Below are 72,089 nucleotides of genomic sequence, written 5' to 3' on the forward strand. Positions count from 1 at the left end.
ATACAGGGTATACTAGGGCAGAGGGAGAGAGTGGTAAGCAACAGGACTCAAACAAACAATCGAGTGATGAACACAAAACAGAGAGAGGTAGATATAGCCAGGGAACTAATGGTGATCAGGTGCCGCTCACTTTCAGCAAACTGGAATGATCAGTGCTACCATGGAAGCAATCAAGGCTTCCATGGCAACGCTGATTGTGCGAGCCAGTGACACCTGAACAAAACAGAGAGAACATGTAAAGACAAACTGGAACAAACCAGCAGACTCACCGAAACCATGACAGTACCCCCCCCTCCTCCCCAGGGACGCCTCTTGGCATACCCAGAAGAGTTACCATGATGGAGATGGAACCGATCGATGAGGGCGTGGTCCAGAATGTCCCGAGCCGGGACCCAGCATCTCTCATCAGGACCATAATCCTCCCAGTCTACCAGGTACTGAACCCCTTTGCCCCTGCTTCTGTCGACGAGTAACTGTTTGACAGAATAAGCCGGTGCACCCTCCACCAGATGAGGTGGGGGGGGGGATGGGCATGTAAGGGTGAAGACTAGACCGGATGATGGGTTTAACATGAGAAACAAGGAACACTGGGTTGACATGACTAAGGAAAGGTGGCAATTTGAGATGGACCAACACCGGGCTAATGACCTTAGTGATGGGAAAAGGCCTGATGAATCTGGGCCCCAGCTTACGAGAGGGGAGTCGGAGAGGAATGTCTTTAGTAGACAACCAGACCTTCTGCCCGCAGATGTAAGCTGGTGGTTTAGACCGGTGGCGATCTGCTGACTTCTTAATACAGGTCCCAGTCTGGAGGAGGGCTTCTCTGGCTATTCACCAGGTGCGACGGCACTGTTGGATAAAGGCGTGTGTGGACGGGACATGAGCGTCAGGTTTTTGGGCAGGGAACAGCTAGGCAACACTGGAAAGGTGATAGCCCTGTAGACGATGACGGAGAGGAATTGTGGGCATACTCGACCCAGGCCAAATGAGAGCTCCAAGAAGATGGATTACGGGAAGCGACGCAACGCATGTTCTTTTCAAGCTGTTGATTCTCCCGCTCTGCCTGCCCATTAGTCTGGGGATGGAACCCAGAGGACAGACTTACAGTAGCCCCCAGCTGTCGGAAGAATTCTGCCCAAAATGTGACACAAACTGGGGTCCCCTGCCAGAAACCACATCGACTCCCAGGTCTCCCTCGGTGAAGGTAATTTGGGGAGGGGAATAAAATGAGCCAACTTCGAAAAAGGGTCCACCATGGACATGACAACCATGTTGCCATGGAAAGGGGGGAGACCGGTAACAAAGTCCATGGCAATATGAGACCAGGGTCTCGAAGGGATTGACAGTGGTTGGAGGAGCCCGGCCGGAGGCTGACAGGAAGTCTTGTTAGCGGCACAGACAGAGCAAGCGGACACGTAACAGCAAACATCCTACGCTAGCAACGACCACCAGAATCGCTGTCTAATGAGTGCCTGAGTACGAGCAGCCCCTGGATGACAGGTGACATTGGACGAGCGGCCCCACCAGAGAATGTGCATCCGGGCTGACCGCGGAACAAAAAACAGACCCATTGTGCATCTGGCAGGCGAGGTGGTGTTACGCAGCGCAGAATGGACTTTAGACTCCACATCCCAGGACACCATGCCCACCACCCGGGAGGCGGGAAGGATGGTATCCGGAGGGATGGTGGAGATCCCGACCTCAAAACATCGGGATAGAGAATTGGGCTTGCCATTTTTGGAGCCCGGACGGTAGGATAGAATAAAATCAAAATGGGTAAAGAAAAGCACCCAATGAGCCTGTCTGGAGTTAAGATGTTTAGCTCCGTGGATATACTCCATGTTCTTGTGGTCAGTCCAGACCATGAAAGGTACCCCCAAACCCTCTAACCAGTGACGCCAATCCCCCAAGGCCAGTCTGACAGCAAACAACTCCCTATTACCGATGCCATAATTCCATTCGGCTGGGGACAGATGGTGCAAAAAAAAGGTGCACAGATGCATCTCCCCATCCGAGGAAGAGTGCTGATACAGGACAGCACCGACCCTGACCTCTGACGCATCCACCTCCACAACGAACTGACGTGAAGGGTCAGGAGTATTAAGAATGGGAGCGGTAGTAAACCTTTCTTTCAATTTAGAAAGCGTGGCTTCTGCCCACGAGGACCAACAGAACTTAGTACGGTTGGAGGTGAGATCCGTCAGGTGGGCGGCGAGCTGACTGAACTTTCTAACGAAACGTTGGTAAAAATTAGCGAACCCCAGAAACGTTTGCAAAGACTTGTGGGAGTCTGGGGTTGGCCAATCAGAAACTGCTTTAACTTTAACAGGGTCCATGCGCACTCCCTTGGACGAGATGATGAAACCCAGGAATGGAACTGAATGCGCATGAAAAGCACACTTGTCCACCTTAACGAACAGTTGGTTCTCTAGCAGTCGCTGAAGCACCTGCCTGACGTGCTGGACATGGTCCTCGATATTCTGGGAGAAGATCATAATATCGTCTAAATAAACAAAAACAAATTGATCTACCATGTCCCGAAGCACGTCATTCACGAACCCCTGCAAGACAGAGGGGGTGCTGACCAATCCTAACGGCATGACTGAATATTCAAAGTGCCCCCTATGTGTGTTAAAATCTGTCTTCCACTTATCCCCTTTCCTGATCCGAATCAGGTGATAAGCATTGCGTAGGTCCAACTTCGTGAAGACGGACGCCCCCTGTGAGAGTTCCAAAGCTGAAGACATCAACGGTAAAGGATAGCGATTCTTCACCGTGATATCATTTAGCCCCCGATAATCAATACAGGGTCTAATCGAGCCGTCCTTCTTCTCCACGAAGAAGAACTTCGCCCCTGCAGGGGAAGAGGAATGGCAGATGAGACCGGCTGCCAGAGAATCAGTAATATATTTATTCATGGCCTCCCTCTCGGGAGCAGAGATCGAATACAACTGACCTCGTGGAGGAGAAGTCCCAGGGTGTAGATCGATTGCGCAATCGTAAGGGTGATGAGGAGGAAGGGCTGCGGTGCGGGACTGACTGAACACCGCCCCCAGATTGTGGTATGCCACGGGTACACTGGATAAATTTGCCGGTTCATCCTGAAAAGACACACAAGACTGGACAGGAGAGACAGCAGAGTTAAGACAATGGGAGAGACAATAAGGCTCCAGGCTAGAACAGAATTGGTTGACCAGTCAAAATGTGGATTGTGTGTTACCAACCAGGGATGCCCTAGTACCACCAGTGCGGAGGGAGAGCGGGCCAGCAGAAAGGAGAGTTGCTCAGTGTGGTTACCCGTGACAGGGATGAGGGGCTCCGTAGAATGTGTGACCATAGTCAGGGGTGAGCCACTAAGGGAGTATGCCATATTGGGTTGGCCAACCTTACCACCGGAATCTGCCACCTGGAAGCAGTGGCCGCTCTGCTTCGGAGTCCACCAGAGCGGAAACAGAGTGAATGGTCGATCTGTGCTGCAGCTGGGCCGGGAGAACAGGTCCTTGTGCAGGGTTTTTGCTCAGAGGAGTTGCGCTTGCCAGTAACCTCTTGTCTACCGACAGGCGGGGGGCTTTTACCGGACAGTTGGCGATGACATGACATGACCAGGACCAGCTAAGCAGAGACAAAGCCACTTGGACATACGCCGCTGCCTCTCCCTCCATGATAAATGTGTCCTCCCGATCTGCATGGGTTCCGTTTAGGGAGTTGCTCTGAAACCCTGGCCGCAGGAATGGGAGGATGGTAATGGTCAGTCGACCTAGGGACTGAGGAGCGACATCGGCTGCATTTGAGTGCAAGGCATTGGTCAACCCTTATGGCCAGAGCAACCAGATCATCAAAATGGGAAGGCAAATCCAGAGTGTAAATCACATCTTGGATCATATCTGATAAGCCCTCCAGTTACCGACTCCAGTGGTTTGCCTCATTCCATTCACTGGATGCGGCCAAAGTGCGGAACTTGATAGCATGATCCGCAACAGAGCGGTTTTACAGCAATGCTGGTAAAGCTTCAATGGGGAAACCCTGGCACCGACTGCAGCGTGGAGAAGGATGGTGTGTTTGTAGGCTTGTGTGCGTAGTGGTCGAGTGCAGAACAGTTCCGGTGCAGTGAGGTATTGCTGAGTAGAAACTCAGGAGAAGCGTCAAAGAGGCGAGGCAACAGGCAGGATGGTAACCACAATCCCAGTGCACATAGCGCAGACTGGTAACCAATAAACAGAACACGATACAGGGTATACTAGGGCAGAGGGAGAGAGTAGTAAGCAACAGGACTCAAACAAACAATCGAGCCACGAACACAAAACAGAGTGAGGTAGTTATAGCCAGGGAACTAATGGCAATCAGGTGCCGCTTGCTCGCAGCAAGCCGGAATGATCAGTACTACCATAGAAACAATCAAGGCTTCCATGGCAACACTGATTGCGTGAGCCAGCGACACCTGAACCAAACGGAGAGAACATGTAATGACAAACTGGAACAAACCAGTCTGACCGAGACCGTGACATAACATGTACATAAAATTTAAGTTAAAGAAAAGATTGTCATACACGGCTGTTCTCATCAACTACTCTTACAATTACTAAATAGCATGGATTTTATGATGGTATAATATAATCCTATAAATAAACATATTTATGAATAAATGCTATGGAGTTACATTTGTGCCACAATTCTGCACGCGCAAGATGATATTTTGAGTGCACAAAAAAGGTATGGAGTTACATACATTTTAGAATTCTGTGCAAATTCACATTCAAATAAACTTTATTCAAGTGCAAAATTGATCTTTGCAAGAAGATACATTGCATCCCGACACCCCCCCCCCCCCACCCACACACACACACACACAGAATTGTGGCACAAATATAACTCCATAAAATACCATATTATATTGAATAAAAATAAAATGCCATTATTTAGTGTAGTGAGAGCCATACTGTACGTAATCGTGCATTTGGTGGAATTGGCACATGTAAAAGCCTTCGTTTGGAGGGTGTGTCCAACATATTTGCACGTGAACTATAGTTATTTGCACAATAATCTGAGGAAATCACCCGCAAAATGCACATCGCGCACTCGTAATTTGATAGATTGCACAAGCAATTTAGCACCCATTATTTGGGGTATTAGTAAATCAGGGCCTACGTGTCAAAAAAAAAAGAAAAAAAAAGATAATGTAAAGAGAAGAATTTTGGAAGCGTATTTTTCACAGCATGTAACTTAAATATACAATATATAGGCTAAGTTACTATAAGAAAATGTGCATGAATTTCCCCCCCCCAATATTTTAAACAAATTTCTTGCAGATCAGAAACACATAATTTTATGACTATTCTTCTAGGATTTAATTATGCTTGACACCAGTATTTGTGAATGGAAGTGAGGTGAATATGGAAATTACACAAAAACATGTGACAAATCCTAAATATAAAAGAACGGTTAATAACGTATTTTCGGGCAACATGAAGTGGTGTAGTTCTAAACATTTACTGTGATAAACCCTTTGGTCTTTAGTTTCATGAAAAAAAAAAAAAAATTATTGGAACTAAATTAACCAGTTTTAACCGGTTACCAGCATTTAAAAATAAAGTTTTCACTTCAGAACAATTGAAAATCACTTTGTTCCAGTTTTCAGTAATGTTCTACTAAAGTCAGAAGCATTTTTAGTCCCTGATTGTACATCTGTACAGTTAAAAAAGGCGCTAATCTAGAATTTTGCATACTTTGAGAAAAATCAGGCATTCAAATATAATGTACACTAGAAACGGTGTACAAAACATCAGTACATTTTAATATTTTTAAATGGAAATAAATCAGTCTTAATATTCAGATAGTTAATAACAAAAATTGAACAAATGGAGGTGAATAAGTGTGTCAAAGCAATATAATTGTTCCATCAATTTTTGCCCTATTTGAAAATGTCTTTAGATGAAAGCTTCTGCTGTATAAACACATAATTGCAAATATAAATATAATGATTTACTTCAGAAATGTTAATGCCATCAAAAAGTATGTTGCCAAAAACAGGCAATATGGATAGATTTATTAGTTTAAGGTGTAGCTAAGTGCTTTGGGCGAATACATGCTCTATTTTTCACAAAGCAATCATCTTGACGATATTTGCTGGTTTTTTTAGCATACAAAATTGCATAGTTAGCTGTAAACATATTTTTTTCTAAATTAAAAGCTACATTTGTCTGGTGATCTGCCGCCAAGCTAAAATTAAAGATAAGCTCTTTACCTGGTCCAAGGTAGAGTACCTTGACTTGAGTGTGATGACCTCATCCAGGTGAGCCCTGAACTCTCGCCGAGACGCCTGGAGGAAGCCACAGGATAGTCACTCACCCAAAACACACAAGCAATCTCACATATACATACCTCTCTATATTCAACAGGCACAGATACAGAATCAATCTGCTCTCTATCAAACACATTTATGCGAGTTTTTATCTGACACAAATACTAACACATTCACACACCAAAGAACAAGAATTCTCACCGACAAGTCACAACAAGCAGCAATAAAAACACACTGCTGCAATGTGCAACTTTATGATAGAAAACATGACCTGCTTGAACAAAAAATCCAACAGAAATTAAAGACATATGCAAACTTGCCCCTGTACAGACAAACTGTTTTAAAGCTGTAAAATGATGTGATGATGGGCTGAAACTGAGAGTAATTTGAAGTGAATTGAAATTTTAAGCGATTAAGATAAGACACCAGGGGAGAACAATCACTGTGGATGAGAAAGAGTCTGATTTTTAAACTGTAGTTTGCCAATCTACAAGTTACTCATAATTTTAAGTAGTTCAACTAGACTCCAAATACACTTTTAAAATTGTAGTCACAGTAAGGTTCGGCTACACTTTGGGTTGCCAACTGTCCCGTATTAGCTGGAACATCACGTAATTTAGCTGAAATCCCACTCTTTGTCCATTATTTCACCGGTGAAACGTTCAACAACTGTCAAACGGCCACCGTCCCATATTTAAGTGCTGAAAATACGAATTGAAGACATCGTGTCCTGTATCGAAGCCACAAAAGTTGGCAACCCTAGTTACGCTACTAGCAAAAAGTAGCAAAATAAATTATAATTAAAAGGTGCTTTATGTTTTTGAGACGAATCATGTAACATATTTACACTGGTGACCAAAAGTTTGGAATAATAAAGATTTTGCTGTTTCAGAAGGAAATTGGTACTTTAATTCAACAAAGTAGCATTCAACTGATCACAAAGTATAGTCAGGACATTACTGATGTAAAAAACAGCACCATCACTATTTGAAAAAAGTCATTTTTGATCAAATCTAGACAGCAGCCATCACTCCAACACCTTATCCTTGAGTAATCATGATAAACTGATCTTTTGCTACTAGAAAATCACTTGCCATTATATCAAACACAGCTGAAAGCTATTTGGTTCATTAAATGAAGCTTAACATTGTCTTTGTGTTTGTTTTTGAGTTGCCACAGTATGCAATAGACTGGCATGTCTTAAGGTCAATATTAGGTCAAAAATGGCAAAAAAGAAACAGCTTTCTGTAGAAACTCATCAGTAAATAATTGTTTTGAGGAATGAAGGCTATACAATGCTTGAAATTGCCAAAAAACTGAATATTTCAAACAAAGGTGTACACTACAGTCTTCAAAGACAAAGGACAACTGGCTCTAACAAGGACAGAAAGAGATGTGGAAGGTCAGATGTACAACTAAACAAGAGGATAAGTACATCAGAGTCTCTAGTTTGAGAAATAGACGCCTCACATGTCCTCAGCTGACAGCTTCATTGAATTCTACCCGTTTCATGTACAACAGTAAAGAGAAGACTCAGGGGTGCAGGCCTTATGGGAAGAATTGCAAAGAAAAAGCCACTTTTGAAACAGAAAAACAAAAAGAAAAGGTTCCCTATCTGTCACTCACTCGACATTGTGTCGATGTAGTGACACTAGGGGTCACTCTTGGGAGCCCGAGACACCTCTGGTCTTTGATAAAAGGCCAATGAAAATTGGCGAGTGGTATTTGCATGCCACTCCCCCGGACATACGGGTATAAAAGGAGCTGGTATGCAACCACTCATTCAGATTTTCTCTTCGGAGCCGAACGGACATGCTCACTGAGCTGAATTCCCACGACTGTTCATTCACCTCTGCTGGATCTGACGGCGCATTTCAGCGGCTTCTCCCTCCTCTGCACTGGTGCACTGCAGAGAATGCCCCTGGGCACTTCGGCAGAAATAAAAGAGTATATTTCTCTAAAAGAGTATATTTCTCTAAAAGAGCGGCACACACGGAACATCTTTTTAAAGACGCGTCTTTCTAAAGATGCTTTTCTGATTGTGTGTTATTCCAAGTTGCTCGTTATCTCTCGCCTTCTGACGGACATGATCCCTGTCTTTCTTGTCTGGGTACTGCTCACACGGAGACAGCATTCGTGGATGGTCATGTTCTCATTGTGAGGACATGTCCATGGCAATGTTGCGGTCGCGGCTCGCCTTCGTAAGAAAGCAAGCCACCCCAGAGGCTCCCCACCTCGGTCCTTTTACCCACGGGTATGAGGCCAGCGTGGCAAGCACTGGGGGCGATTTGGGGACCCCATCGCCAAGGGCGTCCCCCTGCGGTGACTGCACCGGCTCCGCCACAGCCCACCCCTTCGGCCCACAGGAAGCAGATGCCAGTCATCTCGTGGCCGCCCAGAACCCGTGAAAGGCTTCAAAGAGCCCTTGAGATGGGCGACCCAGGGACAATGAAACCCGCTGCTCTGGAGCTGGTAAGCAGATCTCTCCATCTTTTTGTTACCTTTTGCATTTATTTGTGCTTTATGCCCAAGTGGCTGCAGTACTCAAGAGCTCAGCAAAAGCGGTTTCCTTGTTCCCTGGGTCATGTACCCGGTGTGCACGGCCGCCATCATGACCACCGTCCACCACTCTATTTGGCAGGTTTGGCGCTCCAGTGGCGGTCTCCCGCCCCTGAGTGCCCAGCTGTGGCACAAATCCGCCCCCGATGTGACAGTCTCCACGGGTCACGAGAACAGGCTTCTTCCTCCCCCGTCCCAGGCTGTTCCGGGGGTGGTCACAAGGAGCCAGGTAAGTGCTTCGATGTCCTTAGACTCAGCACGGCCACGACGTGGTGTGGCACCTCGAGCTTCGCCCCGCTGCAAGGCCCCACCTGCCGGTACGTCTGATGATGTTGTCCCTTTGGTCCCCCTTGTGCGGAACTTGGACGCATGGCTTACACTTTCCAATCCGTCGCGAGGGCTAGTCCGGACCGTCCGAATTGGCTACGCGATTCACTTCGCCGGGCGTCCGCCCAAGTTCAGCGGTGTCCCCTTCACCTTGGTGAAGGACGAAAATGCTGCTACCTTGCGTGGAGATCGCTACCCTCCTACGGAAGGGCGCGATAGAACCTGTCCCTCCAGCTGAGATGAAGAAGGGGTTTTTCAGCCCCTACTTCATCGTACCGAAAAAAGGCGGTGGGTTGCGGCCAATCTTGGACCTGTGAGTACTGAACTAGGCTTTACGCAGACTCCCATTCAAGATGCTGACGAAAAAACGCATTCTGGCGAGCGTCCAGCATCAAGATTGGTTCGCGGCGGTAGACCTGAAGGATGCATACTCCTTCCTTGACACAGACCCTTCCTGCGGTTTGCGTCCAAGAGTCAGGCATATCAGTACAAAGTCCTCCCTTTCCTGCAAGCATTCTCTGTCAGCGAAACGTGCCTGGAGTTCGGTCCGGGTTACTCTCACGTGATCCTGAGACCCTGACCGGGCTATGTGCCCAAGGTTCCCACCACCCCTTTAGGGACCAGGTGGTGAACCTGCAAGCGCTGCCCCAGGAGGAGGCAGACCCAGCCCTGTCATCGCTGTGTCCGGTGCACGCTTTACGCATCTATTTGGATCGCACGCAGAGCTTTAGAATCTCTGAGCTGCTCTTTGTCTGCTTTGGTGTACAGCGGAAAGGAAGCGCTGTCTCCAAGCAAAGGATCGCCCACTGGCTCATTGACGCCATAACTATGGCATATGTCGCCCAGGACATGCCGCCCCCGGTAGGCTACAAGCCCATTCTACCAGGAGTGTAGCGGCTCCCTGGGCCCTGGCCAGGGGTGCCTCTCTAACAGACATTTGCAGAGCAGCAGGCTGGGCAACACCCAACACCTGTGCAAGGTTCTACAACCTCCGGGTGGAACCAGTTTCATCCCAGGTAGTGGCACGCAACACAAGTGGATAAGCCCGGGATAGCTGGCCGGGTGTATCGCTTGCACATAGCGCTTTTCACCTCCCTTGGACCATTAATTCCCAGTAGTGTTCACAAACTTTGTTCCCTGGTTGACTTCCTCCGAGCCCTGTGGCAGTCGAGTTTTCGGAGAGATTCGCTGCCAGCCCAGTACACGCACTAACTAAGAACCCTGTTCTGGGTTAGGTGCTCCGCATGTGGCGGTTCCCTGTAAGGTTAACCCCATGCGATTATATATCTTCCGCTAATTCGTTTCCCTGTTGGCAAACTGCGTCTTCCTTGGGCTGAGCCCCTCTGCCCCAGTCTCCATGTTTGTAGTAACTCCTCCCCCATTGGGCAGGATCTACCTTGAAGACCCTCCACATGGTTGGAAAGACCATGTGACGTATTTTTCCACTTAAATATCCCCCCCTCTCCTTGGGTGAGGTGTGGTCTCTGCTGTGTCTTCCCCTTGGGAGGGACACCCCCCGACTAGACCTGGCGGCCCAGTCGGATAATCCCCCTTCTTTTTTAGGGAGTGGAAAAAAAGAAGGGGAAAAGAGGCCACGACTGGGTTAAGCCTGTCTCTATCTTTTGGGTAGTTGACTTGTCCCCAAAAAGGGCTGTTCGACACACATAACTATGTTGAGGGAGGTTACGTGTCTACCTGGTGTGCTGGCTATGAGGCACACAGTAGTCTGCCCACCACACACTGCCAGGTCACGTAACACAGTTCAGCCAATTGTGGCATTTCGTATAGGGACCCCTAGTGTCACTACATCGACACAACGTCGAGTGAGTGACAGACAGGGAACGTCATGGTTGCTTGTGTAACCTCCGTTCCCTGATGGAGGGAACGAGACGTTGTGTCCCTCCTGCCACAACTCTGAACTACCCACTGAAATGGCCGGACCTTATATCAGCTCCTCAGCATAAAACCTGAATGAGTGGTTGCATACCAGCTCCTTTTATACCCGTATGTCTGGGTGAGTGGCATGCAAATACCACTCGCCAATTTTCATTGGCCTTTTATCAAAGACCAGAGGTGTCTCGGGCTCCCAAGAGTGACCCCTAGTGTCACTACATCAACACAACGTCTCGTTCCCTCCATCAGGCAACGGAGGTTACACAAGTAACCATGACGTTAGAGTGCGCAAAGAAACACAGACATTGGACAACAGATAATTGGAAAATAGTGTTATGGATCTTAACCCCATTGAGCTTTTGTGGGATCAGCTAGACTGTAAGGTGTGTGAGAAGTGCCCGACAAGACCGCCACATCTATGGCAAGTGCTACAGGAAGTGTGGGGTGAAATGTCACCTGAGTATCTGGACAAACTGACAGCTAGAATAACAAGGATCTGCAACGCTGTCATTGCTGCACATGGAGGATTTTTAGATGAGAACTCTTTGAAGTAGTTTAAGAATTTCTGAACATTATTTTTCAAATTGTAATAGTAATTTTTCACATTATTAATGTCCTGACTATACATAGTGATCAGTTGAATGCCACTTTGGTGAATAAAAGTTCCAATTTCTTTCCATAAGAGCAAAATCTGTACATTATTCCAAACTTTTGGCCGCCAGTAAATCAGCATTTATTTGGCACGAACATAATGAGCGTGTTTACATGCACAGCACCACACTGGCAACTATCCAAAATCAGCTTCTTAAAAAAATCAGACAATGTAGGATTTGAAATCATCGGGTTACAGTATTCTCTGCTTTTGATGTCAAATTATAAACAAGCGTGCACACAACACTTGCACACACTGAATAGAACACCGATAAAGGTGTATACATGCAACACGAAATCGGGGTAATAACCACAAATATACCTGTGTCGATAGTTTTTTGCTTAAGCCATATATGATCTTACCCCAAAAAAGGAAAACCGTTTAAGTCGTTTACATTATCACGTACACTGTCGGATTATTAAGTATAAATGGTGTAAGATTGTGTCTATAAACGCACTTAATGCCGATTTCATTTCAGCCGACAACATTAAACTTGAATAAATTAAATTTAAACAACAATAAAAAATAAAAAATAAAAAAATTAACATAGCGGTATTTTGTGATATAATGGCATACCAGCTTACATGACTACTGTCGTGACTAAAACTGAACTGAAACTGTATTTTGTCATGCTACACTGCTACTTTTAGGAAACATAGCATAGTACAAATGATTATTGTAGCACACAGAACTGCAATTTTAGAGTATCTCTAGATCTTGTGTACAGCGTTTTGCAGAGGCAACAGTTAGTGGTTGACCGATATCGGATTATAAATGGCCAATACCGTTACTGAAATAACCCAGGGTGGCCGATTTATATAATACAATCTATATGATAGTAAATAAGATGCATGCAAAATTGTGGAACTTAATTGCACACTTATTTTACAAAATATTTACTCAAAATTAATTAAAAAATATTTGAGAACAGAACATGTGCATTATCCATTGACAAGGCTGTTGGTAGATTAAAAACTATCAGCTAATAAATCCATCTTGCCGATATATCGGTCTATCACTAGAAACAAAATAACCCCTCACCCCATGCAAACATTGTTTTAGTGATGAGAAAAATGTACATACAAATTATATCAATTGTGCAATGGAAACATGAAAAAATAATGGGAAAAAAGTGCTAAACCCATGAAATCAAAAACACAAAACATCTATTTTATTTCTAATTTAGCTCATGATAAATCATTGTCATAAAATAGACAGCAACTCATTTCGGCTTTAGTGCACTTGAGACAAGCATGCTTAACAAGACAGGAGGTGTTTCATGCCTAGCAGGAAGCAACAGTCATTGCATGTGGGATGAAACATGTCGCATGGCAACATGTGGAGGAGCGCTGTTGCCATGACAATGCAGCCCCAGACGTATGCAGGAATACCTCAGCAATGCTTAGGGTGGATAAGGAGGAGGGAAGCTGCGCCTGCGTGCCACGAGAAGGGGAGAAAAGTAGACCATTAAAGAGCCAGCAAAGCCAAGCTGAGACACACACACTGTTGCCCCCTGCTGGCCTGGAGTGCAGCAAGCCAAAGCAAACGGGGAAAAAAGAAATTTCAAAGAAACAACATGTATGAGATAAAACAAGGCTTCTGAACTGAGATTTGTGCTTAACATTTGAAATGCAAGTTCACCTATTGTTGTTCTTACCAACCTGTATATCAAATTATTTTTCTAAGGCCGTGTCCACACTAATAAAGTTTTGTTTGAAAACGCATTGATTTTGCTTGGTTTACACAGCACCTCTCATCCACACTGAAACAGCGTTTTCCTCTACCAAAAACAGATTTTCGAAAAAGCTCTCAAAAACATACTTCGGAAACTATGACATTAGGAAACTGAAAATGGATTAGTGTGGAAGTGGCCTACAGTAAGTGTAGAGTAATTTTTTAGGTCAATCTGATGTTAGCTTGAGTAAAAATGGGATCACTTTAAATGTACAAGAAAAAATTTCAATTTATATAGGATTTACAGCACATACAGACAAGCACACACATACAAACACAGCAAAGATGGAAAGATGGAATAAGGAAATACTGCCATTCTACAATGTGAGCTTAAAATCATCAAAATACTTGCATAGCATTTGCATTTACTCCCGTAATGCAATGTATTTCCAACAGTGCAACAGGATTTTCAACAAGAATAAAAAGTTGGGGCGGGACATAAAACAATGCCTAAAGTGCTATTTTATCGAATAACATTAATCAGTAGCCCGCTTAGCCTAGGTGAAGTCAACTGTAAAGGAATTTAAATTCCATTTCAATGACCCGTCCATGTTCAGTCTCAAGCCGCTTTTCACTGCATCTGACAAACTATGGATGGTAGACTGGAAGTAATTTATTTCCAATGGAAAGTCGCAGGAAGGCTGAGTGGAGTTCTGACCATCTGCGGAATTTTCGGATACGATTTGAGCTTTGGGATGCATTAAAATATTTCAACTTGTATGTCAACACCCAACTGATTGTGATGTATTCCATTCAAAACTATGAGCGCAAAGAAGAAATATTAATGGTTTGAGTCCTACATTTTGGCAGATTGGACAGTTACAAATGAAGAATTCAGAAATGATCATTTAGGTTGAAAATATATCATTTGGCATTTGTAATTAAATGTGTGATTAAATGTATACATGTGTCATTCATTTCTGCACATGTAAAACCTACATACATAAAATGTGTACTCCCTATTTGCTGAATTATTGTTACTATTATCATAATAACTACTAGAATAACAGTAATAATAATAATTATAATAAATCTGTAAGCAACCATTACTGGGCGAAAACTGGGAAAAGAAAGTGAAAACAAGTGAAAGTACACGACAACGTTTTCAACTAAAAACGGAAACGTTTTTATACGTTTTGGCTGTTCGTTTACACGACAACGGCGTTTTGGGGCCTGAAAACGCAAACTTTTGAAAACGGGTTTCAAAGTGCAAGTTTTTGAAAACGATGCCGTTATCGTCTCCGTGTAAACATACAAAAACGATGACGTCATGTGCACGTGTATTACGTGTTCAGTCTATAGGCATGCGCGCGAGTACTTCAAAACATTTTGCCGCTTTTAATTGCCTTTTATACTTGTAGTAATAAAGCAACCTCATCATCCGTCCAGACAAAACTGCTCGATGCTTTCGCCATCTTCATTGTTTGTATTCACAGCTCTGTGGAAGAATGCTTATGTGCGCAGGCGCGTAGTGTTTCTTTACAAAGTGACATCGCCAACTACTGGCCTGGCATGCATAATACAGCGTTTTTAGTCGTTTTCGCGGATCCATGTGAACGGGGATTGTTCAAAAACGCAAAGGAAAAACTTTTCTGTTTTTAGTACATCGTTGTCCTGTAAATGTACCCTTAGAGTAAAAACGGACTTAAATTTTGATCTGTTTCTCACCCACACCTATTACAACGCTTCTGAAGATATGGATTTAAACACTGGAGTCTTGTGGATTACTTTTATGCTGCCTTTATGTGATTTTTGGAGCTTCAAATTTCTGGCTACCATTCACTTGCATTGTATGGACCTACAGAGCTGAAATATTCATTTAAAAAATCTTTATTTGTGTTCTGCAGAAGAAAGAAAGTCATACACATCTGGGATGGCATGAGGGTGAGTAAATGATGAGAGAATTTTCATTTTTGGGTGAACTATCCCTTTAATTAGTTAACAAGAACTAAAAAAAAACAATATTTTTACAACATTTATTAAACCTAATTAATGTTCATTTTTCACAATCATACATTTTTAAATGAAAAGTTGTGTACGTTAACATTAGTATATTCAATTTTAACCAGCATTAACTAACAATGAAAAATTGCATTTTCATAAATTAACATTAACCAAGATTAAAAAATGCGGTTCAATATATTGTTCATTGTATTGTTCATGGTGCCTAATGTTAACAAACACAACCTTATTTTAAAGTGTTATCAAATTATTGTCTTACTAAGTAAGAAAATGATTTGGTAATAATTTGTATTGTTTTCCAGAAAAACTAAACATATCTAAACATTATTAAAACAAGATAAATGTACAAAAATAATAAGATTGTTTTTTTATTTTTTTTATTTTTTTGCAGTGCACCAATGTGATGTTTGAACCAATGACAAAAAATCTATTCTTACTCAGTTTTTTGTGTTGCCTTCCAGTAAAAATATCAAAACATCCTTTAAACAAGATACATTAACTTGAGAAGCAAAATGACTGTGACGAGGAGGAGGGCCTGGCATGAGGGTGCACGGCCGGCACTGATTTAGATGATCACCGGGAGAGCGAGATAAAGGGGGGCCGGAGGCGCCGTGTTTGTGTTATGTTGAGTTTTACGTTAAACTTTACGTTGACTGTTCAGCCGGTCCCCGCCTCCTCCTTGCCCATCCTTTAACTGTTACAGTGGTGCTGAAACCTGGGAGGGAGGAGGGATGCGCTGTCGTGGAGTCCTCGCTGCTGCCATCTATCAGAAGGAGCAGCCGCGGTTGTCTGCCTTGGGACGGAGGGGTCCAGAAGAACCGCTGCCGTCCGCCGAGAAGGGGAGGAGCGGTTCCGTCTGCCAGGGGTCGGAGGGCTCGCTGCCATCTGCCAGAGGAGCGGTTGAGCACCGGGCGACAGTGTGTCCGGGGACCGGTGGGCAAGTTTTTCTCTCTCTCTCCTCTCTCTCTCTCCCTGTGTCTCCTGCTCGCCCTTTCCCTCTCCCTCTCCCTACGCCTCCCCTCCTCTCTCCCCCAGGTTCCCAGGAGGCAGGGTGGACCACCGGCTGACGGAACAGACGGAAGGGCAGCATCTCCCCTTCAGAGATGGGGGGGAGTAGGTCAGTCTGGTGGCGCCCTGGCCTGAATTGGGCGGGGGAGGAGTGTGACGAGGAGGAGGGCTTGGCCGGGCCATGAGGGTGCACGGCCAGCGCTGAATCAGATGATCAGCGGGAGAGCGAAATAAAGGGGGGCCGGAAGCACCAGTTTGAGAGAGAGAGAGACGCATGCGGCCACGCTGCATGTGTGTGTGTTTGTTTATGTTTGTTTTATGTTGAGTTTTACGTTAAACTTTACGTTGACTGTTCAGCCAGTTCCCGCCTCCTCCTTGCCCTTCCTTTAACTGTTACAATGACATAATACTGTATATTAGGTCTTGTTTTCAGAGACATCTAACAAACTTAGATTCAAAACAAAACTAGATCACTTGCATTATAACCAACAAAGTTGTCTACACTGCACAAGATGTGGTGTCGCAACACACATCCAGTTGACGGACACTCCATTCCTTTTCAGTTCATATGTAGCGGCTCTAGCCACTTTCTGCCCCGAACATCTAAAATAAAATGACTTTATTAACAAACATCACATATGTGAATTATTGCAATTCATTTTATTTGCAATTTTCAAATAACTTCTGACTTTAACATCTAAAGCAGTGTGTAATGGCATAAAGACACTGAATCAAATTACTTTGGATGTTAAAACATTATATGCGGAGATTCTCTTTTAGAAAGCACTGAACTGACACTCTATCATTAGACATTCTTTGAGTAAGCTCTGTGCTTTTGCCTGCTGGTCAGCAGTTTCAAGGCAGCACCTCATGAAAATTTCTGGCTCAGTTCTGTTGCTCAGATTTGATCCTCTGAAGGGAGCGAGTGAGGCGGGCTGACAGGACATGAACAATCTGATCAACCGCTAATGCACAGCCAAGCTGTTACGAAGATGCTGTACGAAATAATGCTGTTGTGATTCTTCCTTCTTGCTGCTTTCAAGATGTGCAACTCTATCTGAGATGAGTCTATAGCTATTTCATCTGATTACCAATGGACACTAAGTTGCACTAATATCACTTTACAGCACGTTAATGGCTGAAAAAAATAGCTGATTTTTTATGTGAGATTACAGTGAGGATTATGATCAGTTACCCTTATCATGGCTTCCAGCAGAATACATTAGCCACTATAGTTCTTGTCAATACAATTACTTCTGAATTGTAATCTGGTACTAATTACAAATTACATGACTCAAATTGCTGTCAGCAATGTAATCTCTTGGATGACGTTTTTAAAGTAATCTAATCTGATTGCTTCTGGATTACTTCTGACCTAATTCTTGTCTATTTGACGTCACATGCATTTGAGTACGATAAGAGTGTACCACTTTGTCATAATGTTGCTTAAAGAAAATTTGCTTAATGGATCAAAATATGAGATTTGTGCTTTGCCACCCATGCGTAGTAATTGATCAGACCCGTTATAATGTATTTGTGAATCAACGTCTCACACACACACACACACACACACACACACACACACACAAAAACAGTCTCAAAAGTTTTCACAAAAGAGAAGAGTGCATTCATGTAAACTTTTGAGGCCAAATACAAACGTAATTTGCAAAACTAAAACTAACTTTATCGCACTAATGCAATTGGTTCAACATTTATATGTGGATTACCACTTCATCTTCAGTGTAATTATGGCTGGCGGCTAGTATCAGGTCTGTGTGTGCAATTCCAGCTGTATATCAGCTTTAGGCTGATTTAAAATGAAAAATGTAAAATATTTAAAAAGAAGAATTAGAGGGATCAGTAAATGATTATCAGTTTACTGCCTTGCCTGATTAATATGTATTGATGTAATCCATTAAAAAGGTGCTGTAATCTGATTACAAGTATTTTAAAATGTAATTTAATATAATTGCAAGTACTTGATTTTTGTATTCCAGATCATTTGTAATCCGATTGTGACGAGGAGGGTGTAGCCGTGCCGTTGTGAACGCCTGGCGCTGAATTACCCCAATCAGCCAGGAGAGGGATAAAAAGGAGCCGGAGACAGCAGTTCGAGAGAGAGAAAGAGATGCATGCAGCTGACGAACGTGTGCATTCTGCGTTGGGCCGGGAAGGCCAACAGTGTGAGCGACACACGGAGCTGTGTGTGTGTGTGCCGGCGAGTGTGTGCTGAAAAGCAGTGTTATGTTCTGTCCAAGTGAAAATGTGTGTAATTAAAGTCTTCCGTGAACTGTTCACCCGGCTCCCGCTTCCTCCCTTCTAGGGAAGGCAGAGATCTGACTCACCGATAATATCCAGCACTGGAGATCACATATTAATTTACAATTATGATTTTACTGTAGTAACTGCAGTAAACATGACATTCTGATGGAAACTATGGTTACCGTAGTACTTTTTTGGCCTGTTCTGATGGCAATGCTGTTAATATGAAATGGTTTGTGTAGTGCGGAGGAGGGCGGGGCCGGGTCGGGCTGGAATGACGCACGCCCGGACCCCAATCAGCCTGATGAGGCGTGCGAGGGATAAAGGCGACCGGAGACGGCAGTTAGAGAGAGAGAGAACTATGGGCAGCTGCCCTGTATGTGTTTATGTTTGTGTGTTTTTGATTAAGTTTACCATTATACTTTATTCATATTGTCAAGCCGGTTCTCGCCTCCTCCTTTCCCTTTGAACCCCTTTACAGTTTGTTCTTTACATTCATGATTCAATGCCTAGTTTAAAGTGTCTCGTACAAATTAAACTGCAAAATGGAAAACCAAGTAACCCTAACCCTGAATGAAACAAAACAAATAGCAATTTTACAACGCATGAACACACATGTAAAATCCAAACAGTTTTAGAATAACAAGTGCTAGATAGACAGACAAACAGAGTATTTATGTGTAGTATATTTTTCACTCACACACTTTTCTCATATAGGAAGTTACTAATTAAACCCATCTCTAACAAAAAAAAAAAAACAAACAAAAACCAATACCACACACACACACACACACACACACACACACACACACACGCCATCACTTACACTCCAAATGACTAACAAATGGATTATGATCCTAAATTTAAATGTCTTCTGACAAGACACCGAAAAGACAAGAAAAAAACAAAGACTTACCATTATCTACATGGATTCATAGAACACAGAGATCTCACACACACTCACACTGACACACTCCATCTGAAAGAGAGAGGAAGTGAACACACACAGATGGAAAGAGGAGGAGGAGAGAGAAAGAGAGAGAGAGAGAGAGAGAGAGAGAGAGAGAGAGAGCCAAGAGATGGAGCAGAAAAAAAGCATTAGAGAGAGACGACGAGAAGAGAAAGAGAAACAATATAAAAAGACAGTTGGATTAGAAGAAAGGAAAGAGAAATAACAGAATAAAAAAGACTCACCAGGACTCACCACTAACACACACACACACACACACACACACACACACACACACACACACACACACACAGATATAGGCCTCCATGTGGTCTAAGTCAGGGATTTTCAAACTTACTGATGCCAAGGACCCCAAATATCATGATTCATCTGCTAAAAACGTAAGTATTTAGAAAAATATAAAGTATGTAAATGTATGTATAAAGACCCATTTACTGCATACAGTGTGATATTATAAAGACAATGGGCTCTATTTTTGTGACGGCGCTAGAACGACCGTGCGCAACGTCTAATCCAATTTTCATGAGTGTGCTAATTCTAAGCAAAATTTTCGTGCCAGCACAAAGCGCAAGTGGCCATGGGTGAGAGTGTTTGCGCTATCTGTGGGTGTATTCACACAAACTGTGGGTGTTTTGTATGTAAATGAAGTGGCACAAAGAACAATTTGCTATTTTCCTGAGAAATAGGTCATTACAATAAGACGTTTCAGAAGCACGTCTGTTTTCAGCGCAAAGTCTAAATTCAGTTCCTGCATTTGCAGTTTGGAGATTCCACCAGCAGGTGGTAATAAACTTCATGTCCAAACTAGAGTGGAACTTGAAATTATGTCCCTGACAATCACAGTTGTAGCCGTTTTATGAAACAAAAATGTATGCGATTTGTGTTAAACTTTCTAGAGGACATGGTTTATTTTCAATTATTATTATTATTATGTTCATTTCATTGTATTTATGATCTCATTTGTATTCATATTTTTTTTCACCTGTTGTCGTAAAGTGATTTTTAAGTCACTGCAAAAGGGGCCCGTGGAAGAAGTTTGAGAGGATAAAATGTTTGTATTATAACCAAGGTGGTTATATAGAATTTATTGACCACTTTGTTATTTTTATTATATTTTTGTTTTGCTTAAAGTGTCATTTGAATTTAGATATATTTTGGGTGTAATTGTTTTCATGTTTCAATAAATGAATTTAGTTTTTAAAGCAAAATCGACAGGTAGAAGTGAAGTGCACGCTGATACAATCACTGTTAATACTAGCCATGATCTGTGTGTCACTTGATCAAAATGATTAATAATACTTACATTCTCTATAATTTGATAAGAACCACATATTCAATGCGTATAAAAGGAGCGTGTGTTACTGTCATAGAAATATGCCTGCCATTCAACAAGGATGTAGTTAATGCACAAAAGATTGTAAGTCCATATTTCGATTCTTTTAATTCATTGAATACAGTCCATTTACACTACTGACTTCTTATGAATGTGCTGTCTTTGTTTATATCGCTGGTGTTTGAGGGAATGGACTATATAATAGGACGCAGATGCTGCAATAACCGGAGAAGAACCTCAGAATTAAACTGCACTTGACCCAACCCATTAGCACTTTGTGCGCAATTTCACCAAACCCACATGCGTCTAGACTTAGCGCATGCGTGCACGTAAATACCAAAACTTCATGGCCATGCCCATTGACTTTGCATGTATGACTTGAAGCGTAGCACTGTGCTTAGCGCTAGCGCTCTTAAAATATGGTCCAACACCTTGTTTGCTAAATTAAATAATTGACTTTTATATTGTCATTGTAATACAGCCAAAAATGTATTGATTTTTTAAATTTTATTACAATCAATATATTATTATATAATATTTACTTTGCAATAAGTCGCCAAGTTGATAGGCTGTACCCACTATTAGAGAAATGTTAATTGTATAAACCTGAGGAGAAACATTTTCAGTTAAATTCTGGTTTATCTAGCACTTTTCACAATAAACCTTTTACAGAGAATACTGCTTTACAACCCCCAGTGAGCACGCTAAAGCTGACAAAGATGAGGAGAAACTCCCTAAAAGATGTTTGTACAAATGTACTTACTATTCTGGAAAGTATGTATGTTGTAAGAAAGGAGAGATAAACACTTAAAAAAAAATTATAATATATATTATATTTATATATTTTTTTTTCTTCACAAAAACGTGTTTAAACATCTCATAATTTCCAAACACCCTAAAAGTAGAATTAAAGGAATATTACAGGGTTCAATTCAAGTTAATCTCATTTGTGGCATCGACAGCATTTGTGCCATAATATTGATTACCACAAAAATTACTTTTGACTTGTCCCTCCTTTTCTTTAAAAAAAGCAAAAATCTGGGTACCAGTAAGACACTTACAATGGAAGTCAATGGGGCCAATTTTTAAACATAAAAATTCTCACTGTTTCAAAAGTATAGCCACAAAACATAAAAAATATGCTTGTTAACTTAAAGAAAATAAACAATATATTTATTTTTTAAAGAAAAGGAGGGACAAGTCAAAATATTTTTTTTTTTTGGCAATCAACATTATAACTTGTATTGAACCCGGAATATTCCTTTAAAGAAAGAAACCAAACTGTTCTGTTGTGATTGCTTGTCTCAGTGTTGTTTATTGCGTTCTTTTTTTGATTTCTCCTTCACCATTTTTATCTGATGATCTATTCTCTTCTCTCTTTGCATTAAATTCACTGTTCTCTGAGTAACTTTTACAAGCTCCTCTATTCAGGGAACATTATCAAAGACCAGCTCATGTTTCTGATAATATTCCTTGTTCAAGGTAAGAAAAGTGCCAGGCTCAAGACAGAAAGATGATTGAGGGCTTTAATAAATATATTTATAACTAATTAGCCACCAGCTTCCTGTCTAATTACTGATGTATTAAAATTAGCTGCAGAATTGTGAATGCAGAAAATCACAAGGACTGATATATGTGTTAGTGTCCCACTATTATATAAGTGTGTTATATAACATGACCAACTATGTGGAGGACTGCTAGAGTCATATCATCATCTGTGACTATGGGTGCATGGAAGAGAAGAAGTGTGAAAGAGAGAGAGAGAGAATTTAAGTATGTTTGTGATCAGGGCAGCAGTGCTAATTTCGTCAATGAATAACTGTTGAAAATGTTTGCTGACAAAGTGTTTGTTTCATTTTGTCAATAATAATGAAGGCGAGATAAAAAAAAGATGCATCAGGATTTTAATAGTGCTGTTGAGATAACACGTTAATTTAATGCGATTAATTAGATAAAAAATAACACGTTAATAAAATGTATGCAGTTAATCATGCCCACTGACGCTTACGTAAATTCTGTTACAAAACTAAGGATTTTCCTATCATACGAACAATTCAAGCTTGAAGTACATCTGTTTTTACAAGTCATGTCAATAGGTGGCAGCGCGCCTCAACAAACCTCACAAGCAGCACAGCCACAGAATGAGAAGCTTTTACTGAGGAGGAAGCACAATAGAATACAGGAATCTTGAGATGCGATTTGTCAAGTTTCCACTACTTGACACAGCGTCCTAAAAATCATAGGTGAATTATGGACCGGGCCAATGGGGCCAGTCCCCAGGGGCTCTTGACTAACAGGTGCCCTGGGCTGCAAGGTCTTTAGGCCCATCAACTTTGAAAACAAATGTTTATATACACTTTAATATGTGGCCCCCAGAGCTTATACAAGGCCCCCTCAGCGGGGCCCTGTGACTATGAGAGCCCCCAGCCCTCTTATAGGACCCTTTTGCCTTCCTGGTTCTAATTACATTTTTTGAGCAACTCTTTAATCATATTTGATACATGACTTTCTAAAGCCTCTACATCATCATCACAGTGTGTATGAGATGTCTACTGTCTCCTGGTGAAAGTTTTCATGATGTACTGGAAGTAGAAAACCTTGTTATGTAATTTTCCAAAATAGCTACCATCATGTTTTGATGCACTCAAAATTAGTATTTATTGAATTCAAGCAACATGTGCTTAAAATTCCATTATTTTGTAAAAAATAAAAAAAAAATAAAAATAATAATAGGTTTAAAAAATATAATTTTCTGACTTTTATTTCATATGTTAGGCTTTATATGGTTAAGCTTTATACTTCGTGTAAAAGGGCTGTCTAACAAAAACGTTTATTATACTGTTCATTGCTATAACTGCATGTTTGTCCTACATTACAAAAAATAACTGGGCTTAGGTGGTTGGGAAAAGGGAAATAGTGATATTTAATGTGTGGTTCAAAAGTACTGATTAAACTAGATATGTAAAGTTTGTCAAGACAAACTATAATGTTGGTCTGACAAAACCAGTTTAAAATAGATTTAAATGCTTGAAATTAGAAATTGACAGGTTTAACAGTAAGAAAGAAAGAACGAAAGAGAAAGAAGAGAGCATCTTACAGCAGATTAAAGGGCTTGTGTGTAAGTTTTGACAGCTGAAGTTTGAAATCACGAACATTCTAAAATAGACTCTTAGATCATTTAAATATTCTGTCAATGTAATGTAGTCTAGGGAATTTTTGGACACTTTAAAAGGGCTTAAATGATGCCTTTGCAGGGCTTTTCGATGGAAGAATAATAATGGTAGCCAAGCTGTAGGGTTGTTCCAAACAGAATCTCCCAAAATTTGACCAAATGACCACTATTTTTGAGCCCCACACCTTTCAGCCATTCGAAGCTCTCACAATGGAGTGTAAAGTCTTTTGAAGGAAATAGGGTGTAGGGATGATCACTTCTGAATGGAACACACCCCATCATTCAGATGAGTTGAAAAGATAGCATGAGACGAAACAAAGAATAATCAAGGGAAATACCACTTGTGAGCAGAATATTTTTTTTATCAATCAAACTGTAATCTTGTCATATTATACAAAAAGTGTGAAAATATTTTTAACTGTATGTATTTAGGATAGATGAAATGTTAACAATAAAATTAGCCTTAGCAAGAAACCAGTTGCATTTTATTTAAAAAACGTTAACGTCATTTCCATCAGCATCATTTCCAATATGACAAAAATGACACAAATCTCCTGTGATGCATGTACAGACACTGTTGGAAATTGTTAGTAGACAAATAAAGACAATTAGTGAATATTTACGCATGTTCGTTATATGCTATTATTTCAGGAGCTCAGGTTTTCAGGACATAAATTCAGGATAAATCATTAATATGTTTGATTCATGTTTAAATGTTTGAATGGTTGGTGTATTAAAGTGTGAAAGTGTGTTAAAATAGTTTATCTATCCCAGCTTATATGCTGGAGCAACAATAAGTAAGCAATAATATAAATAAGAGCAAGTAATAAGTAAGTAGTTCTTCTGGAGTTTAGGTATATAACAGTGTATGTCCTAATTCTTCCTTATCACCAATAGGTGTTGTCAATGAGTAAATGTGGGCATCATGTGATAATATCTTTTTCTGACATCAGTAAGAGCCGTCAACTAGACCAGAAATTCATAAAAAGCTTATGCTTTAGTGTCATGACTACACATGTACAGAATATCTTCACTACAAAGAACAAACACTTGAAGAAGTATTGAATATGAGAAGAAATTACACTTACAAATACTCATGATTTATTTTTGTTAAACTCTACCATTTACAAATAGCAATAAACAACTCAAATGATACCACCACAAACTCTCTTATTCACATGAGCCCAGCACTGTCTCCATGGTAACCTCTTGCTCCCATGACAACCGTCAGCATCCACACATCAGGGTGAGAAATGCCTGGGTGTGTTTAACAAAACCTAAAACACTGCTTAGAGCATTCCGAGAGATTATGTTGGTGTAGGCAGAAAGTTCCTACAAAGTAGCATAAACCCAACTGGATCAACACACACATCCTCAGTGGGTACAGCTAAACTTTCACGTTCGGTGTAAAAAACACATAGCAAGTTCACAAGGGTGCAAATAAAGGCAGAGACATACTCTGTGCAAGTGCATTAGTGTGAACTGACCGCTTCTAAGTCAACTACTGTCATGGCGGAGCAGCAGTTTGAAGAGGATATTGCTGAGCAAGTGAGTTAAAGTCAATATATTTATAGCAACTTACCTGAATAATAATTGATCCAGTTTAACTTCAGAGACTTTTGAAGATTACCCCCTTGAGTACTGAGGTTTGTTAACGCACGTTAAACATGTTTAATCGGACTGCACATTGGCAATGCGTTGGCTAAGCGCTTGCATCTGCATACACACATTTGCGTAAAGTATATTTCTGGCCTAACTGCGAGGTTTGGTTGTGTCTGAAGCGAGGGTGTAGCCAAGAAATTACTTTTGCGTGGGCCTCAATAAAAATGGATGGGAAATTTTCGCCCAAATTTCTTTTTTAACAAAATTTCCTTAACAATTAAAACAGTACTTTCACACTTTCAGAAATCAGAATTTATGCATTTTTAAACTATATATATATATATATATATATATATATATATATATATATATATATATATATATATATATATATTTGAAGTCAAAGAATAATCTTTAATATTTTGAATGGCCCTGGGTCTAATTTGGGTGGGCCCAGGCCCACCCTGGCCCACCCTTGGCTACGCCACTGGTCTGAAGTCAAAACAATTCTACATATTACATCAGGAGTATATGTATATGTAACAGCAAAGGTTTAAGTCAAAGGTAGTCAGAGTGCGTATTCTCACTTAATATTCTCTCATGAACAAAAGTCGCATCCACCTGAGAAGGTAACCTTAGCAACAGCTTCAGCGTTTTCCGCTCAGCAGTAGTAATCAGTAGCGGACGGTACATCAACAAAACATAAACACTGTCATTTTTAAATACTGTCATAAATACTGTCAAATCACTTTGTTATAGATTTACATTACACAAGTTTTTCACAAAAATTGCAATATTTTGTCTAGATCGTTTTAGTAGACATTTATCTAACTGTGCTAGCGATGCCGAAAAAGACAATTTGAATGACATGAGACAAACATGATAGTACCTTTTGAAAAACTACCTGTTGAAATTCCAACCTGGGTCTCACAGAGTCATGTTACACCTGTTCCTCATATAATGCTATCATATGACATCTAAACACTTTGACTATAGTGCATGACTCACTTTAACATTTGCATTCCATAACCAACTACATTTACAAGCTTGTTTGAGTGTGATCAAATTGCACGGCATTGCACGGCATTGCACGTCTTGAGATGCAAAAGATTGGGATACGAGTCTTAAGAGCACGCGAGTCGACGCATGAGCCGAAAGTGTCATAGAAGCACCACAAAATGAAGTGGAGTTTGGATTTGTTGATTTAAAACTTAATAGAGTTCTCTTTGGGAGAACATTTTGCTTGCTTTTAGCACCACACAGTGGACATTTGACCTCAGAACTATTGCAATACATATAAACTGTGAAATATCTTTATGCAAAACTGTCGTTACAGTCATTACATTTTCATGAGATTTCAAGTTGACCCCACGAAATTCACAATGCTTGCGTTAACAATCACCACTTAAATATTTACTTCATTCTTTAAAGGGGTCATGACATGAGGAATCAAATTTTCCTTGATCTTTTGACATGTAAGAGTTCAATGTACTATAAAAACATACTGTATGTTTCAGAACTCAAAACTTCCTCCTCAATGCAGAAAGAGCATTGTTGAAACCAAACTGCCAAAACAACTCGTTCTACTTCCTCCGTATTGTGATGTCACACTGTGGTAGACATTTGCATCTGACCGCCTCCACAACAACACATTAACGCCGACTTCACCTCATCACTTCTGTAGCCCCGCCCAGTAGCGGTAAGCAGTGAGATGGCAAGAGCGGAGAGCCAATCAGAACGGTGGGCGCTTACTGTCCAGTCTTAATGGAGAAACAGCACCAAAACCGAGCATTCCTGACAGAGAGTCAGAATGAGGGTGGAAAGTGATCATGTTTCACAAATATATGACTGTTTCTTGTGCAAAAAAACTTTACTTATATTATAAGTGAACCTCAAGGAACATATTAAAATAATAAAAAAGGCATGTCATGACCTGTTTAAAGATATACTTGACATTTGGCTAGCAGTGCTAAGGGTTCCCAAAGACAAATCTCAAATGAGCGTACCATAAAAATGACCTATTTAGATACCTTGAAAAACCTTATCCACCCAGAAAGTGATTGTATAATTTGTGCACATCAAGGCCTGGTTAAGACAAAAATAACAGGTTGTTCACTGAATATACAGTGTTGGAATGAAAAACAAATAAGAAACCGACACACACAGACACGACTCTGAAAGCTCGGAGTTTGTGAAGAGTTTTGAGGTGAGGTGAATGTGACGATCGGCAGCAGGGTGAGCGAGGAGGAGGTACAGCAGACAGGAAGCAGACAATGCAGGCACTGGAAACAGGAAGTGAGGTGCTCTTACCTTAGGGGTGGGGCAGGACGCAGTGGAAAGGCGAGATGTAGCCTGAGCGCGCGGCGACTCGGACGGTGTGGTACTCAGTGATGCCGTGTCACGGGGGAGGACCTGAACGCCACGCGAGATGATGGAGTCAGGGATCTATCACACACAATCAAAAAAAATACGTATTAATTATGTATTATAAAATATTGTTATGTCTCGAAATGCTGACATGGACAAATGTGATTTTGTTGCAATAAGTAGTTGATGAATAAATCTCATGAAGAAATGTCCAGATAATATTTTACCCAAAATTAATTCAATATAAGAAATGTATTCAAATTAATTCAATTCAATGAATTTAAATGATCAATAAATAATTATATTAATATTAAAATATTGATATTGTATTATATCAAATGTACAGATTTTCCCTTCACAAGTGAAGTACATACTTTTAGGGCATATTTTTAGCATTCAAATTGGGATGAAGCCACAGCACGTGACTGGACTGAATGGTGATTGGATGAGTTACCTGTCCGTCAGGGACTGATTGATATGATATTATGAATGACTCGCAGATCCAAACACAGTCACATAAATGAGATGCAGATGATGATGATTTGACATTCGCTCACACACCTCTGCAGCACACATGAACATCACACAAATTATGATGAACAGACAGACAAAGCTATCATATGACTTCTAAAGACTTGGGATAATGACAAATTGTATGATACTTCTATGATGCTTTTTGGAGCTTTACAGCCCCTGCTCTCAAGTTTTCATTGTTTGAAGAACACCAGGTTGAAATTTCTTATTTTATGTTCCACAGAAAAAGTCAAACAGGTTTGGAGCAACATGAGGATGAGGGTGAGTAAATGATGACAGAATTTTCATTTTTGGGTTAACTTTTCCTTTAAGTCTCTCTCTGCTGACTGGACGAGCCCTTTTAAATAGAGACATTTCTTTCTTTTTTTATTTTTTATTTGGAATGCCCAATTCCCAATGTGCTTTTAAGTCCTCATGGTCACGTAGTGATTCGCCTCAATCCGGGTGGCGGAGGATGAATCCCAGTTGCCTCCGCGTCTGAGACTGTCAACCCTTGCATCTTATCACGTGGCTTGTTGAGCGTGTTGCCACGGAGACATAGCGCGTATGGAGGCTTCACGCCATCCACCACGGCATCCACGCTCAACTCACCACGCGCCCCACCAAGAACAAACCACATTATAGTGACCACGAGGAGGTTACCCCATTTGACTTTACACTCCCTAGCAACCGGGCCAATTTGGTTGCTTAGGAGACCTGGCTGGAGTCACTCAGCATGCCCTGGGATTCGAACTAGCGAACTGGTGAACTCCAGGGGTGGTAGCCAGCGTCTTTTACCACTGAGCTACCCAGGCCCAAATAGAGACAATTCTAAAAGCTAAATATCTAAATGCAGAATGAGACTCGGCATGAAGCAGGGCGTTCATCATCAATGTCAGACAGACTCTTCCCCTGTATCTGTGTTACCTTGGCAGCTATGGAGGCGGCTGTGATGTGTGAGGAGGAGCTGTCCTCTGTGGAGGCCACACCACTGTCCTTCTTCTCCTCCTCCTCATCCTCACACTGCACCCCCTTGTCCTCGGTCTGGTGGTGAGGGCTGCTGGTGGGGGGTGGGGACAGAGGCGGCGGGGGCGAGGGCAGGTCCTCCAGCTCGTTGGGCACCTCCTTCACTTTAACGATGGCATCACGCAGCAGGTCGATAGCGTGAGGGAGAGCAGGTAGAATGAACTGAAAACATTCCTGGATGACAGAGAGAACGAAAAATAAAGCAAACAGCTTCAAGCAGCTTCGTGTAGCTTTACTTCTTTAAAATCTTTAAAACAACTTGGCAGCCTCCCCGCATCCAAACATTCATACTTCACTACTACAGTATACCGTACTCAAAATGCAGTACGTCAAATGCGTGAACGCTTAAAATACTGTATCTCTGTCCATGGTGTCTCTCATAAGTTGACCAAACAACAAAAAATTATGACCTTTAGAGGAATATTCCGGGTTCAGTGCAAGTTAAGCTCAATTGACAGTATTTGTGGTATAATGTTGATTACCACAAAAATTAATTTCTGAGGTTAAAGTGAGGCACTTACAATGGACGTCAATGGGGCCAATTTTTGGAGAGTTTAAAGGCAGAAATGTGAAGCTTATAATTTTATAAAAGCACTTACAATGATTCTTCTGTTAAAACTCATCTTTTATTTGAGCTGTAAAGTTGTTTAAATCGTCATTTTTTCAGGACTACATGGTCTCCATTACGTCATTATGACAACAAGGTTGTAAAATTGGATATAAATTTACTTTACACAGATGCAGTTAGTAAATGATTTTATCACACTAAAATCATGTTAACACACATATTGTTTACGTCTTGTGGCTATACTTTTGAAACATTTATGGATTGGCCCCATTGACTTCTATTATAAGTGCCTCACTGGAACCCCAAATTCAGTTTGTTTTCTGTTTGTTTTTTAATTTATTATATTTTTTGTGCTAATCAACATTATGCCACAAATGCTGTCGATTGAGCTTAACTTGTATTGAACCCGGAATATTCCTTTCAAGGGCACTATTCTTGAACGATCCAAAATTATTCTATAATTATTCATCTTTATCTTCATTTCTAGCCTTCATTCATTTAAATTTTATTAAGGCCAAAAAAAGAATTAAACTTGCTTATTATGTTTAATATGCTCCCAGCAATCATTAATTATAGGTGGAATTTATTACTGAAAGTATTACACTAAAAGTATATATTGTACTTCGCTAGTGATGGAGTACATACTCTTGAGTATCTAATATGACACTATGGCAGTTTTTCGGTACATACACTGGCACCAAAAAATTTGGAATAATGTGCAGATTTTGCTGTTTTGAAAGGAAATTGGTACTATAATTTAACAAAGTGGCATTCAACTGATCACAAAGTATAGTCAGGACATTACTGATGTAATAAACAGCACCATCACTATTTGAAAAAAGTCATTTTTGATCAAATCTAGACAGCAGCCATCACTCCAACACCTTATCCTTGAGTAATCATGATAAATTGATCATTTGATACTAGAAAATCACTTGCCATTATATCAAACACAGCTGAAAGCTATTTGGTTCGTTAAATGAAGCTTAACATTGTCTTTGTGTTTGTTTTTGAGCTGCCACAGTATGCAATAGACTGGCATGTCTTAAGGTCAATATTAGGTCAAAAAAGAAACAGCTTTCTCTAGAAACTCATCAGTCAATCATTGTTTTGAGGAATGAAGGCTATACAATGCTTGAAATTGCCAAAAAACTGCAGATTTCATACAAAGGTGTACACTACAGTCTTCAAAGACAAAGGACAACTGGCTCTAACAAGGACAGAAAGAGATGTGGAAGACCAGATGTACAACTAAACAAGAGGATAAGTACATCAGAGTCTCTAGTTTGAGAAATAGACGCCTCATATGTCCTCAGCTGACAGCTTCATTGAATTCTACCCGCTCAACACCAGTTTCATGTACAACAGTAAAGAGAAGACTCAGGGGTGCAGGCCTTATGGGAAGAAAAGCAAAGAAAAAGCCACTTTTGAAAGAGAAGAACAAAAAGAAAAGGTTAGAGTGGGCAAAGAAACACAGACATTAGACAACAGATAATTGGAAAAGAGTGTTATGGAGCTTTTGTGGGATCAGCTAGACTGTAAGGTGTGTGAGAAGTGCCCGACAAGACAGCCACATCTATGGCAAGTGCTACAGGAAGTGTGGGGTGAAATGTCACCGGAGTATCTGGACAAACTGACAGCTAGAATAACAAGGATCTGCAAAGCTGTCATTGCTGCACATGGAGGATTTTTTGATGAGAATTCTTTGAAGTAGTTTAAATTGTAATAGTAATTTTTCACATTATTAATGTCCTGACTATACATTGTGATCAGTTGAATGCCACTTTGTTGAATAAAAGTACCAATTTCTTTCCATAAGAGCAAAATCTGTACATTATTCCAAAATTTTGGCTGCCAGTGTACTACCAGATTATGAAATTTTATACATAAATTATATAAATTATACATACTGTATACACATAACTTCTAAATTATATTATACACAAGTATTAAACATATACACATTTTACCTGTGAACCTTTTTTACTGCCCGGCAAGTTTATGATGAGAGTTTTCCCTCGGATACCACACACTGGTCTGTACACACACACACACGCACACACACACACACACACACACACACACACACACACACACACACACACACACACAAGCAGGTAAACACATACGAAATTAATTTGCAAAAGTGACTTTTTGTTCATTAATGTTATATATATATACTATATATATCTAATATTAATATATATACTATATAATATATACATATATATTAGATTGTATTACATACATTTGTTTATCATTATACAATTATATTAATTTTTTATAAAAAATATATGGGGGCAGGCAGGAAATAATTAAAAAAATCTGAATAAATAGTTATAAATCTGAATATTACATTTATTTACATTTATATATTCAGATTTATAGCTGTATACACAATTTATTTTATTTTAATAATTGCAATAATGATGATTTTTAAAGAGTTGTCTGATGTTCTTTAAAAAAATCTGCAATTCTGCTATTGGTCGAACAAACAGATAGTCCCGCCCCAAACTCACGCCATTGGTCGAGTCAATGCTGTGTCAGGCCGGGCGGGTCACTCAAAACAAACACATCAATGTTTGAAAGCGCCACAGAGACACAGTGTTTACAGTTTTCAGGGAAATCAACCTATGAATGGTTTACTTACAGTTGTCGCTGCATATTAAGCTGGGATAGGAGAAAGTATTTTAACACCGTAAAATTACACACATCAGCTTTAAGTCCACGTTTTAACCTGTTACAAAAGTTGCAAAGTTGATCCTACGATTAGCTCTTTTACATTAAGACAATGTCACACTGAGGGTGTGCTTTGAAGTGTGACCTGGAGAGCATGCCCAGAGGAGTGACGTTAAGTGAACCCATCAGCATGGCCAGAGACATCCCTGGAGCTTCTCGCTCGATCACTTCTTTTGTGGCCTGGAGGGAGAGGGAGAGAGAGAGAGAGAGAGAGAGAGAGAGAGACTTTTGACTTTTAATGTCCTTTAACTGTCCTTTTTGGACCCTTTATTTACAAAAAGTTAAAACATCCTTCAATCAACAAAACATGTTTAAAAAAGTACAACATACTTTAAATAAATTTTTTTTTATCTCTTTTAAACATAAATCTACAACATGCCATCATTATCAATGTCACAAACACAATTATTTATTCCCCACTTACACTTAAAAGCCTCCAAGTCATTAATGAGTTGATAATAAGCAAATTCTATTTTTATGCATGATTTAATCAATCCCTTAAAAACTAATACAACATTTGTACTCCTTGTATTATAAAATTTTCCTTTTCGAGACAACCAAAAAGAAAGTTTAGCAAAATATGAAATTCCCTCTTATTTTTATCATATTTAGGACCATAAATGAAAAGCATAGGGGTATAGACTTCTCCCAGAGTCTGACACCACTCTTCTAGTTTAACAAAAAAAGTCACAGTCCCACACAGTTAAAAATAAACAAAACACTGTCTCTTGCACACCACAGAACGGACAGTCCTCCCCCACTTGTGGATCAAGGTGCGCTCTGTGTCTGTTTGTGGCTATTATACCATGCACAATCCTCCATTGTAGGTCTCCAGACATTTTCTCAATGGGAGGCTTGTACAAGGTCCTCCAGCTACCTTTAGGGGAGACACCCATTCCAAACACTTCCTGCCATCATGATTCCTTCACATTCTCAAGTGCAGGTAGATGTAACCCTTTCACACACAGACCGTAAAGTCCTTTTTTTCCCTACATCACTGAAAAACTCCAGTTTAGGTGTTGTAAGAGATAGCAGGCCACTTTCCATTTCCTGCAATGTTCCAGTCACAGCTGAGTTATCCACCTCTGGATCATATGTTTCTAGTAAAAGTCTGTAATCTGGTGGCAAAAAAATCACAAATTTTGGTCAGCAGTCTTTGTACCATACGAATTGACCATACCAAGCCTGAGAGCTAAAGACTCTGCAGAAATCCATCCATCTAAAGATACAAGATGTTCAAGCTTAGTAATATATGGAGACAAAAAATCTTTTCTCAAGGCAGCTGATTTTAAAATGTCCAAGTCTAATGCAGGATTGAAAAAAATAGGTTCTTCTCTCAGCCACAAACCCTTGTCGCCATTCAGCTCTCGTGAAATCTTGACAAGTGTCCATGATTTTAACACTGACCTGTAGAAGGAGGCACAGGCAATGTCACACCAGCTCACATCGTTTCCATAGAGGAGCCTCTGAGTCGTCTAGAGTCTGAAAGCCTTGACTCTGGATTTGATGTCGATCAACCCTTGTCCTCCATCCTGTCTGGGCAGAAACAAAACTGATGCCTTCAGCCAGTGCTGCCCTGACCAGAAGAAATCCACCAGCCGCTTCTGAAGCTCTCTTACCAGGTCCTCTGGAGGTTCCAGAATCATCATTTTGTGCCACAGGGATGAAGCAACCAGGTTATTGCAGACCAGCACCCTTCCCCTGTAGGACAGCTGGGGTAGCAACCACTTCCAGTGAGACAACCGAGCACACACTTTCTCCACAAGGCCCTCCCAATTCTGTCTCTTGTACTCCTTTGTGCCTAAAAACACTCCCAGATTTTTAAAACCAGCCCTTCCCCACTGTAAACCACCAGGAAGTGATGGGCCTGTAACATTTTGACCACACCACAGGGCATCACACTTTCCCCAGTTTACTTTAACAGAAACAGCCATCCCATAAACCTCTAAACTCTCTCTTAGAACTTGAATATCTCTATCACCCCTTATTATAACTGTGACATCATCAGCATATGCAGAAACTTTAAAAGACTGTTGTAAAGCCAAAGCATTAATCTGCAGACCCATTAAAACTTTTCTTAGTCTACAAAGTAAAATCTCAATAACAATGCTATAAAGCTGTCCAGAGAGAGGACAGCCTTGTCTGATACCCCTCTGAACACTTACAGGATATTTAGGCCACCAGCCATCTTCACCATACAAGTCGCCTAAGTGTAAAGCAATTTAATCTTTGAATAAAACCATCCCCATAACCAAAAGCTTTTAGAGTATCAAGAAGAAATACATTATCCACTCTATCAAAAGCTTTTTCTTGGTCCAGTGACAGAAAACTCATATCAGTATTATTATAAAAGGCTACATCAAAGAGGTCCTATGCTAAATGTAGATTATCTGTAATGGATCTGTCTTTTATACAATAGGACTGGTCTTTGTGTATAATTTCACATAACACAAGTTTAGTCTATTTGCTAAACACTTGGAAATAATTTTGTAGTCAGAGCATAACATTGTGACAGGTCTCCAGTTCTTTAGTACAGTTAAGTCACCCTTCTTTTGGGAGCAATGTTAAGACAGCTCTCTGACAACTCTGTGGGAGAACTCCTTCAGTGATGCATTCTTTAATTACCTCAAAATAATCATTACCAATAATAGTCCAAAAACGGGAAAGCCATCTATCCCTGGTGTACGGCCAGAAGAGAGTCCCATTACAGCAGCAGTTACTTCCTCAAAGGTGAGCTCAGTTTCTAAAAATTGTTTTTGCTCTGAGGTTAAAACAGGAAGATCCTGCAGCATTTCTCTTTTACACTGTTCATGAGTAGTGTCATGAGCATACAAACTGGAGTAAAAGTCCATAGCAAGTCTGCGCATTTCTACTGGGTCTGATGTGTTTTTGTCCATTGCTGTCCTTTAAGCATTACATTTGTTTTTCTTGTCCTGTTTACACTCAAAATAAAATAAAATAATAAAAAGATGTGGGAGCGTCTATGTCTCTTACTGTTAAAAAATGACATCTTACAAGAGCTCCTTTAACTTTCTCATTTAAGATTGAGCTCAGCTGATGTTTTTTATCAGATCACAGTACCCAGTGGCAGATTTAGGCATTGGCGACATGGGCAGCATCTTGCGGGGGGGTGGGGCACGAGGGGGTGGCACCTCCAAGACCCAAACCCCCCCCCCATGTCGACAACTTTGGGGGCATGTTTAAGTGGGTTTTGCCCAGGGTGCAAAACAAGCTGGAACCGCTACAGACAGTACCGGTAGATTAGCACTTCAGTCATGTACAGTCATCTTCTTTTCTATGGAAATAATTTCATTTTCCAACAACTCTTTGTTAAACACAAAGTAGAGAAAGATGTATACTGCTGACGATAGCATTTTAAATGCACTTTCCCATTTCCCACCATTGAGTAATATTTTCATAATGGCTTTTTTCAATTTTCCAGGTTTCCTAAAAGGATTTAAAATGTTCACAAAAAGATTTATCTTCTAAAAGTTTCACATTAAAATGCCAGTAATAGCTCTTGTAAGTTCTTCATGCCAAAAAAACACTCAACTGTAATGACTTTATGATCAGAGAAAGACGTGGGGATAATGTTTGTTTACACAACTCTTTTTCTCATGTTATGAGATATGTAGAGCCTGTCTAATCATGCAGCTGTAACCCTACCAGTGTAAACCCGTACCCATGTATACTGTTTTGTGGAGGGATTATGTTCTCTCCACACATCTGAAAAATTAAAACTCTCAATCATATTGGCTAAAATGGTAGCTGACTGTAAATGTGGTTCCTCTACATTTTCGCCTAGTGTAAAATCTATTGTACAATTCCAGTCTCCCCCCAAAACAATAAAATCTCCATCCTGCTGCTGTCTTAAAATTTTTTCCAGTTTACTGAAAAGCTTGATTCTGTCTGCTCCTATATTAGGAGTATAGATGTTCACAAACAGAAACAAAACATGATTAATTTCAGCCTTTACAACAAGTAAACTCCCAGATTCATCCTCTTGATTTGATAAATTTTAGCTTTAGCAACAGGAGAAAATAGCACTCTTTCTCCTTCCCACCACAAACCCCAGTCAACCTCAATGCTTTGATTACTGTGTCTCTTGAATAGATCACACTCAAGTCTGTTAGACGCATAAATTCTGAAAAAATATCCCTCTTCCTCCCATCCCTCATTCCATTCACATTAAGGTATCCCACCCTTAAGATCTCCATAAAGAAGAGAGAGAGAGAAAAATAGAAACAGTGAAAAGATAAAGAGAAAGTACTAGTCATAGTTATTTAGTTTTTCCCCTCGTTAGCCTTTCCTTTCCAGTCTTTTTACCTTGCCTAATAGCAGTAATGTACATTATACAAGTGCGAAGATTCCGAGGGGGGATGGGGGGAGGTACCCCCCATAATCAAAACAAGCAAGTACAACCCCCTCCCCAATATTTATTCCATGATCAATGGACGTTCAATGTAGACGTTTCATGCTACAACCCCCCCAATTTTCAAGCAAAATCTACACCCCTGACTTTATAAGACGAAAACGTTTTTGTTGTTAGAGTTCTTCCTGACTACTCACTTTCCTAGCCCACATGACAGACAAGAAAAAATGTTCAAGATCAGGAAAAAAAAATCTCCCACATCAACACCTACATACTTTTTCTTTTGTTTAATCAAAAAACGGATAAATTTGTTCGACATACAGTTCTCTTTCAGCCATTCTTATAACATCTGAAAACTCATCATCTCTCAAACTGTCATCAGTACACTGAGATAAAACATCTAGCTCATCTGTCAGGCCTTTCTCTGAGCCTCCAGCCAGTGCTACCTCAGTAAACTCACACACATCTTGAACTTCATTCTGTTCAGTGGCATAAGTTACTTCTATAGTTCTATCAATAACTGAGCTACATCCAGGCTGTTCATCATCCACAGTTTTTGCATTGTCCTCACTCACCTCATCTGTAGTTCTTTCAATCTGTTCAGTTCTCTGTTCTTCTTTTTCCTCCATATGACTATTAGTATTGTCTACTTTATCTCCTGATGTAGATGGGCATGGGTTATTTTTCGCATCTCTATGCGGACATGAGAAACGCTTATCTCCACATTCAAAGCATATTCGCTCGTGTACACCATGTAATGATTCTTTCCATGATTAACACGAAAAGAAACCTCCAAAGTGCGCTTCGGATAAGTGGGGGCGGAGCCAGGAGCTTTTCACAGGGGTGGTCGGGCAGGGTCCAGCAATCAGTCTGTGGTGGCACATTGTCGGAGGGGGTGGTTTGTATCATCAGACGTTGTTGGGGGGGGAGGGGGGGGGGTGTTTTTTGTGTAGAAAGACTAACTAAATTGTGCCCAAGACAAAAAATGACCAAAACGGCTATTGCTATTGGGGTGGCCAATGGCGTCCATGGTGGCCACGGCCACCCCTGGCCACCCCCTAGCTCCGCCCCTTCGGAGAAGTCACAAACATGAATACCTGACGTCTAAAAGAAAGCACATGCTTGAGCGCCGCATTTTTACATCCCAATTTAAGGGATCATTTTAACGGGACCCGCGACCTTGCCAAATCTCAACAGTTCCTTAATAATAGCGTCATCAGGTTCAAACGATGGAACATTAGAAATTGTGATTTTTGTTGCTGGAGCGGATATCGTGGTTACCGGGACAAAAGTTTGTTTCACCCATATTCCGCTCACAGTCAACTGATTGATCAGAGATTCATTTTTCAAAAAGACCACAATGGCTTTGTTCATACATGAGGCTGAAACTATGCTGTCAAATCCTACCTGCTCTCCAACAACTACAAGCAGCTCCTCCACAGTGATGCCGGGCTCTGGAACACACCTGCACCCATTACAGAGTGACAGGGCCGGCGTTCCCTGCCCAGAAGCAGCCACGATGACGGCATCTAAAAACCGCCACGGGACTTTTTAATCCAAAGAACTGTGTTAAAACTAATGAGGGGAAAAAAGAAAACGGAAAAATAAAAAAACATTCAAAGAAAAACGAAAACATTAAAAAGTTTTCGCACTCACTCCCACCAAACCGCTCAGCCTCTCACCCACACTCCCAGCATGTACTCAGAGAGAGAGAGAGAGAGAGAGAGAGAGAGAGAGAGAGAGAGAGAGAGAGAGAAATTCATTTTTGAGCTGCACCCCCTCAGAAACCAATCACTGCCTTAATGTACTTCGGCCACAGTATTTGTTTTTTTTTTTATTCTCATAATGTCTTGTTAAATGCTTATTTTATTATATTTTGTATAGTGTATATTGTTATTATAGTTTTTTATTTTATCAATTACCTGGCACCTTATTTTAATTCTATTTTTATTGTTATTTGTTACTGTTTTATTAACATTTTTTGTCTTGTCATTATCTGTTTGGTCTATTAATGCTTTGGCAATATCTTATGTAAACACAGTCATGCTAATAAAGTACTTTAAAATTCAAATTGAGAGAGAGAGAGAGAGAGAGAGAGAGAGAGAGAGAGAGAGAGAGAGAGAGAGAGAGAGAGAGAGAGAGAACACTTGTCGAACAGCCTCCTTTTCACTGTTTGGGACCCAAGGAGAGGACTGTCGCATTGTGCCCTCTGGTGGCAGATATAACGCACTTGCAATTTCAAACACTGTTGATAGTTGTAGCATGGGAGTCTTATATGATGTGCTCTCTCAACAAATATAAACGGAGGTTAGAGTTGTTGGTGAAGTTATGTTGACTTGTTAGGAATTAGTTTTATGAATCTGGGTTTTATGTGACATTGCAATTACTACTGAACTCCAGTTGGTACTAAAAATAAGTTATGACTTGTCTTAGTTGTGTCATTTTGGGTAGTACATGAAATATGTTATAATTATATGTATATTATTAATAATGATAATAAATGGTAACTTCAGGGTTATGGGTTACATTTTAATGCCAATTTAAAAAAAGGTCATATAAGATCATTTATGTAACAAAACATTTATGCAATTTTTTCAAGTCATTATATAGCGAGGTTGTTAGTTCTTTGTTAGTTTTAGTTTTCAAATATTTTATAGTTTAGTTTTTCATTACATTTAGTTTTTATATCAAGTGATACATATATAATGGGGAAAACAGGCATTTGTGCAACATGGTTTGTATAGCTGGACACCCAAATGTATAGTTTGTAAATAAATCTTCATTTTAATAAGACCAACTGAATTTCATTACTGATATTACAGTAAAACAAAACAAATAATTCTGATTTAAGGATGCTTCTTTTTTATTGAACTTTAACTACAAAGTCCTCTTTAGTGCATTTGACGTGTGAAAGTAAGTCTTGTCGCAACTCTGAAAAATGAACATCAAACAAAACTCTATACCAAATTAAATGTAAACAAATCACTGATAAAAAAAATCTTGCTCTTTGATGATATTTGATATTCTCAAACAGCTTAAAAGGTTGATTTTTACCCCCAAAATAATCATAATTTGGAACAAACAGCAATCATTGCACGGTAAAAATAATTTAGTTAAAATAGTTCACTAATTGTGTTCATGGAAGGTATTCATTAATATTAAATTGAATTTCTTTACATGCAACAATTTATAAGTAGCTACATGTAAATAAATTGCACTATTTGATTCATCGTTTTTTGAAAGTTTCATTTACATGAACCGTACAAATGAACCGATTCACTAGAATGATTCAGACTTTCCAAAACTACATTGGGAGAGAGAGAGAGAGAGAGAGAGAGAGAGAGAGAGAGAGAGAGAGAGAAAGAGCATTATAGGTAGAACCAATCCACGTGAACCGATTCACTTGAACCGATTCACTATAATGAACCAGAAGTTCCAACGCTACATATGAAAGACAGGACAGATTAGGCGAGCAAGTTTGATTATACGCTTAGCTCGTTCAGCTGTAAACTACGTGCGCAAATGTAAAAAACATCTATTTAGCGTTTGGGCATGCTACATTGCTACTTGTTGGACACTAAACACCATCAATACAATGCAAAGGCATTACAAGGTGTGAAATGTTTTTTAACAGCCCTTACAAAAAAATCTAGAGTTCTGGCAAATTTGCTACTCATTATTTTCACTTGCAAATTAGCTTGCTGTTCGCTGTAAATGTTTGCCAGAAGATTGCAGCTCTTCACCGGTAGTAGCGAACCTGAAGCAAAACTTTCGAGACAATTAAGACTTTTACGAGAATTAAAGGAGCAATATGTAACATTGACATCAAGCGTTTAAAATGTGTACTGGAGATATTGGAGATAGTTGTCTCCCCTGCCCCCTCCTCCCCAGACTCAAAGCTCACGCGGGTTGCCAGGTTGAGGGCACGCAACAGGAACGAGCAAACTGACAACGGCAAGCGACGAGCCTTACACTGTAAGTTGATCAGCTAATGTATACATTTGCAATGTTTTTATTGTTTGTAAATTATAAACCAGCTCATGTGGACATTTTATATCTCTGTCAATGTTAGTTATATATTGCTGGCTTCCATGGCTGCAGTGAGCTGTGTTTGCCTGCTAACTTGTTTCAAATCTGGCAACCCGGGTTGTCTAAATACTATTGGGAAATGGGCAGTGGGCGGGATCACACAGGCCAAAACACAAACAGAAATTCCGGCCCGGAACAGACATTTCAAAGTAGAATATACTGGCTGTAGCGTTGTTTTCGGAGAAGCAAGTATTTCAACTAAGCATGTTTGCTAAATCTCTGATAACATATTATGATAATTTCATGCTTTAGTACAGTAAATATATTACATATTGCACCTTTAATGAATGGCTAATTTGTGGCAAGTTTGCAGCAAATGTCGATTTTTTTATAAAGGCGGCTACAAGCACAGTGTGTCAAAAGCATATTAGCCTGTTGATTCTCATGCACATCTCAGCCAACAACAACAACAACAACAACAACAACAAAAATTAGCGTTTAATTAGAAAAGCCTTTATGTGAAATATTTACCACATAAATGACAGTTTCTGACTTTTGCTTGTTGATTTTTAGAATTTTTTGAATTGTTGATATTTCTCATAGTTTTGATTGGATTACTTCACATCCGGATGATTGCATTCTTCCTTCAACATTTCAACATACCTATTTCGACACCTGAAGCTCTAATCAGATCCAAAAATCTTGCATATAGACCTTATTCACGCTAGTGCCATCTGAATGACAATGAGGCTGTGAGGGATAGACATACAGTCTCATCAATGAGAACATTCAGTAGACAAAACACTCCAGACAACATGAGTTGTGGAAAATCAGATGTGAACAAGGAGCTTTTTACAGTTTTATACCATGCGTGCCATTGAAGAGACTGTAAGACTATCCCTCACAGCCTCATTGTCATTCCCATTAAAAATCAAAGATGGCGCTAGCGTGAATAAGGTCTCTGCAGCCACCAGGCGACTCTCCATTGCAAATAAATGAATTTTGGTCTATGGTTTGTCATAAGCTGTGAAAAGAAGGCTTCACAGTAATGTCACAAATGAACAGGGTTTGCTTCTGTGCTAGTGACATTAAATGTCTGGTGACTCTACAATCTTACCACTCACTTCAGATAATAACTGTGTGTGTATGTGTTCTCTGTCCTTGAGTGACACTTCAAACATCATTAGAGAGAAACAGGGAGAAGAACGAAGGAAAGCATCAAAGGAGGAGTGCTGATGAGACTCATGGAATAGAGAAAGATAGGAGATGCTGGAAAAATAGAATCCACGAAAAACAACACTGGCATTGGCGTGACATCAGAGTTTGTCTTAGGACGTTTGACCAACATCGCTAATGATCAATGTATGATCAATAAACACGAGATCAGACTATTTTATGCATCTGCACATTAGACAATTGATGTGGGCTGACATCTGATCTTGGATCAGTGTGATCATTGCGAAAGAGTCAGTTTTGGCAAGAAGGAAGTGATCGTACATGCAGTGATTCAGTGGTGAAAAAAGTGTGACATTTTGGCTTTCGATCACGGGAGTGTGTTTTTGATCAAACAAAATCTGACCACACACACACTCTATGGGACGTACCTCTGGTGTGACGTCTCGCGGGGCGAAACCAGTTCCACCAGTGGTCAAAATCAAGTTTAACTCTTTCTCATCACACCAATTGACCAGCGTCTCCTAGAGGACCAAACAAAGAAACAAACATCAGTTGATATATACATTTACAATACCCAGCCAAAACTATATTTGAGCTTCTTCAAAGTAGCTCTGCTATAATCTCAATATTAAAAAGGTTTTTAAGATCATGAGAAACATAAATGAATTCAGCTGTGTCCAAACAGCTCTCTAGAATACCTAATTATTATTAGTCAACCTGTACTTCTCAATATACCTTGATCTCATCGATTTCATCGGGAACAATTTTGTATGCTGAGATGGTTCCTCCAAGCCTGAAAACCCAAATCAAATCAGTGTTAGAAGAATAAGCAAATATGTGATGCATACAAATATAGGTCTATAGAGCAGTTTTCTATTACTGTATATGGCTCCATCTCAAGAATTAAGACAAAAAAGGATGGGAAGGGGGGACTGGGGAGGTGAGAGAGAGGCAGAAAACCCTTCAAGCAGAAGGTGTAGAGCTGCAGACATGTCTTATGTAAGGTCTCTTTTTCATTCTCTTTTTTCTGTGTGTGTGTTATTTTTAAGAAAAAAAAATACAGCATCATATCTCCTCATGACAGCGGACGTGGACCCTTACGGTTGTGACTCCAATATTCAAACTCACAACCAAATTTTGAGAGTGAGTTTGGTGAACCTGTGCTGGGTGAACAGAACCGCAGTGAACCATCATGAGAAAAGAAAAGGGACTTGACTCTGATTATTCGTCCACATAGACAGTATTCAAAATCCAAATAGTGTATCTACCTGTGTCAGAGAGACAGACTGTCTGACATTCCAAACACACACACACACACACACACACACACACACACACACACACACACACACACACACACACACACACACACACACACACAAACACACACACACACACACACACACAGAGAGACCCATTGCCACTAGAGGCTGTAGTCTGAAGTGGTTACCTTGGAAACGGAGGAATGAGCCTAAGTTATTTGCTATCAGTATAATGTTATTTATGCAAAGAATGAATTAACACTCGAGGGTTACTGTATTTTACTCTGACAGGTGTGACAATATATCGCTCTGAATATTGAAGAGTAAAGCATCCTCTTTTTTTTACTAAATATCTTTGAGATAAAATGCTCATACTGACAATAAAGAAAGTTTAACATACTCTGTAGACATGCTCTAATAACTCAAAACTCCCGCCCTAGTCCATCCTATTATTGAAACAAACCTACAAAAACGCTAGAGCGCAACAGTCTGGTTCCAGAAGTGAAATCCCATTCATTTTTCCATAGGCAATTTGATTATTAACAATAATTTATAAACCTTGAAGATAAACCTACCGTGAGCTCCTAAATTGTTAACTGATGATATATGCTTCAGTTGAAGCCATCAGTCAACTTCAACTTCAATTTCAACTTCATTTTTAAAAATGCATGTTTAATAGTGGGATTCCTGGAGAAGAACTACACTACCCATGACCCTGAAGGGAAACTATCCACCAATCAGAGAATCGCAGTGAACAAAGCGTGCAAAAAGAGCTCTGCAGCGATCGCTACTCCCATGACGCACTGTGAATGATGCAATCGAGTCGCTCTCACTACACTACTTATATATGTATACATATTTTAATATTTAGCAACAAACTTAAAATATATTGTTTATATACTTAGAATCAACAACTTTAAAACAATAGTTTTACACATTTCCATCATTTTAAATTTGATTACGTCTTTGCAATGCTTCATGGGATTGTAGTTCATTCCCTCATTAAAGACGGCAAGTATACAGTCTTGTACCTTTAAGTGTGTTCGACTTGAACTGCATCTCGACTTACCATTTGGCGAAATTTGCCAGTTGCAGTTGGGGGAGGAGTTGAAAATAGAGCCGTCAAACCGGACACTTTTGTGCTTCCCATCGAGTGCTGAACCTACATCAGTATTGTGTGTACAAGAAAGTCCAATAAAAGCCTATATTATTTTAGTACCAATAAAGGAGTCAGTATTTTTATTTTTTTATATATATAATTTGAATGTTATAAATGATATTACTATGATAAAAATTATATAACATGATATAAATTGGAACAGAAGGTGTCAGAATAAACACCTAGGTAATGGCATGCTACTATACTACTCTTATTTCTGCCAGTGGCGAATTCTCAGGGCAAGCAATGCCTTCTCTGCTGGCCTAACATGCCTAATAAATAAATAGTTTTTCATCTTTTCATTCTCATTCACCTTTTTTTTGCCTATGCATATTCAGTCGCTTTCCACTCCTAATTCATCTTCAAAGGAATAGCAAAAAAAAGTTTATCCAATCATAATTTATTTCTCGATGCTTACAAAGCGAAGCATAATGGCTGTTCCACATATCGCATTCTACAGAATCCCTCAACAGTGCAGTAGGCATCTAAAGTCAGATTGTTAGATTCATCATCCATCAGATTGATTTATTTGTCCTTGGTGGGTGTGGTCTTTAGAATATGTCCCAGTCCAGGCCGTCTAGCTGGCCTTGAGTGATGCTTTCACGGTTAAAGTGATGTACTAATTTGAAAGCGAAGAGCGTGAGACCTAGCTGACGAGTTGGCTGTCATCACTGCCGCTATTGCCATTGAGAAAGAGATCCTTATGGATTTAAAAACCCAAGATGTAAACAGGAAAGGAGGGCTGATTTTCACTTCAAGTAAATTGGTAAGTGCTTTTTGCATTGTCATAGCAACATCAGGAGTTTTCTAAGTGTAAATTAGGCTGCTGGAGCATTCAGTGTCAGTTTAAGTTTTGAAAAGTAACCGTGTACTCTTACGAAACAAAATTTATTGCAAGCAACATTTAAATCGCAAATATTATTAGATAGCTTCTTCCTGGTATTATAGACCTCCTTTGTTTTGGCTTTTGTGTGTGGATGTGTTTTTAAATTGTCAACTGGTATTATTAGTTGACTGCGACATAATGTATTATGTCCATAGGCAGATCCGTAGTCTTATTAATTGTGAAATGGTATTTTCTTTTTTGATATTGACATTTTTATTGATTCTTATCCGTAATATGGAATAAACAGAATATATATATATACACACAGAATCAACTTAACTTCCATTATATCCCCCTCCCCAACCCCACCCACCCCCTCAACATATATCCCTGTGGTCAAAGCCTAAATTACACTATGCACACATATAAGCAAACAAACAAAAGAAAATATTTGAGAACATAAAAAATATAAAAATTAACAAACAAAGAGAAAAGAAAGAATTTCACAAAGAATAGAATTTATAATTACCACCACGTGGTCCTCACTGAGAGCCCTCCAGAAAGGCCTAATCCCTGTCCCATTTCTTTCCATACATGTCTATTTTGCCAAACTGTTTATAAGACATCTTTTTGGGCCACCCTGCCCAATTCGGTGAACCATTCTTGAAATAAGGGAGCGCCAGTTGACTTCCATCCTCTAAGAATTATCTGTCTGCCAATCATTACACTAGTTTGGACTCAGCTTTTTGTATATTTGTCACTTACTTTAATGACCGCCCCATCACCCAATATACATAGTCTGGGGCAGAATGAAATTTGAGTAATCCAGAATTCTTGAATCTTGGCGCAGAACCACAGAGCATGGGCTATGTCTTCATCATCCAACTGACATCGCCAGCAGGTAGGTGTGTCCTTTAAATCAAGCCTAAACAATCTAGAGGGAGTCCAATAGAAACAATACAAAATCTTAAACCGTATAAGGCATACCCTTGCATCCCTAGACATAGTTTTTATATATTTTTAAATCCTTTCCCACTGCTCATCCTCCAATACCAAGTTAAAATCTTTTTCTCATAACCTCTTAAGAGCTGTTAAGGCTCCATCTCCCAGACTGTGAATCAACATGGAGTAATACACTGATGCTTCGTGACCCTTTCCAAAGGCTGTGAGCACCATACAAAGTGTGTCTGCAGCTTTAGTGGGCTGAGTACTACCACCAAAAATAGAACAAAGTGGATGGCGCAGCGGTAAATAATTGAGACCTAGAAATCCCAAATTGCTGGGTTATATTTTCAAATGATCTCAAAGCACCATTTTCATAAAGGTCACCAAGTGTAGCAACACCCCTCTAAATCCACTCTTTCCAGCAAAAGGGGGACTTGTTAATACAAAATTTGGGTTTCAGCCATATACTTTAGGAAACATTTAGGTAAGTATCAGAATTGAACATGCGAGAAAACTTTGTCCATACTGAATGTAAGTGTGAAATAATGGGATGCGTTTTTACTTCTCTAGGCAATTTTATAGAAAGACTTTGCAATGGTGAAATTGGGGCAAGGACCGCTTGTTCAATGTTGTACCAACGAGGGGCTTTCTCAGATGGAAGAGACCAATGGGTCAGGTGTCTGAGATTAAAATCATAGTAATAAAAAAACATTTTGTGGAGGCCTATATCTCCTCTGTCAATTGGTATATGTAACTTACTGAAATGCAACAGAGGTTGTTTACCATATCAAATAAAAGACTTAGATATTCTATCAAATTGTTTAAAATAAAAAAGAGGAACTTCTAGAGGGAGAGACTATAGTAGACAGTTGAATTTGGGGATACAATTAATTTTTATAACATTGACCTTCCCAGCCATAGACAAATGTAGTGAAGACCACCTATCAACATCACACGAGAAACTTTTCATTAATGGGTCAAAATTAACTCTTACTAAACCTCTCAAATTTGATATAAAATAAAATATCTAAATACCTAATGCCTTGCTTGGGCCATTGAAAGGCGCCGGGTTGGAAAGCTGTGGTAGGGCAATATGCTGTCAGAGCAAGAGCTTCCGATTTAGACCAATACACCCTGTGTCCTGAAAATTTGGAGCAAGATTTAATAATTCTATGAAAGCTAGGCTTAGATATTTTAGGGTCGGAGACTCTACTGTGTAGAGTAGAAGTTTATGCACCACACCTCCTGCAACAACACCAGGAAAATCATCATCTTTTCTTATTGCGGCTGCTAATAGTTCCAGGGCAAGACAGAACAATAAAGGAGAGAGAGGACAGCCTTGCCGGGTTCCCCTACCAAGAGAAAAATAATCTGAAATGAATCCATTAGTTTGTACTGTTTATAAAGTAACTTAATCCACCCAATAAAAGTGTTCCCAAACCCATACATTTCTAAAATCTTAAAAAGATAGTCCCATTCCACCCTATCAAAAGCCTTCTCGGTGTCAAGTCAAGTCAGGTCATTTTTATTTTTATTTGTATAGCACTTCAAAACACACATCGTTTCAGAGCAGCTTTACAGAAAATCATGCATTAACAGAAAATGAAACTGTAATTTCTATAAATTCTTAGAGTCATCATTGTGTGGTTTGATTAAATATGATTGTAAATTGTGTATACAAATTAAATCATAATTGTATTTATAACCCCAGTGAGCAAGCTGAAGGCGACTGTGGCAAGGAACACAAAACTCCATAAGATGTTGGTTAATGCAGAAAAATAACATTGGGAGAAACCAGGCTCACTGTGGGGGCCTGTGTCAAGAGAGATTGCAGCGAAACTGTATTTTCTTAATGGCATGAATCGCACTGAAGTACTTAAAATGCACGGGCCGCCACTGATTTCTGCCATAGACTGATATAGTATGCAAGTATTAAGTAGTAGTAAGTAGTAAGGATAGTATGTGTAGTATTCATTGCTACATAGTTATTGCAAACCAATGAAACACATGTCACCATTGTCACATTATGAGTCTGGCCAATCGTGAATAAGCTGTGTCGTCATTATGAATGAATGATCATTACATTTATATAGCACTTTCTGACACTACACTCAAAGCACTTTACACAGTGGACAGGGGACTCTCCTCAACCACAACCAGTGACCTGGATGATGCAACAGCAGCCATAATGTGCCAGTACACCAGCTATCGGTGAAGAGGAGAGAGTAGAGTTATAGTCATATTAATGGCTCATATTATATAGAGTCAATTAATGGATGAGGATTATTAGGAGGCCATGATTGAGAAGGGCCAATAGGGGGAATTCGGCCAGGACACCAGGGTTACACCCCTACACTTTACAAGAAGTGCCCTGGGATTTTTAATGACCACAGAGAGTCAGGACCTCGGTTTAACGTCTCATCCGAAGGACAGTGCCTTTTTACAGTATAGTGTCCCCGTCACTATATTGGGGCATTAAGACCCACACAGACCACAGGGTGAGCACCCCATGCTGGCCTCCCTAATATCTCTTCCAGCAGCAAACTTAGTTTTCCCCAGGAGGTCTCCCAGTTACTGACCAGGCTCAACCCAGCTAAGCTTCAGTTGGCAACCAGTCCTGAGCTACAGGTTGATATGACTGCTGCATTAGAGCTTGTACAGCTGCTTTGGAGCAACTGAAGCTGGTGCAGCCATCTGGTCTCGAATCGCTCTCGCAGTACTTTGATGACATAGTCATGCACTGCTTCAAGTCCAGCACTGATCGGTCTGCACAGAGCTGCATGAAATCGAACACACCTTTTGTCTTTTTGCCCAATTTTCAAACGCTTTTTTTGCGTCAAATCAAAGTTTGTAATGTTGAGGTTGGTTTAGTTCATTTCAAATTTCTATGGAAAAAAAAAATGTATGGGAAAAATAATTACGCAACCAAGACGGCTGAAAAAGTGGGCGGGCACTGTTGTGCACTGTTATCATGGTTATGACATCACAATGATGAGCTTATTAACATATGGCCACCCACATTTACATAATCAACATCTATTCAGTATTCAGCAACTTGACCCATCATAATAAACCATGTACAATATGTGTTTTTGTGGTGGTAAGCCAATCATAACAGAAGTCATTTACAAATAGAAGTCAAAATATTCAAATATTCTTTTTAATTCTAAGAGCAGGTCTGCTTTAAGATGTAGCCAACTTGTCTAAGGGTCACAGAGAAGGTGGAAAACTGTCATTAAAACTAATTCATGACTGTTTATGGTGCAAAAAAACTTGAAAGTGGGTACGTCTCCCTTGCTGTTTGTAAAGGAGTTTAAAACTCGACTTCAGCTCAAAGTTCCCCACAAGATGCAACTATAAAGATGTTAGGGGGAGTTACGGCAAGGTTTTAAATAGATATTTAAGTCAATACTTTGTTAGTCGGGAAGGTGACTGTACACAGACAGAAAGTGAGTAGGCGCATTTGAAAGTTTTGTGACAGAGGATTTGATGGTACATTCAGGGTAAATCAGTGGGTGAAGATGATGTTTATGTATTGATGCAATATAAATCAGACAAGATCATTGCACTGACCCAGAAATCAGATTTTTACATTTTTTGAAGAAACAGAGAATAGATCAGGGAGTTCTCTTTTGGCTTGGACCAGTAAGGAAACAATTAGCAGTGCCCTATCAACAACCACAACACCCTAGCAACTGCATAGCAATGCACTAAAAAGCACTCAGAACTCAAGTACCACTCACAATTATTTTCAGAAATATTAAAAATTAAGTTATTTTTCCAATTCTGTTTGGCACAGAAATGACTTACTTCAAGTCATTTTACTCTGAAGAGAAAATACCAACATGATACATTCTGTCAGAATATAGCAAATATTTGTCACAACAGTAATTTTGTGGAAATTCATATTTTAGTGAGAGATTACTTGGTGTTGAATATTTCAGTGGCTTTATGATTGTGGAGTCATAATCATTGTACAACAGAATTAAAGCCTTAATGAAATTCAAACTATGTTGCATTATGGCCCATGGGCAAAATCATTAAATCTGATGGAGTTAATTGTTTTATAATAATCCAACTAGAGATTTTTAAGTGTCAAAGTGAGAGAGTGTGTAAAAATCATTTGTCCTGGAGAACCGACTGTCATGCTGGGCTAAATCGGTATTTCCTGAAGTTGGTCACTTTGACGTTGCGTCAGTTGCATATGAACGTTCAGACACTCGCCATGTTGCTGGGTGAGGCGTTAAGATGTAAATTTAAATATGAGGAGTCTCAAGACTACATGTAAAACACCTAACATGTAGCCATGCTTGACTGTGCTCAGTACCCAACTAAAAATGCCCAGAAGACCGCGCCACGCATATGCGTAATTACAAAGGAGATTACAAAGGAGCCCATCTGTGTCCACTGGGGACTAATCACCACCCACCCTCGGGGAGCGGTCATGCAGTGTAACTGGGTTGGCATGGGGAATTGGAAATTAGTTCGTTTTCGTTCACATGTTTACGCCCCGCATCTCCATCCCAGCAACCGGCGAGGAGAGCAAGGCAAACTCTGCGGGGACACAGAGGGGTGATCCAGGCCTTCTTGGAGCTGAAGCGAACAGATATGTTGACTCTGGTTCCCCCTGCATGGTGCTCGAACCATCAGGAATGCTTGCATTGTCCCGGAGGAGTCTTTCTGCTGGGAAAATGCCAGGGCATGATGCCTTTAGTTTAGGGTGGTGCTGGCCCGAGGAGGATTGCGAGCAAGTCGGTTCCGAAACAGAACTGTAGCATAGTGAAAAAGGACATGTCATCCATTAGAGTACACAGGAAAGTAGAAAATAATCCACTTGCTGAAGCTGTGCAGTATCAATGGCGAAGCGAAGTTTCTTCCATTCTTCAGAGCACAACAGAAAAGTAGAAAACAGTCCACTCACTGTGAGGGTGTGCAGTATCAAAAACAAAGCAAAGATTCAGGCATCTAGAGCAGGGATTAAAAATGAAATGTTTTTCATTTTGGTTAGTTCTGAGCAAAAACTGTATTTTTTAGTTCTGGTTCAGAAGTTCTGCAGCCTCCCTTCCAAGTGGTTACCAGTTAAAACAAAATAAAAAAAGGTTAATAATGTTCTTTTTAAAATGACAGTACTCTGTGCTAAGGGTGGGTAAAATACCAATTGCAGTGTTGCCAGATCTTGCAAGAGAAACAAGCAATCTGGTCTGGAAAAACAAGCTCAAAATAAGCCACTTGCCTCACCAAAATAAGTAAAAATAAGCAATTAAATGTTTTTTTTTTTTCCTGTGTGGTGGATTTATCAGCATCATAACAAGCATACAGTTAATTAACAGTGAAATATAATTTTAATTACTGATCAGTTTCTCAGTCGAAACCCGGTAGCATCTGCAATTTTTTTTTTTTTTTTCGTTTTTGTTCCTTGAACTGTTTTTAGTCCCTGGTCCAGAGTACGAGAGATGATATTGAGACCCTGAAGGAAAAATTTCTGATAAAATGACGCCATGCTCCACCTTATATGCTTGCAGTGATGTGCGCATTAGGAGCAGAGCATGAAGCGCCATCTGCCTATAAATTGAAATGATTTTAAAGGGCTTCAGAGATCGTCACTCCAGGGCGGAGCTTCCCATAGCATCAGCAGCTGACGCAGCGTCAAAGTGACCGACTTGAAAGGGAAAAAATATCACAAACTTTTGTAAAAATCTATCTAAAATAATCACCAGTTAAATTAAATGAGTAGACTGCCAAAAGTCAACATTTTCCTAAAAAAAAGTAAATGTTGGATATTTTTTTTCTTCTTTTCTTTCTTCTCTTTTTTCACCCAGTTTGGAATGCTCAATTCCCAATGCACTTTTAAGTCCTCGTGGTCGCGTAGTGATTCGCCTCAATCCGGGTGGTGGAGGATGAATCCCAGTTGCCTCCGCGTCTGAGACCATCAACCCGCGCATCTTATCATGTGGCTTGTTGAGCGCGTTGCCACGGAGACATAGCGCATGTTGAGGCTTCATGCCATCCACCGTGGCATCCGCGCTCAACTCACCACGCGCCCCACTGAGAGCGAGAACCACATTATAGCGACCACGAGGAGGTTACCCCATGTGACTCTACCCTACCTAGCAACCGGGCCAATTTGGTTGCTTAGAAGACCTGGCTGGAGTCACTCAGCATGCCCAGGGATTTGAACTAGCGAACTAGCGAGCTCCAGGGGTGGTAGCCAGCGTCTTTTACCCAGGCCCCCGCGTAAATACTGGATATTGTGTTTTAAAGATGTTGTAGATTTTGTTACTGACAAAAATGAAAAAATACTGATTAAGAAAATCTTAAAGAATAATAATTTTAAAAAAATCTTACGAAAATCTTAAGATTAATATTAATTGTCGACATTTCTATTACTATTTAAATTAACTAATTTCTATGACCTTTCTATTCTTTGATATTTTCAGGTTTTCAATTACTTTTAAAACTGTTGTAAAACGGTAATGATGTTTCGAACATAGCCATGCTTTTTGTCACATCTGGAGGGATTGCATCAACTGTTCTTGCTAAACTTTTATTAAGAACTCCATTTACACAATTGGAAAAAAAAAAAGAATATCGGAAGTTACATCCTCCAATGCTTGCACAAAATTTCCATGATATTTTTGGCACAGTGTCAGAGTTGCATTTTCTCTGCCTAGCGCCAGAAATGTTTGCCCAGTCTTTCTCTGTCTAATGGAAGAGTTATGACTTTTTAATCGGCCGCTGCTGTCATATAGACCCCACCACACTTAACAACATCATTCTGGCCTCGCCATGTTCCTCAGGGTATGAATAAAAGAAAGACAGACAGAGAGAGAGTTGCACACATCTGTGATCCAGCTTTATGGGCCTACTTCAACTCTGGATGCGCTCCCAATGAAGGCCATCTGCTGCTGTGATGTAATTAATAATGGAGTGCCTTTGTGCTGAATGGCGGGTTTGCCTCATTGCTGGAGGACACAGGCACCCTCACTGACACACTACCTGAAAACACTCTTGGTTGTGTTATAAACACCTAGACGGAGTGCAACGGAATAGAACAGAACAGAAAGCAGGGGTATCGAGACAGGTTTTCAAAGTCAAAGAACTTTTTAACTAGACACACTATCTTAAAAAATGCAGCACTCATGGTGCAAGAATGTAAAACAAAAGTCAAGCAAAGGCCAAAAACTTCAGTTTGATGCATGTGAACATCGAACAACTATAAAACAGTAGTGCATTCTCTTAAGTTTTTACACTAAAAATAGGAGCGCATCGAAATGGAACTGAAAGGTGACCCAGACATGTTTTTGGTAGATTCTCTTAACTACTGTAAGCTATCAAACTAAATTTTCACAGTGTGACTGTGACAGAGTAATTCTGACACTGATATCCATCAGGGCTTCAATGTAACGCATGTTTCACATGTAAAACTCCAGGCCCGGTATAAAAGAGTGAACTCGGGATGAGTATTCAATGATTAGCATGACATCAATTTCTCAAATAGACATCAAAAGCATGACATCTATGAAGAAATGTCATGTTTGGAATATGATGTTCAATAGAGTTAGTGTAGCAATGCATAGTACATCTATGAAATAATCATAGGAACTTCCAAAGGTTCTTGCAGGGCTTCAAAATGTTTTCCTATGACATTATAGAAATGTCAAAAGGTTATAATATGAAATAAAAGACACTTTAAAAGGTTCTTCTGTGAATGACATCATAGAAACTTTAAACAGTTTTCCTATGACCTCATATGCACTTCAGAAGGTTCCCCTCTGGCCTCTGCCTGTAAAACCATTTTAAAACCCACATTTTTCACAGTATACTACAGTTTAACAGTACTACAGCATTTTGATGGTTTAAATGACATTAAAGGCATCAGGTGTCAACCAGATGAAGTGTGTGTGTGTGTGTTGTGGTGGACACTCACAGGGACTGGTCATGCACGAGGTCTTTGAGGTTGATCCCGCTGCGGTCCTCAGCAAGATTTCGAAAGCAGCTGTCACTTACTGCCAAATAAACAGAGAGAGGATATTGCTGAATTACTGATCAAGAGTATTTTTTTCCCCATATAATGTTACAAAACAAAACATACAACCGTAAAGGAGGGAAGCATGAATTCGCAAAAGAGCACACCCCAGCAACCCCCTAAATTCAGCCCTGATGAATTGTGAGAGTTTATGAAGGCACCTGGACCAAAGAGTTTCCAAAGCCTTCACTTACATCTACAGCAATACTCTGAGCTAAAGCGGGAAGTTCAAACAGAACATCAGCACAATTAGAGAAAGAGAGAGAGGGAGAGAGAGAGAGAGAGAGAGAGAGAGAGATAGATAGAGAGAGAGAGAGAGTAGAGAGAGAGAGAGAGAGAGACAGAGAGAGACGAAGATAGTAATGAAGAGGATCTGCAGTGAAATCAAGTCTTAAAGGAATGTTAATGTCAGCCGGTTCAAGATAGGAAAAGAAATGGGATACAGAATAAGAAAGAGCGAGAATATGAACATGTATTCTGGCCTGTTGGGCATTCCAGCATTGAGCTAAATAAAGCCTACGGATCTGGTTTACTCTATTTCTTAGGTCACGACATGGTTTGTGGATTCATGGATCCTATACTAGCTCTACCCTGCACCCTAGTCAAGATATTTAAAGACAAATTAATTGGAGTTTAAGTACTTGTCTATCATTTTTGAGGTCAACTGAATGCTAGCGTGCTGTTTGCATCTCTCTGCACTGGGTTTCTATGTAAGCATGCATTAGATGGACATCTTTGACCATTGCTTCGCGTCACAATGTTATTTTTAGTGTTTTGTACAGGAGCGTCATGTTATTAAGATGCAGTGTCTAGTTAAAAAGCATTTCAACTTTTAAAAAAGCATCTCGAGACACCTGCATTCTGTTATATTTGTTGCACTGCGTTTAGATATTTTAGTTCAAAACCACGTTTGGTTTGAATGGCCCTTAAAGGAAGAGCTTTGAACACCTTGAAACTCAAGACCAATTCCAGAGAGATCCTCAAAACAAACATCTGTTACTCCAGAAATAGGCAAATGTTTGTTTGCATTATGTTGGACAGCTGTAAATTGGATTATGTTAATGTCTAACAAGGTCACGCTTCATTATAATCTTACGTTTCCTTCAAGAGTCACTGGGTTTACATGAGCAAAGCTCAAATGAAGTAGTGCTGCCATGATGTACACGCTCTGGTGAGGTAAACATGATCAGACAAAAAGGCAACAGGAAATGAGCCAATTGAAGCTCTCAATGAGATAACTGGGAATGGATTAATTAACCAACGCTGAATGCTGAACAAGAAAACACATTCAACAAATGCCCTGCAAAAAGACCCCAGATACTAATGACAAGTTATTCTAGGGAAAAACAGCAAACAACAGCATCTTTGTGTACATGTAAAAACAATGGCTTCCTCTGCAGAGATTGAAACGCAAGTTACAAGGTCACTGAATTCCGAATGAGGTTTCTTCATTCTTTCATCCACCCTACTGTACATCTGTTCATGACCAACCTGGAAACCCGTTTCTGCCACATGAAAAAAAGTGCCTTAAGTAAGTCATATTTATGAGAAATGATGTTATGTTTATGAGGTAAAAAGTCATAATTATGTGATTGAAAGTCATAATTACGGTATAAGATAGTAAGTCATAATTATGAGATAAAAAGTCCTAGTTATAAGAAAGATTATTGGAATTTTGAGATTTAAAGTCATAAATAGGAGATAAATCATTTAATCTCATAATTATGATTTACTATCACATAATTTTACTTCTTAATAAATGACTTTTAATCTCCTTATTTTTACTTTTTATCTCATTTAAATTTGTATTTTTTAATTATTTTTTTAAAATGATTTTTTATTTTTTATTTATTCTTTTTAATTTTATCCCCTTTCCTCCCAATTTTGAAATGCCCAATTCCCACTACTTAGTAGGTCCTCGTGGTGGCGTGGTTACTCAATCCGGGTGGCGGAGGACAAGTCTCAGCTGCCTCAGCTTCTGAGACCATCAATCCGCACATCTTATCATGTGACTCGTTGTGCATGACACTGCAGAGACTCACAGCATGTGGAGGCTCATGCTACTCTCCGCGATCCATGCACAACTTACCACGCGCCCCATTGAGAGTGAGAACAACTAATCGCGACCACGAGGAGGTTACCCCATGTGACTCTACCCTCCCTAGCAACCGGGCCAATTTGGTTGCTTAGGAGACCTGGCTGGAGTCACTCAGCACGCCCTGGATTCAAACTCGCAACTCCAGGTGTGGCAGTCAGTGTCAATACTCGCTGAGCTACCCAGGCCCTCTAAATTATGACTTTTTAAGATAATTTAGTATCTCATAATGACTTACTAAAGCACTTTTTTCATTGATGCAGAAATTGGCTTCCATATATATCTATTAGAATGACTTACAATTCCATAATTCAGATGTTTTTATCTCATAATTATGACTTGCTGTCGAATAATTGTCATTTTTTTGCACATAATTTTGACTTGAATTTTTTTTTTTTATGTTAAAATTATTTATTATTTATATTTATTTTCTAATTATGTCTTTTGAATCTAATAATTATGAATTTTTATCTCATAATCATCACTCACTATCGCATAATAAAAAAAATTATGACTTTGTAATCTCATAATAATGACTTTAAATGTAGCGGAAATGGGCTTCCATATGAACAAATTCAATGCATTACCAAAAAAACATTAGAATGATTTATAAAAACAAAAAAAATCCTCTATTTCACTCTTACAGTATATTTCACAGCTGTGTCATAAACATAGAAAAAGTTACCATGAAATTGGCTTTTTTGAATAGCATACTATAATACTACTAAAACTATTTCTGAAATATGCAGCATGTATACTGTGTGCAGCATATTAATTTTCTGTATTCATACAATATTCAGGTTACATTTGAGGAGTACACTGCATGTAATGTAGGCTATGTTCCGAATAGCATAATAGCATTATACACAGTATTATCAACCACAATATCTTTCTTGACTAATAATTTGATCGGACTGCCAAAAGTTAAGATATTGTTTTTAAATTAAATGCATTTATTAAAGCTCAGTAATAACCATATTTATTTCTGAAATGATAGCTGGATAACATTCGCTGAATGAAACATGCAACACGATAAGTCCATGAGACAACAATGTAGCATACTTTATAATGTTCATTCTTGCATTCTACATACTGTTTAGGTGGTTCTTCAACTTCATACACTTTCATGCTGCAGGGGTTTACTTTAATTAAAATGAACAGATTTAAACTTTTTTTTTTTGTTATATGAAGGTCACATTAAAACTTTTTTTTACCAGGCATGAATCATTTTTGGTACTTTTCAAATGCCTTTCATGTACAGATTTGAGAGTTTTAGCCTTGCCCCAGACCCAGACTTTCAATATTAAACTATTGTAAACTATAAAAATACAAATAATTACATTATAATATGTTATAAAATAATAATTTGTAAATTATATATATATATATATTATTATTATTATTATTATTATTATTATTATTATTATTATTTTCACACAATAAATATTGAAATGATTTAGGTATATACAGTATATATATATTAGGGGCAATTTTATTGGTGTGGTGGAAATGACACGGCAACTGTGGGACAGTCATAATGAATATATACAGTATATAAAATGTCATTTCCAGCAAATAATTCTATTTGCTGTACAGAACACAATACAGAATTTGAGATGTGCTGAAAATGACACTGTAACAAAAACAAATCTCCTGTGATACATGAACATACACTGTTGGACATATGAAATAAACTAGTGAGTGTGTGAAAAATGTCCACAGTACAAAAAATGCCTAAAGTTAAAGAAAACCCCTGGATTACTTTTTGAAAGTATACAGTATTCACTACAGAGTATGCCATATACTGCACACTAGTATTCCATTCTTTTCTTGCATTCTTTTTATTGCAAATAGTGTCTTCTCATGTACACATACATTATAACAGGGTTGAATTTTATAAATTTAAAAAATGTGATACACTGATTTTAATCAATTATTTTGAAATTGAATTAAACACATAGCAGGTTAATTTATCCCTAAAGTTATAATGTAGGTGTTGTACAGTCTCATAAACAGAAAGACAATCATAATTGTACTTTTCTGATAAAACAAGTGAATGTAAATTCATTTTAAGGAAAAACTTGTTCCTTCAGGACCATTTTGCAAGGTTTTTCACACAAATTTACCTCAAAGAACTGCCCTATTACCACCCTGTCTGACACTGATGGCACGCCAGCTAATTAACGGGAGGGTTACAGCCTCAGCTCTCAGCCAATAGGTTTTGCAGGAGATGGCATCACTGCTTTGTTAGCTTGCATGTCTTATTGGTTAGCAGGGTATCAAATGAAGCCAGAGACCCCAGGGATGCAGATTACAGAGGCTTACTGCTGTTTATCAAGGCGGACTTTGTTAAAAAAAAGGAGGTGCGTACATTAAACCTGGGGGAGATAGCTGGATGTTGCACCCAGCAGTCCAGCAGAGAAAGAGCGAAAGAGAGAGAGAGACGATATTGTTGTACACATAGCAGCTTCTTAATTCCACAGCTGGGTAAATTTCCAAATTATTAAATGTTTCACGGTGCTGGGGAAAATATAGTAACAGCAGATAAGATAATCTAATATAAACCCGCCGTATCTTAGCAACCTTGTTCATTCTGAGAGCAGCACACACACCCAAAAATGTTCTTATCACACACACACACACACACGTTGGTGCAGCTAACCTTATGAGGACTCCCCATAGACATAATATGTTTTTATACTATACAAACTATAGATTCTGTCCCCTAAACCTAACCCTACCCCTAAACCTAAACCTCACAAAAAACTTTCTGCATTTTTACATTTTCAAAAAAAAACATCATTTAGTATGTTTTTTAAGTGATTTGAATTATGGGGACACTAGAAATGTCCTCATAAACCACATTTATAGCACAATACCCTTGTAATTACCAGTTTGTAACCTAAAAAAAATGTCCTTGTAAACCACCCGAAACTGCCCACAAACACAAATAAGGCATGAAAAATATTCTCAAGTATATGAGCTTTTAGCTTCAAGCCATGCTAGATATCACCGCTAAATTTCATACAATGTTGTGCTGCAGAATGTATCACAATGCAATGCAAGTGTGCGATGCATTCTCAGCATTGCAGCTAAAGGGCACAATAGCAGGCATGTTCTTCTATGGTCTATGGTGGAGCACAAATTTGAAAAAAAAAATAGCCTAAAAAAAAGCTTCTAAATATTCTAAACTCAGCAAATAAAGAAACATCCTCTCACTTTCAACTGCTTTTATTTTCAGCAGACTTAACATATGTAAATATTTGAATGAACATAAAAGATTCAACAACTAATACATAAACTGAACAAGTTTCACAGACATGTGACTAACAGAAATGGAATAATGTCCTAAGTTTTTATAACTGTGACCTTAATTGCCTACCGTCTGTTAGCTGTTAGTGTCTTAATGACCGTTCCACATGTGCATGTTCATTAATTGTTTATGGTTCATTGAACAAGCATGGAAAACATGTTTAAACCCTTTACAATAAAGATCTGTAAAGTTATTTGGATTTTTACAAAATTATCTTTAAAATACAGTGTCCTAAAAAAGGGATGTTTCTTTTTTTGCTGAGTTTGCATAAGAGGTCCCTGGGTTGATTGAGAATATGGATGGGAGCCCCTGGGTCAGTTGACAACAAACACTGATGGGATGTTCTTTCAAAAAATTCACACTGGTCAGAATGTCTTTCTCTCAGTCTCTCTCACTGTCATTCATTAGGCCTTTTCTCTCTTAGTGACTTTTCAGAGAACTCTGTTTCCCTCTCCTCAGATCTGTATGAAGGCCTGTCTTATTAATAATTTATCAGCTGCTCTGTGAATATTGGAGGAACACTTCCTAATGAAGCAACCACAAAAATGTTACGCCATTTTTTGACATGGGAAAACCAAGGATGTTTCGTGAATCTGGCCCCTATTATGGCTCAGGACCTTCCTTCAGTGTATGTCTATGAGATTTTTTCCACCTGTTTTATCATCTGTCAGGCAAACATTGTCCAGTTGGTTAAAAAAATGTAATAGCACACCTAGTTTTAACAAGCCACACTGTATGAGGTACAATTCATCACCACCATGGCACAAACAAAGGAGGATGAGTTACGCATCAAAGTTTGGTACTTGGGGTTAGGCATTTGTTCAAATGACGATATTTACATGTATTTTATACTCTCATATGCAACGTTTCCCAGGCTTCAGAATTGTTGTGTGATGTCACTCGATTTTCATCTTTAGGATTGTATTGTACTGTTGTTTAGTAGAGTGTTATGTGTAGAATTGTTGTTGAGTAAAGTTTTGTGTATTGTATTGTTGTTTAGTATTGTATCATACCATTATTGTTGTTTATTGAGTTTTGCATAGTATAGTATAGTATAGTATAGTATAGTACAGTGTATTGTAGGGTAGTGCAGTGTAGTATAGAATAGTATAATATAGTATAGTGCAGTATAGTACAGTATAGTACAGTACAGTGTATTGTCGTGTAGTATAGGTATTGCAATTCAAATGTGCAATTCAAATGTTTAAAACAATTTTTTCCCGTAATGTACCAAGTTTGAATGTCCCCTGTTTAATTAACAGAAGTAGCTGAGAGACTTTCCTTTAAATGTTAGCATAATACAACTGAAGTACTATACTGTATACCCACATGAATGGGAATCGAGGGCTTGTGAGTCAGAATTGGAAACAGATCAAATGGGAAATCTGTATCAATACCCAATCCTAAATACAGTATAGCAGAGTAAAGTATGGCAGAGTATAGTGTAGGTATAGCACAGTATATTATAGTATAAAGTATATAAAATAAAAAAATCATACTTTACCAAGTTAGAAGGTCCCCTGTATAATTAACAGCATTAGCAGAGAGAATTTCCCCTATATGTAAGGAAAATGGACATTATAACTGAAATATGAATGAAATATGAATTAGAACTGAATCAAAACCTTGTGAATCGAATTCAAATTAAATCGGGGAATCTTTATTAATACCCAGCTCTAAGCACATTATAGTATAGTATAGTATAGTTTTGTACAGTATAGTATAGCATAGCATAGCATAGTATAGTTTGGTATGGTATAGTATAGTATAGTTTGGTACAATATAGTATAGTATAGTATAGTATAGTATAGTATAGTTTTGTACAGTATAGTATATTTGGTATACATAGTATAGTATAGTATAGTATAGTATAGTATAGTATAGTATAGTATAGTATAGTTTGGTATGCATAGTATAGTATAGTATAGTATAGTATAGTATAGTATAGTATAGTTTTGTACAGTATAGTATATTTGGTATACATAGTATAGTATAGTATAGTTTGGTATGCATAGTATAGTATAGTATAGTATAGTATAGTATAGTTTGGTATGCATAGAATAGTATAGTATAGTATAATTTGGTATAGTTTGGTATAGTATAGTATAGATACGTGCGTTTTGCTTCTGTATGGTTCTGCGTGGTCCGGCTCCGATCTCCATTTCATAGAAATCACGTAATATGGAATCAGCTGCTCACCCGTTTCTTAGATCCACAGATATGCAGTAGCACGTTTGCTTAGTTTATTAAAATGTTACCCGAAGGGGTTTTGAATCCGTAATCAGTCGCATCCAAAGCAACATCAACATAGACCAAAATATCCACTCGACCAACATACTGTAAAAGGTTTCACTGTTATGTGTATATTTATGTGAGTCCTCCATTTCAGTAGATTCAGTATTTATTATTCATTTGTTTTCTTTTGAAAAAACTAAATGTTTTCTAGCAAATATTCAGTGGGATTCACTAGTGAAATTTTATTTATTTTAAACTCTTTTATAATTGAATGCAAATATTTTCATTACAAATTATATTATCAGAATAATTTGAGTAAAAAGTTGTTTGTAGAAAGTGTTTGTTTCCGTTAGGAATTAATTAATTAATTAATTATATTTATTTATCACACATTATACATTTGCACATATACAGTGAAATTCTTTTTTTTCCACATATCCACAGTGTGCATTTACTATTAAATTGTAACATAATTAGATATAGGTTTAGCATGTTCTATAAGATGACCCCCTACCTAGGGGCAAGGAGAAGGTAACTTGTCCCAGCTGTCATCTAATGTAAAACACTAAACAAAATATTCCATGTAATTATGTATTTTCACAATTCAGTTGATTAATGGCATACATGTATGATGACAGACAAATCATTATCCCAGTAAAACAGAATCAGTAAAATGTATTAATCTTTAAGAACAATCTTCTTCTATGAATTACATACCATAAAGGCCTATTAAGAAATCCATAATTAGACACCCATGTATTTTATTAAAAATGTATTCTTTAAAAAATGAAAAATGATGTAAACAAGAGTAGAGTACAGTATAGTATAGTACAGTACAGTATTGTATAGTATTGTATAGTAAAGTATAGTTTACTAAAGTACAGTATAGTATTGTACAATACAGTTTAGTATAGTATAGTATAGTACAGTTTAGTATAGTATAGTATAGTACAGTATCATATAGTACAATACAATACAGTACAGTACAGTACAGTATAGTATAGTATAGTATAGTATAGTATAGGTGGGCTGCATTAGAGCAGACTGCAGTAAGGGATGACCCATCTCCTCTTAGCACTGCAGTGTAAGCTGATGGTTTATACGTTTTGTGATTTCAAACACACTGCTCATGGCTGGAGTTTCCTGACTCTGCACTGCACTCATTTCCCCTGACAGAGATACTACTGTTAACCCCGCTCTCTCTCTTTCTCTTACTCTCACTCTGTCTGTCTGTCTTTGTACATCTGTCTCTCTGATTTTGGTATCTGCTTATTTCCCAAGACACCTCTCTCTCTCTCTCTCTGCTCTGGGCACAGCTGTCCTGATGAATTGGGCTGTAAGCAGCTGCCTTCATTGCATTCAATTCTCTGAACGGCATCAGCAATTACAGTGAAGCTTCCCGCTGTTACAACGCCGACACTGCAGATCCTTTGTTTCCAATTTCTCTCTCCCTCTCTCCGTCTCCTTCCATCCTGCCTCCTTTTTAAGGCATAGTTCACCAAAAAAGTCTTTTTATTTTTTTATCTGTCATCAATTACTCAATCAATATTCTTCAAGCCATCTCCATTTGTTTTTCTCAGAAGAAAAAAACTCAACGAGTTTGCAATAACATAAAGGTGAACATGAATCATCATTTTTGGGCAATCTATTCCTTTAAATACCCTGCCTTTTTGTACATTTGGACATCTAAGCAGTATTTTTCAATATTGCACTACAATAACTCATAACAGCAATCCCAAACCCTTTGTGTCAGCTTCAAGAGGAGATACAGTATCTGCCTGTCTCAGCAGATCTGAGTTCAGTTCCCTCCCTCTCTGTCCATCTGCATCAACAGCAGTGTCCTGAAAGCCCTGAACTCAGGTCAGCCCCGGAGGGCAACCACTTCCCAGGGCACGCAAGCTGGACCTGCTGTGTCGATCCAGAGATTGACATTAACATTTCATGGTGCGGTTCCATGATCTGAGTGTCTTTTCTCATAACTGGTGGTGAAACACAGGACGGAGAGTAGACATGGCTGAATTATTCACCCCTGCCCATTACACACATGCACCCCGGAGAAGCACCTCTCTGCATTATTTACAGCCGGCAAGTATAGGCTCTCACTATCTAATGCAGATAGTGTCCTAGAGTGGGGGTTCATGAGGAACTGACAAGCCATCAGAGAAAGAAGGTTACATTTAGGCAAAGAGGATTGTCCTAAACCTCCAAAATCTAATTGACCCTTTTCCCTTGTCAGTCAACAAGGATTTAAATTGTCTACGATGTTTAAAAGAAATTAAGTATGCAGTATGCATACTGTGCATAGTACACACATGACATTTGGATGACACTAACCAAGTTTGACCATCCAATGTCATACTCATACACAAAAGACTGAAAAATCATTTCAAGCATTCTGATTTGCGTCATTTTAACATTGTGGCAAGGAGGAGGGCGGGGCCGGGCTGTGATGACGCACGCCCGGCCCCTAATCAGGCTAATGAAGCCGACGAGAGGGATAAAGGCGGCCGGAGGTGGCAGTTCAGGAGAGAGAGCTACAGGCAGCTGCCCTGTATGTGTTAATGTTTGTGTGTTTTTGTTTAATTAAAGATTACTTTGATGCTTCGTCTGGTTCTCGCCTCCTTCCATTTTACCTTGTTACAAACATGAAACAAGAAAGTACTTACACAAGCCAGAAAAAGCAAAATAGATTTTTTTTTAAGTTATGCATACATTGCATCCAATGCTCACATTTCCAAACTTCCCTAACTTTCCAAACTTGCCACTTTGCACTGGTCGCACTATAATCAATAGTAAACAGTACAATGATATTATAAATAAGTGACATATTATTTAAAGGAATGTTCCGGGTTCAATTAAAGTTAAGCTCATTCGACAGCATTAGTGGCATAATGTTGATTACCACTAAAATGTATGCCTTATACCTTTTCTTAACAAACAATTTAGGTTGCAGTGAGACACTTACAATGAAAGTGTGGGCTTTAAAGGTAGAGATGTGAAGCTTATAATTTTATTAAAGCACTTGCATTAATTCTTCAGTTCACTTGTGTATTATTTGAACTGCAAAGTTGTTTAAATCATTGATATTACAGTTTATGGTGTTACGTCGTCATGGCAACAAAGTTGTAAAATTGGCTATAACTTTACACTGAAAAGGTTAGTGAGTGATTTCATCACACTAAAATCATGTTTACACACATATTGTGTCTATACTTCTGAAATAGTGAGTATTTTAATGTTTACAGATTGGCCCCATTCACTTCCATTGTAAGTGCCTGTTTGCTTTTTTTAAAAGAAAAAGAGGGATGAGTTGAAATTTATTTTTGTGCTAATCAACATTATGCCACAAATGCTGTCAACTGAGCTTAACTTGTATTGAGTCTGGAATATTCCTTTAAATAACTGGCCTTCCTGCACATTTAGACATATATGCAGACTTTTTCAGTATAACACTTCTATTAACTCATAACAGAAGCTCAAAAAACAAATATCCAAGTTGCTTTTTTATGAAAATTTTCAGCTAGGTAATAAGTAATTTTAGCAAGCAGGTTTTCTCAATCCAGTGATTATGGTGTGGACACACCCATCCACACAATCCCTGTGAGAAAGATTATGGAGTGGAGTGAGTGGACCGGACACTGATGAGTTTATTAATCCCCACTGCGTTAATTAAAGAGGACCGCTCAGTGAACAGCACTGAAGCATGCCTTAACTCATCAGAACACACACACACACAGCCATGTAAACAAACACACACTGCACAGCAGCGGTTCGTATCCAGGGACCAGTGCAAACTTCCAAGGGGTGCGCAAGCTGATTTAAAATTATTTAAAATTATTAATTTTAAGATTTATTGAAGTAATAAATAACCATAACTTAATTTAAATGCTAAAAAGGAAACAAACAACATGCAAATACATAAAACAATCCAGTTCTTTACATTTCTGATACCACAAAATTAAAAGCGATTCATTATTTGAATCTATTGAAACTTCTAGTTTCATTTCTAATTGTGATTCTTGATTATGTTGTGATTACGTACATTCTAGAGCAGCATACATACATACAGTGGCCCAGTCAGGCTAAGCTGCTTGGTGGTAACTAAGGTGTTCTGGGTGGTTGCTAACTAGCCAAAAGAGTCCACCCTCTATGATATTCTGGTCTCTAGGTATGAATCAGGTCCCTCTTTCAATGTAAGTTTATGAGTGTGCGTTAAAGTGGTGCAGTTGGCAAAACAAAACTAATTTTCCATGCTTAAAATTTCAGAAAGCTACATTTTCTGTCAAGTTCTGTCTAGACAGTGGCATATTTTATGTCACATTTAAAAATCACTGCATTATAAAGTGTAGCAACATATATCAAACCATGTGGCATTTATTGTGTTGGGCGGGTCAGTAACATGAAGGTCTTTTTTTTTCTTTTTCGGATCTATTATGTTCTTCAAAAATGTATTAAAAATGCAATTCTCACAAATCAGTTACTTGAATAGACCTCTACTATGATGAACATAGTTTCAGTTATTGAGTTCAAAGTCATTTTGATATTTTTTCTGGGAATTAAAGTAACAATGTCATGTGGTGTAACCAATATATTAAAAGCTCAAATTCTTTAAAAAAAGAAATGTTGGCATGAGTAGTGCAGAATAATTTTTTTATATTATTTCTTAAAAAAAAAATAAGCAGTGAAACAATTTTGCTTTAAAAATATTATTAATATTTGAAAAACTTTTGTCCACTATATGAAAGTCAGGTGGTGTGACCAACATGCAGGTTGCCATTTTGTTGTTATGTGATGAAAAATAGAGAGGATCTCTTTAGAACTTCAAGACCCTCATGTGAAGTTTTTGTAGTTGTTTAATAGGGGTGTAACGGTTTATTGTGGCACGATACATTGCGGTTCAAAAATGTGACGATGCGCATCATGGAGATGGGACATTTTTTCATTATTATTCTGTTCTGTTTGTCTGAGTCTGTTCTATCCAATACTTGCAACGTCCTAAGCCTATGTAAAGAGGGCACACAAATGGAAATCGCTTCATTGCACACAAGGAGCTCTAAAATACGATTGCACACAAGCAGCCACAGGTGTTGTACGATAAGTTCAGCAGAAACTGCGAAAATTGAAACCATCGGCAGGAGAGAGACGCAACTTTTCAGCACAAGGGATCGAATGTCCGTTTGACATGTGAGAGTGATCTGCTCTGACTGTGCGGGAGAAAATGAAAGTTTACAGAGGTTTAATGATAGTTCCACGTTAATCTACTATTTATAATGCTGAATGGGGGGAAATATAATCTTAATGTCAAATATCATGTCTGATTGGATTCATCAGTAAATGATTATTATTTACCTGGATAGTTATGCGCTTCCATTAAATATGCATTTTTTTATATTTAGATATAATCTGAGATAATCTACTATTGCTAGTACACACAAACACTATGTTTCTAAGGCACAAAACGCACTCTGTACAAGTACATAAACTCCAAGGGGTTATGACAGGAGAAATCAGATTTTCCTTGATCTTTTAACATATAACAGTTAATTGTACTCTAAAAACATACTGTAAGTTTCAGAACTCAAAACTTCCTCCCCACTGCAAAAAGAGCATTTGTTGAAACCAAGCTGGGGAAATGACTCGTTCTACTTCCTCTACATTGTGATGTCACACTTGGGGTAGACATTTGCATCTGACCGCCTCCACACCAACACATCAACGCCTACTTTACCTTATCACCTCCATAGCTCTGCCCAGCAGCAGTCAGCAGTGAGATGGCAATAGCAGAGAGCCAATCAGAACGGTGGGTGTTTACTGTCAAGTCTTAATGGAGAAGTAGCACCAAAATGAGCGTTTCTGAATGAGGGTGGAAAATGATCGTGTTTTACAAATATATGACTGTTTTTGTGTGTGTGTGTGTGTGTGTGTGTGTGTGCAAAAACATTACTAATATTATAAGTGAACCTCAAGGAACACATTAAAACAATGAAAAAATGTACTGTATGTCCCTGACCCCTTTAATGCATTCTTGTGAGGAACGAAAAGCATTAAACAAAGAGTGTGTGTGTCTGCTTACATTCAGTTGGTTATGCTAAACAACCAATGTGGATCTAAACTTATTCCTATTTATGACTTTGACAGGCATCTAAATTTAGCCGCTCCGTGTAAATGTGGCCGATCCGTGTCTCTTTGATACACATGCAAGATTGGAATGCCACCCACACAATCCTGTGCTATCCTGATCCACTAGAGTGAAAGAGAAAGAGATAGAGAGAGAGAGAGAGAAACAGAGAATGAGAGAGAGAGGGGGAGAGAGAGCGAGAGAGAGAGAGATGTGCTGTCTGCCGCAGAGAGGTTTCCTCATTGGCAGTTCAGCTCAGTGACTGAATTTCAATGCTTCTGCTGTGGAAGGACACAAGTTCAGACAAAATCCAGCTCTGCTACACTCACAAAGGTGATATGTGTCCATAAAAGAACAGCTAGTAAAAATGAAAAATGAAATGTAAATATGAAATGTATTAATTTACAGGTAAGCGTACATCATGCTATAAAGATATAAAGCTAGTTTACGTCTCGTTTATGTTCCAGTGTTGATAACACTGACCACTGCAATGCCGTCAAAAAGTCTGACTCATGTTCTCTGATAACTGTCTGGTCAGTTCACATACATATAACAATTTGACAACTACTTCGCACTTTACAAATGAGGATAACAGATAACAGTGTGAAAACAGGAACATATTTTATGCATTTTTTGTAAAGCACAAAATGATGGAAGTGTCAAATGAAACCAAACTAGGACCAGAGCAGAATATGTTTAAAAATAAATAAATAAAAAAAAATGGAGCTGATCTATGAAATATGCCATGCCAATAAGCAATTATGATACATGCCAGATGCACGTCTAGTTTGCGTCATGAAATATTCTATGATGTACCTAGATTTTTATTTTATTTCTCAAGAAAAATGTAAAAATGTTGCTTGCTCATACAAAACTTGCTGCCACAAAGTTGGAGTCAGCCTGACAACTTTATAATGCACTGATAAGGTGTTCTGAGTGATTTGTAGGCCATTTCTAAGGTGTTCTGGGTGTAGATGAACCCAAACCTTAAGTCTTAAGTCATCTCTCCTCAACAGGGTGCATGATTTGAAGTATCATTCATGTCTGTGGCACAAATGGTGCAGGATGAGTTATGTGTCAAAGTTTAATACTTAAAGTAGGGGTTTCTTTAAGTTTCCCTGCTGGACTGTTGTCTGGTTCCAGTTTCCACAATTAGCAAGGTAAAAACTACCAAAACAAGCGATCCAGATGGAGAAAAACAACCACTGTAAGTGTAAGTTGGAGTAAAAATGAGTTCAGGCTCAACTTGTGCTGTTGTTGGCTGTTATAATCTCAACGTAACTAGCCTCGGGCCATCACTTCATGTCATCTATCCGCTCCTCAAACTTTGACGAGTGAGGCACTGTCAAAAGATGGAAATTGTGACTCTGTAAAGTATCGGCACTATGTAGCTACAAGTTCTTTTATTTGGCCATTTTTACAAATTGAATATGCTAAACATTACATTATCCACTTAAATCATACACTGATGTGAGTGAAACCACTGGAGAACAGAAAACCTAAACAGGCTTACGTTATGAATTGTGGAACACTTCTACGTTCAGGCAAAGGTGGATAAGCAATAGTTCTGAACTGAGCTAGTTTCCTTGGTCCCCTCTGTAGTTACTCATGTTTTGTAGAAGTGACAGCAAGATGGTAGTCCTTCTCAAGGTCACATCAGTTTTATTTTAGGTCAGTACTTACCAAGGTGAGGATGCTAAAACAGAAGCCATGTGAAGAAAACTGTGCTGAAAGGACTCAGGGGTGTTTAACTAAATATTGCAAAACCCAAAAAGCTCCTGGAACAAGAATCTATGGCCACATACACATTAATACGTTTTGAAACTGCATTGATTTTGTGATGTTTACGCCTCTCATCCACACTCGATCAGTGTTTTCCTCCACACAAAACAGAGCATTCTGGAAACACATATACCGGGTACTTTGGAAAATGATGATGTTGGGAAACTGAAACTGAGTTCTCAAACAAAAAATGGATTAGTGTGGATGTAGCCTAAGATACACAAAAGGGACTAAAGCCCTTTAGATTTAAATTATTAATTATGGTAGCCTTAATTGCAACATGTCACTTTCCTTAACCAATGACATGCCAATTTCCATTTGGCTTCTTAGAGTAGTTTTCCATGTACTGCATCATTTAACAAATCAAACCCTTGAACCGATTTGTTGATAAATCCCTTGCTGACTGTACTGTGGCAAATGTACACCAATACCAATTTGCTACCAATGCAACTATCCCTTTAAAACTAAAAGTTTTAAAACTAAAACTTTGAACTTTTTAATCCCTTTTAAAATACTTTTTCCTATCCCAGCTTAATATGCATATCTATAAGTAAATATCAAAACATTGTTTGTTTGAGGATACCGATATAGCAAAATCAGGTCAGCCAATTACATAAGTTTGAGGAGAGACTATCTATTTGTTCAACCAATGGAAGATGGTGGGAGTGTTCAGAACACCTGTTTGAAAACAATCAATATTTTTGTAATTCCATTTGGTGCCGCCTCTAGATGGTTCAGAAATTACACACTTCACCTTAAAAAACACTAAAAATGTATGGATGAAAAATGTGGATTAAGCAAAATCCCATCTTCACTATTAATGTCCTCATGCAATACGGGCAATTCAAGTGAACAAGATGATAAACGGTTCCAACAACAGCTCTGAATCATGTCCCGGTGCCAAACTATGACCCCAACCTACATCTTGGAGTCATTGTATGCTTGTCAGTTTCCTAAAACCTCCACAGTGTTGCTATGCCAACCAAAGGTCCTCTTAACCCCAGAGAAGGGGACAGGTCTGGTCACATGACCCTGCTGTCATTGGGAAGATGGAACAGATGTGGAGGAGGCCTAGGTCATGGGATGATTAGTCAAAGCACAGGCAAATAACATAAGAAGCAGACTGAAATCACAACGTGGACTGATGCCAAATGTCTCTAAAAACTCAAGAAACTTTTATCACATCTGTGTGTTGATGATAGTATAGATACTTCAATGGCCTGTAAGTTAGAGATCTCCTATGAGTCTGGTAACTGCTGTCTAGTTACTAGAGGAAATCACTTTTCAATAGCATAAAATCCCAAAGCAGCACAGAGGGAAAAGCAACAGTGAGGTAAGAGAGAGAGGGGGAGATTTCTAAAAGGTCAGATGACACATACAGACTGTGATATCTCCCTCCTCTTTCTTTTTACTTTCCTGTCTTAATTTTCCGCTGTAAATTCCCTCACCACACAGGCCTTCAGAGATAGAGAAATGGGGAGAAATTGATACTAGTCTAAGATGAAAGAGAAGGCGAAATGAAGACTACTGGTAATGGGAGATTTGTCAGAATGACCAAAGAAATTTGAGTGACAAATATTGGCAAGCATCCTGTATAAGTGTCATCCCTGTGCAGAGAAGTCACAAAAGTAACAGGGCACACTACAAGTGTGACGACAGTGTTTGTGTACGTGTCTGCTTGCTTGTGTTTGCCTGACTGACAATGTGTGGTGACACTTACTAGAGGTTTTGACAGACTGGATGTCCATGCTGACAAGGCCATTGCA

This window comes from Myxocyprinus asiaticus, chromosome 25 (assembly GCF_019703515.2).
Source record: "Myxocyprinus asiaticus isolate MX2 ecotype Aquarium Trade chromosome 25, UBuf_Myxa_2, whole genome shotgun sequence".
Taxonomy (NCBI): domain Eukaryota; kingdom Metazoa; phylum Chordata; class Actinopteri; order Cypriniformes; family Catostomidae; genus Myxocyprinus; species Myxocyprinus asiaticus.